Genomic DNA, 72,089 nt, shown 5'->3' with positions numbered 1-72,089 from the left:
GTCCATTCGTGTACTAGGATAAATACTGATCCACTACCAGAGGCCCCATAGATTAACCAGACCTCCAAACTGAAATTCATGTTCAGGGAGTCTGGAACAGTCCTATACTAGTTTCCCAGCTGTCAGTCTGGGATCCATGAACTCCCCCTTGTTCAGGTCAGCTGTTTCTGTGGGTTTCACCAGCCTGGTCTTGACCCCTTTGCTCATCACTCCTCCCTCTCTTCAACTGGATTCCAGAGTTCAGCTCAGTGCTTAGCTGTGGGTGTCTGCCTCTGCTTCTGTCAGCTACTGGATGAAGGCTCTAGGATGGCATATGAGGTAGTCATCAATCTCATTATCAGAAAAGGGCATTTAAGGTAGCCTCTCCAATATTGCTTAGATTGTTAGTTGGGGTCAACCTTGTAGATCTCTAGACATTTCCCTAGTGCCAGCTTTCTCTTTAAACCTGTAATAGCTCCCTCTATCATGGTATCTCTTTTCTTACTCTCCTCTATTCTTCCCCTGACTGGATCTTCCTGCTCTCTCATGTCTTCCTCCCCCCTTCTCTTCTCCCCTTCTCTGTCACCTAATTCCCAGTTAGCTCAGGAGATCTTGTTCCTTTCCCCTTCTCTTGGGGACCGTGTATATTTCTCTTAGGGTTCTTCTTGTTTCCTAGCTTCTCTGGCGGTGTGGATTGTAGGCTGGTAATCCTTTGCTCTATGTCTAAAATCCATATATGAGTGAGTATATACCATGTTTGTCTTTTTTTTTTATGAGACAGGGTTTCTCTGTATTATTTTGGAGGCTGTTGGTACAGCCTGGCCTCGAACTCACAGAGATCTGCCTGCTTCTTCCTCCCGAGTGCTAGGATTAAAGGCGTGCGCCACCACCGCCCAGCAACCATGTTTGTCTTTTGTGACTGGGTTACCTCACTCAGGATGGTTTCTTCTAGTTCCATCCATTGGCCTGCAAATTTCAAGATTTCATTGTTTTTTTCTGCTGAATAAGTACTCCATTGTGTAAATGTACCACATTTTCTCCATCCATTCTTCAGTTGAGGGGTATCTAGGTTGCTTCCAGGTTCTGGCTATTACAAATGATGCTGCTATGAACACAGTGGAACAGACATCCTTGTTGTGTCAATGGGCATCTTTTGGGTATATGTCTAAGGGTGGTATTGCTGGGTCTTGTGGTAGGTTTATTCCCATTCTCCTGAGGAATCTCCATACTGATTTCCAAAGTAGCTGTACAAGTTGGCATTCCCACCAGCAGTGGACGAGTGTTCCCCTTTCTCCACATCCTCTCCAGCATAACTGTCTTTGGTGTTTTTGATTTTAGCCATTCTGACAGGAGTAAGATGGTATCTTGGAGTTGTTTTGATTTGCATTTCCCTGATGGTTAAGGATGTTGAGCGGTTTCTTATGAGTCTTTCAGCCAGTTTAGATTTCTCTATTGAGAATTCTCTATTTTTGTACCCCACTTTTTAATTGGGTTATTTGGTGTTTTGGAGATTAGTTTCTTGAGTTCTTTGTGTGCTTTGGAAATCAACCCTTTGTCAGATGTGAGGTTGGTGAATATCTTTTCCCATTCTCTGGGCTGTTATTTTGTCTTGTTGACTGTGTCTTTTGCCTTCAGGAGCTTCTTAGTTTCGGGAGGTCCCATTTATTAATTGTCAATCTCAGTGTCTGTACTACTGGTGTTATGTTCCGGAAACTTCTCCAATTCATTCAAAGGTACCTCCTACTTTTTTCTAAGAGGTTCAGTGTGGCTGAATTTATGTTGAGGTCTTTGATCCATTTGAACTTAAGTTTTGTGCATGGCAATAGATATGAATCTATCTGCAGTCTTCTACATGCCAGCATCCAGTTATGCCAGCACCATTTCTTGAAGATGCTTTCTTTTTCCCATTGTATAATTTTAGCTTCTTTGTCAAAAATCAGGTGTTCATAGGTGTGTGGGTCCATATCAGGGTTTTCAATTAGATTCCATTTGTCTACCTGTCTATTTTTGTGCCGATACCAAGCTGTTTTCAGGACTGCTCTATAATAGAGATTGAAGTCAGGGATGCTGATGCCTCTGGAAGTTTCTTTATTATACAAGGTTGTTTTGGCTATCCTGGGTCTTTTGTTTTTCCATATAAAGTTGAGAATTGTTCTTTCAAGGTCTGTGAGGAATTCTGCTGGGATTTTGATGGGGATTGCATTGAATCTGTATTTGTATGCATATATATATACATACATATATATATGTATATGGAAACTGAGTGGAGACCTCTTGTAAAGGCCAATTGGGTTTTTACGATTTTTGAGAAATCATAGAGTGATCGGGGAAGTCCTTCTGTGTATATGTTGTCTTATTGGTTGTTTAAATAAAGTACTGTTTCTAGATATTGGAACCTTATCTCAGATGGAGAGAAACATAAAATAGATTGAAAGTATAGGACCTGAAGGATAAGAAAGAATATCTAAGTCTGTATGGGTAGAACAATGACTCATACACACACACACACACACACACACACACACACACACACACACACACACACGTATTGTAGGCTCTTGAGCACCTGGTAAAGGAACAGTTAGATGCTAAGCACATGGAAAAAACCTACTAATCCTTGGAATTCTCCCGTACTTGTAATAAAAAAGAAACCTGGAAAATGGAGTATGTTAATTGACCTAAGAGTGATAAATAACATAATTCAACCTATGGGATCTTTACAGCTTCGAATTACATTACCTTCTTTATTACCTAAAGATTGGCTTATTATAGTTATTGATTTACAAGATTGCTTCTTTACTATTCCTTTACAAGAACATGATAGAGGAAAATTAGCTTTTACAATCCCTACTTATAATAATGTTCAACTAGTAAGAAGATATCATTGGAATATCCTACCCAAGAAATGCTAAATAGCCCAATATTGTGTCATTATTTTGTGAATCAACCACTGGCAGTGGTACATAAATTTTCTCAGTCTACTATATACCACTAAATGTATGATATTTTATTGCCTTCTGATACAGATACCTTAGAAAAAGATTTAATATGGTACAGAAAATTTTACTCTGTTGGGGATTACTAATTTCTCCTGAAAAAACAAAAAGAAGAGATTCTCTTAATTATTTAGTTCTCAAATTGAATAAACAGGGAATTCAGCCACAAAAGATATAGGTTAGGATAGATCAATTGCATACTCTTAATGTTTTTCAAAAATTATTGGGTGTTTATTAGCTGGTTGCAGCCTACAATTGGCTTGTCTACTCAAGAATGGTGTAATTTGTTTCAAATTTTGCAAGGTGACTGAGATTTAAACAGTCCAAGACAGTTAACAACTGAAATTAAAAGAGAATTAGACCAGGTAGGACAAAAATGACAAAATGCCTGTGTGGCATTGGATCTCACAACTGATTGTATTTTGGTAATTTTTACCTTCCAATCCTTCCCCTACTGAACTCACATGCAGCTGGGGCTATAGAGTCTCAACTTCCAAGGTCCAACTGTCCACTCCTCAGGTCACCTACTTGGGTCTAACAATTACTCCAACCCACAAGACCATTACCTTAGACAGAAAAAACCTAATCCAGTCTCTTGCAGTCCCCTGCTAAAGAGTTTTTTTGTGGTTTCTAGGAATAGCTGACTTCCTTTACCCCTCAAACCCCTCTTTTTCTCTTCTTGTTGACCCCTTATAAGAGGCTTTCCACAGAACATCTACTTAATCCTGTCACTAAGTCCTTTCAGAAGCTCCAATAAGCTTTTCTCTAGGCCCCAGCCCTTCATCTCCCAGACCTAACTCATCCCTTTTCCCTCTATGTAACAAAAAAGAGGGATTTGCCCTTGGAGCCCTAGGCCATCAACTGGGACCTTCTTTTGCATATCTTTCAAAAAACAAAACAAAGCAAAAACAAAAAGCTGGATCTTACTCAGGGATGGGCACCCTGCATATGTGCTTTAGCAGCTGCTGAGCTCCTTATTCGTGAATCAAAGAAACCAACCTTTGGGTCACCCATCACTATCTTCTCCCATCACAACCTGTCCCATCAAAGGCTTACAAACAATGCCTCCTTCCCGAGTTCTTTCTCTCCAAGTGTCACTAGCGGAAGATGCCACACTTGCTTTTCAACCTTGTCCACCCCTCAATATCTCAAACCTTCTCCCTCAACCGAATACTGACTGTTTCCCATCTCATTCCTGCATTGAAACCCATCGTTCACACATACAAGAGGGCACACTACCTCAGACCACCTGTATCTGGTACACCGATGGTGGCTTCTTTCTACATGAGAGAGAGGACCTATGCCATAGTGTCAGATACTGGGGTGACTGAAGCACGGGCACTCCCTGCCCACATTACTAACCAGCAGGCTGAACTAGTAGCCTTCCAATTAGCACAGGGACAATCCCTAAAATGTTTACACAGACTGCAAATATGCTTTTCACACCCTCCTGTCCCATGCTGCTATCTGGAAAGAGTGCAGACTACTTACTTGAAAAGGAGGATCGGTAGCTAACTCAGGTCAAATTATGGCCATGCTAAAGGCTTCCCACCTACCAAAAGCTATAGGGATTATTCACTCCTGGTCTCTTCAGACTGACAGCTCTATTACTTCTAGGGGAAACAACTGGGCTGAGGAGGTAGCTAGAGCTGCAGCCAAATGAGGACCAGACTCACCTCACCCACCACAGGGACTCCACACACTACAACCTGCATCCTCATAGTTACCCCCTGACACTCAATCTGTCCTATCTACACCCGCTCCTTAATTCTGATAGGTCTGTCTCATTTTGTTAAGTCTCACTTCCAGCCCACTCCTGAGAACTTACAGTTATTAAAAAACTATCACTGCCTCTTTTAAAATCTGTCAAAAATCAGACCCCAATTCCAAATACCGGAGCTCCCCTTTTCCTACCCACCAGGCCTGAGGATCCCTCATGGGAACTGGCTGGCAACTTGCTTTTACTCACATGCCCCCAGTCAGATGGGTTAAGTATCTGCGGTTTTAATAGACACCTTTCCCAGGTAGGTTGAAGCTTTTCCAAGCACTAATAAAAGGGCTCAGACAGTTTCTGACCTCCTTCTCTGGGAGATTATTCCCCGATTTGGGATTCCTGCCTTTCTCCAGTCTGGCAATGTCCCTGGATTTACCTCCCAGATTTCCCAGACCTTATCTAAAGCTCTCGACATCCTTTGGAATTTTCATAACCCATACCAACCCCAGTACTCAGGAAAGATAGAAAAAGTACTCTTGTTAAAATGCCACAGGAACTTTACCTTGACTGGGCAAACTCTTGCCTCTGGCTGGAGCTCTGAGCTCTCCCCAAATGACCCCTTTCCATCTCATCCTTTGCACTCACGTATAGGCAGCCGGTTCTAACCCCCGTCTCTCATCTGATCACTTGTGTCTCCCTGACCACTTGCTTACACCTTTGTTTCATCATATCCATTCCCTCCTATGGAACTTTACTGAGAACTCCCTACCTCAACCATGTACCAACCCTTGTCCATCTACAATTGACGTCGGGGACCAGGCCCTTCTCTCTCCTTCAGACCAGTGCCCCTCACCCCTTCCCCCTAAATTACAGGGCCCCTTTAAGGTAATTCTTGTAACCCCCACAACTGCGGAGCTTGAGGGCCTCCCTTATTGGTCTCGCTTGTCTCATCTCAAACCCTTTACCCCTCCACCTCCAGCTAATTTCTCCTCATACACAGTGATTCAAACAGGGCCCTGTTCCCTTAAGTTTCAGAGGACACTGAGATCAACTTCTCTGTCTCCAAATCCCGTAACTAGTGCTATTGACCACTGATCAGTCTCTCTGGCCAATCATTTATTTTAAATAGATATTCATTGTATAATTCTTCAAACTTTACTATGATTGGAGTTTTCATAATAAAATGCAAGCAATTAGAGAAAAAATTGTCAGGCAAATACCAGGCCCTGAAGGGAAGTACATTTCCTTTCTGGGAGTGTGGTGATATATTGTTTATGATCTAATAAAGTCATTGAAGATCAGAATGCAAAGCCAGTCACAGCTGTAGAAGCTGGGCAGTGGTGGAACACACCTTTGAACCCAGGACTCAGAAGACAGAGGCAGATGGATCTTTGTGAGTTCAAGGCCACTCAGGACTACATGAGAGTGAATCAGCCTAAAAGGGAAACAGAGCTCATGCCTTTAATCCCAGCATTAGAGAGATGTATAAGATAGGAGCACAGCATTCAGTATTCAGTCTCAGGCAATTAGTCTCCAGGGTGTCAGACCTAGCATTCAGTCTCCAGTCATGCTGAGGATTTGTGGAGCCAGGGTCATAACTCCCCCAGTCTGAGGTAGAGGGAAGAGCTAGTGGCAGGCTGTTGTGTTTCTCTGATCTTCAGCTTTAACCCCAATATTTGTCTCTGGGCTTTTATTATTCGCGTTACATGGGAGAATACAATTCAACTATCTAAAGAGGAATGTTTATTCCAGCAGGGGGTGGACTTCAGGCCTACAGACCACTTAGCATAGAAAGAACCTTCTGCCAGGCTTCTTGGGTTACATTTTCTTTTCCTTGTTTTAGTTTTGAGGCAGGTGCTTGCCCCACAGCACAGCCTGGCCTTGAACTCAAGATCCTCCTTTTACACCTCCTGAATGTTACATGTGTGAGCCGTTCCACCTGGCTAGATCATGCCCTTTAGATTATAGGAGCTGTTTGCTCACCCAGTTGTCCTTCAGTGAGTTTTAGGTAGTTTTTTTCTGCCTATCCTGAAATTTGTCACTGTGCCTGTGACTTGGTGGGGGGATGCAGATTAAGATGCCTCAGACCTTGCTGATTCTTCATCCTAAGAGGTTGATCATATTTGTTCTGGGGCTGATGTTTACATGATAAGGAACAGTGGGGGGGGCTTGGATCTGATATAAAAGATCTGGAAATTTCTGGGGGGTCATTTTGCATCTGAAACTGTCAGGTAAGGAGTGAGTTTGGGGGGGTTAGTAAAACCTTCGCTGGAGAAGAGAATGGCTGGACTGTGGCAGGGAAGGGAAGACTTGAACATTGGCACCTGGGTCTCAGCTAGTTTGGGGCACAGGGGTGAGGATACCAGGGATCCTCGGGGGATGGAAACAGCCAGATCTGACTGGTGGATAAGGGATTATTGACACCTAGATGCTTGGGATCTAATGTCTTGAGCTTGACCCTACTTCTGCGACCTCTCAGCCTGTCCCAGCTGAACATGAAGGAGAAAGACTATCAGTGGACAGTCTCCTCTAAGCTCAAGTATGCATTGGCTAGATCCAAATTGGAGACCTGAAAAGCGTTGGACTACATGCAAAACCAGGGATGTCAGGGTAAACTAAATCCAGGTAGAAATCGATACGTTTCCTTCTTTCCCTTTCTTCCACTCTAGCCTCAGAATGTTGGCCGTTGCTCTCCTAGCCTTTCTTTTCTTTTATTTTTTTTTTTGAGACAGGGTTTCTCTGTATTGTTTTGGAGGCTGTCCTGTAACTAGCTCTTGTAGACCAGGCTGGCCTCGAACTCACAGAGATCTGCCTGCCTCTGCCTCCCGAGTGCTGGGATTAAAGGCGTGCGCCACCAACGCCCGGCTCTCCTAGCCTTTCTCTGCCTGTGATGGTAAGTGAGATGATTGGCAATGGGATCCTGGAAAGATGGCTCATGCAGTACTGTTAGTCAAGGCTTTTAGACAATGGCTTGGATTGGTGGGAAGAATAAAGATGGTGGGAAGCAACTGGATTCCTGGGGTATTTCTACCTCTAGTTCAGACCAAGCCCTACTCCTATAATGGAGAATATGGAGGTATTGGAGGAAATCAATTCTCTTATTCTGGCAACCAGATGGAAGGCCCCGTCACTGGCCTCCATGTTTGAGTCGACACACACACTACATCACAGGGTAAGACTCTTCAAGTTCCTGTGGTTTGGGGGTCTATTGAGGATCATACTAAATTGAGAAGTGCTCATTGACTTTGAATCATACCACTTTAAATCAACAAATCACAGGTAATGTGTGAGCTGGTAAAATGTTGGAGGACCTAGATTCTGTATCTGTATTTTTTTGTTTTGTTTTCTTTTGTTTTACTCCTAATAAACTTTCTCAGGGGCCTCAAACTGAACACGTTGCTTTAAGTCTCTTCTCAGTTCTCTACTCAGGTAGCCTCCATCTTTGCTTGCTGTCTCTCCTGAGGTAGTTCTTTCTGTTCCTGTCATTGGCATGATCTCAGCATGATCTTCTAGGGCTCACCCATCATTCCTATCCAGGGGTGGGGGAGTTGCAGGGGACTTGTCTTCTCTGTTGCCTCTTTGAAAGTCTCAGCGTACAGACCAGCAGGTCCTGAATTTCGATAACCATGTTCAGTGTTTCCCTTCCTTCCCTGCTCACCTCTGCCCCCAGTCTCCAGGTATGCCATGGCAATTGTGGCACAGGTGGGGACCTGGGAGAGATCTTTCTGTGATTCAGGTGTCTGGCAAATACAAGTTCTATGTGAGGAAGTTGGTCTTCATCACGAACATGGGCCGCCACCTATCTTTTGGAAGAGAAACTGGCCAAGTTTCAATGCTGTTCCCTTGCATCCTAACAGTGTACTTGGCTTCATCAGTGGCCGAGCTAAAGACTACATCAATGCCATTGGCCTGCGCTGGGGTAGCAACCCTGGTAACCACAACAGCTGCTGAGTCCTCAGTTTCTTGTTTTCCAGGGACACTGTGTGAGAACTCCCTTATCACCAACCCCTATGCAAGCAACTTAATAAATGCACGTGGCTAAATACAGTGTCTCATTTGTCTCCTAATTCCAGTAGAAACACATAACTCTTATTTCTGGCTTTCTTTGCTTGTCAATCTTGGAAAAATGAAAGGATGAGGAATAGTACCAGAATCCTGGCTTGCTTTAATAACTTATAATTGGAGATAAAATAATGGCTATAGCGATGTTCAAAGGAGAACTTCTGAGAATGCTTATTCAGAAGGGAGGGGAAAATAGTTGTGTAATCCTTCCTCAAATCCAGATGGACCACTCTTCATCTTCCCCTGTCCCCTGACTTTCCGTTGAGGAAGTGTCAGAAGAATGTCACATCACCCTTTTGACCTTAAGTCATTTATTGTACATGGTGGGCCTGGACCCCCCTGTTCTTTCCCAGAACCCTAATATTTAGCTTAATTAGGGCCTATGGATGCTGTTCACTTATATTAGCTCACTTCATTCCAACTTCACTCCATCGTGTTTCGAAAGCAGTCAGTCGTGTGTGTGTGTGTGTGTGTGTGTGTGTGTGTGTGTGTATCTGAGGGGGGGAGAAGAGAGCTAGTTTCTGCTGTAGTTCTGAACATGAAATAGTCTCTTATTCTCAACACCTTGACCAGCTGTGAGTTTCCGCACTGATCACTGTCTGCCCACTGGACGAAAACAAAAGATTCTCTAACTAAGGTTGAGAGCAGCACCAACCTATGGATATAAACACAAATCTTTAGAGTGCAGTTTAACAACATGTTCATTTAGCAGAAACAACAGTAAGGGGCCTTCCGAAGATCCTATGACTTCCTCAGTCGTGGGCTTCTGACTAGGTTTTACAGTGCCAGGAATGAATTCCCTCTGTAGAGGGGATCTCCAATCCAAACAGAAAGTGGATGACTACTCCCAAAACATTTATGCCATTACTCCCAAAACATTTATGCCATTATTGAACTAGTAGTACATCTTGCCTGACAGGTCAGTATTGTATAGCATGCAGGGTTCACTACTACTGTTATATAAAACCATCAATTTTTCTCTCCCATAGCATCTTCCAGCACTAACTACTGGGATGTAAATTTTCATGTCAGTTCTAACTTGATTTTCTGTGTCCTCCAACTCAAGTGTGCTGTCTTCAGCAACAGGGTCTTATTATCCAATTCTGATTGGAAACCATGAGCAATGGCAATAGTCTGTTTTGTTTGCAGGGGACATCTGGGGCCTCCCTGACCAACAGCTCATAAGGAAGTATCCCACACTTGGCACTGGAATTTTTAGATAATATACTACATATGTGGGAGAAACAGGGTATTCAACACCCTCTTCTAGCCTCCATAGGCACTGGCATACACATGGTACACAGACATACATGCAGGTAAAACATCTATACACAAAGAATAAAAATAAATAAACCTCATTTAAAAAAAGAAATAAAGGGGACCATAGAACAATTTATTAGATAGGAGGTATGTTAGAGTGAAGGTGTTTATAATTTTAGTTTTGGGTCTGGTTTTGCAGGTGGGAGTTCCTGTCTTATATTGTAAACCTGTTTAGAAGCCCATGACTAGAGAAGTAATAGGCCCTAATGAGAAAACTACATTTGTTGCTTGTAACATGAATAAATAAAAGACCTAGACACTGATGTTTGGGTTCAAACTTCAAGCTAAAGATCAGAAAAGCAAAGCAGCTGGCCATTAGTTCTCATCTTTACCTCCGGTTGAATGGACTGATCTGTGCACGGCATCTTCACCAAGAGAAGGGGAGAAGAGGAGGGGGGAGGAAGACATGAAGGACCAGGAAGATCGAGTCAGGGGAAGAATAGAGGAGATCAAGAAAAGAGATACCATAATAGAGGGAGCCATTATAGATTTAAAGAGAAATCTGGCACTAGGGAAATGTCCAGAGATCTACAAGGATGACCCCAACTAAGAATCTAAGAAGTAGTGAAGAGGCTACCTTAAATGCCTTCCCTGATAATGAGATTGATGACTGCCTTATATGCCAACCTAGAGCCTTCATCTGGTAGCTAATGGAAGCAGAAACAGACACCCACAGCTAAACACTGAGTTGAACTCTTGGAATCCAGTTGCGGAGAGGGAGGAGTGATAAGCAAAGGGGTCAAGACCAGGCTGGTGAAACCCACAGAAACAGCTGACCTGAACAAGGGGGAGCTCATGGACCCCATATTGATAGCTGTGAAACCAGCATAGGACTGATCCAGACCCCCTGAACGTGGGTGTCAGTTAGAAGGCCTGTGAAGTCTATGGGGCATCTGGTAGTAGACCAGTATTTATCCCTAGTGTACTAATAGACTTTGGAGCCAACTCCACATAGATGGATATTCTCTTAGCCTAGACACATGGGGGGGGTCTAGGCTCTGCTCCAAATGATATAACAGACTTTGAAGATCCCCCATGGAAGGCCTCACCATCCCTAGGGAGCAGAAGGGGGATGGGATGGGAGGGTCAGTGGGGGTCATGGGAGAATGGAAGGGAGAGGGAACTGGAATTGATATGTAAAATAAGATTGTTTCTAATTTGAATTAAAAATGAAAAAACATTAATTAAAATGAAAAAGAATCATTGGAATGAAAGAAGAGATCTCTTAGTGAATCTGAGGAAGGAAGGCTTGGAGGGTGCCAGCCAAGATTTTATTCTGAGGTTTCCCCTCCCCTTTGAAAAATTTTCTTACACATACACTCACTTACACACAGAGAGACACTCATCTCTCTCTCTCTCTCTCTCTCTCTCTCTCTCTGTCTCTCACACACACACACACACACACACACACACACACACACACACACACACAGGTTTTGATGATGTTGGGAATCAAACCAAATGGCCTCCTGCATACTAAGCAGGTTCTCTACCACTGGAGCAATGTCTCTAGCTCTTAATCCACATATTTAAAAGAACAGTTACATCTATTTAAGTACAATACTTCAAACTTTAAATTTCCAACATTACAATAATCCAAACTGTCCTTGAGATTATGTATAAATGTCATTTCAAGTAATCTCCATGGATAGTCCTGATTCCTAATATGGAAAGTAAAGGGGTTATTGATCTTGCTGGAAACATAATATTTATTTTGAGTGTCAACTGGTTTCAAAATGATAGATAGTGAAATATTTCCTGGAGTGAGAGATGGGGAAAATGCAGGGGAATTTCCACACCCTTTTCTCTGATTTTATACAGAAAATTAGGTGGGGCAAATAAGTTAGAATTTCAACATGAAATTTAAAATTTATCTTTTTTCTTTTTAGGAATTCATTCTTAGATATTCCTTCTGGAGTGAACTTATGGATATGGACACAAAGAAATGAGAGCCCTGACAGAAGACATACCCACATGGGAAGGTTTGTAAGACTCAAGGGACTTAGGAATATAGAATCAAGCCAAAGGGCAAAAAGATATATATTTACAAAATTTGTAAATTTCCCTAAATCAAATGAACATCTGAAAGAACCCTTAAAGGAATAACCAGTATTAATAATTCTGTAATCAGATTTGTCTTAAAAGAAAATCTTTCTACCTTAAATCAACTAACTCATATGCAAATGAAGAGATTCAATTTAAAACAGGTAAAAAATTTGAAGTTAACAAAGTAAGAATCAGGGATTTGTGTAGTACATAATTTCACATGAGCAGTTGAACAGAAAGCTGACCTTTGTCCTTAAGGAACTTATGAAGATATAGGGCTACAAATAACAAAAAACGAGGATAGAATGGTAGCATACACCTACAATCTTCAGCACTCTGGGAATGGAGATAGAACAGTCAGGAGTTCAAGGTCATTCTTGGCAATATAGGGAGCCTATGCTAAACTTTGGAAAATGAGGCCCTGTCTTGATCAATTAACCAAAACAAACAAAAAGGCTATACAAGATTGAGGTTTCTTGGGTTTTTGTTTTTAATTTTAAGAAGTTATTATTATTGCGTGTGTGTGTGTGTGTGTGTGAGAGAGAGAGAGAGAGAGAGAGAGAGAGAGAGAGAGAGAGAGAGAGAGAAAGAGAGAGAGACAGAGAGAGAGAAGGGGGAGGGAGGGAGGAAGAGAAGGGAGACAGAGGGAGAGCACACATTTGAAGTTGGGGGGAAGTGTAGGAAGGATAGAGGAGGAAGTGGAAGGCTAAGAAAGACCTGTGAGTTTGATCAAGACATGTTATAAGCTTGTATGAAATTCTCATATTATTTTTTTAAAAAAGTGGAAGGAATGGAGAAATGGCTTAATAGTTAAGGAGCATGTGTTCTTTCAGAGGACCTCAGTTTGTTTTCCAGTATCCTCATAGTGAGTCACAATCACCTGAAATTCCAGTACCAGGGCATCACCTTCTTCTAAAATTCCTGGGCTCCAGGCGTGGACATGGTAGGTACACTTATACACATAGAGGCAAAACATACAAGTAAAATAAAATAAGTGTAGTTAAAAACTCGGGAGCTTTTCTTATACTGTTTTGTCCCCGTTACAGCCATGAGTATACATCCTCAAGAAATTGTTGATGTGATAATTGTCTTCTAGAACACCTCAGTATTGACTCTAATACTGGAAATATTGGTGTCCTAGTAAGATACATTTCATTTAAAACTACACCAAATAAGAATTTGTCCAATGTGTTTTGGGTGCACTCATCTGGTTGGTTCAGTGATATCCCTTTTAGAGATGAGTTGGCTGCTAAGCAATGTCAACAGCTGCGGCAAACCCACATCCATGCAATTATGTAGCTCTGCCTGCCAGTCTTGTACAACATCTTTCTCAATGCTGTGTTGCATAATGTATTCTCAGGGAGACAAATGTAGCTGGCTGTGGGCAGGGCAGGGCTTTAGTCTGAATATTTTTCCTTTGATACACGGTAGAAGAACCTTTTGTTTTTCAACAATCACTCTATTTTAACTATGGCTCCATTATATATTCTTAAATTTGTATTGAGTTTTTCCCTCTTTGCTCAGACTGTGGGTGCACTGGACACTTTTATTGCTGCTGTATATGAGCATGCTGTTATATTGACAAACAGAACAGAAAGAGCTGTTTCTACGGAAGAGGCTTTGCTCCTGATGCACAAGCCTTTATTGCATTTTGGAGAAAGCAATAAAGCTGGCAGCCAAGCAGGTGTCTCTTGTGTTCATGTCTGGGATGGATATGGATTTACCACTAGACAAGGACATGGGCTTTTAGAAATTATGAGAAACCTTTTCTTTCCATACTTGCTTTGAGCAGGGTGCACATATCATTGTGACCCCAGAAGATGGAATCTATGGTTGGATTTTCACCAGGGAGACCATTTACCCCTACCTGGAGGATATACCAGACCCTGAAGTGAACTGGATTCCCTGTAGAGACCCTAAGAGGTAAGATCACACCAAAGGGTAGTGACTCTTTCACCAAACGGGTTCTGATGAGGAAGAACAGCAGAGTCACCAAGCTTGACTTGTTTTTCTGATGATTAGTCAGTGACATTGGACATTAATGTTTCATAGTGCTTACTACCCAATGTGTCTCCCATCTGGTGAATGACTTAGGTAAGAATGCTTGATTTGTTACTGATTGCAGTTCTCTTTAAAGCCTAGTGTGTGAACACACTGTTGCCAACAAATACATTTGACTGAGCTTCAGCCAAGTGAGAATGTTGTCTTTGGGTCCTGTGCTTTCAAGTACAAGCTAGTCAGTGGACCCAGGAATGCCTGCCTCCCTCAGGAGGATAGTGTTAAGAGAAGCTTTTTCTTTGAGAGGAGCCTTCTTGCCCGCCTGGTTCCAGATCCGCATCAGTCCCAAATAAACACACAGGAGGCTATGTTAATTATGAAGCTGTTGGCCTTGCTTGTTTCTTACTAGCTAGCTCTGACTTAAGTAATTACCCCATAATTGTTAATCTAAGTATGTTTCTTACTGGAGAATAGTTCCAGGCTTCCTACCCCCATGGCGTTACATGTTGACTCTCTTGTGTTTCTCCTTCCCAGAATCCTCCTGGACTCCTAGCCCCACCTATCTAGATTCCTATAGGCTCAACAGTACTTTATTGACAAATAACAGGCAAATAACAGGACTTCCCCAACAGGATAGTGAGAAGATTGAGTCTGTGTTTCTAAAGCTGTGCTGTCACCATGATTTCACAGTCGTCAATAGGGTTCATGGAAGTTCCATGGGCCTTCAAAAAGGAAGTGATCTTTCTGAGTCCTCATCTTAACTACCTCCCCGCTGAGTGGTACAGGGTATGTAGCACAAATGCTTGGCATTCTGTTCCTTTCTTTATCTATAAAACAAAGGCAATGAAATTGGGTCTCTATTTCCCTTATGGGGTAGAGAAGGGTACCAGATGAAATGGTTTGTGTGAACCCTGCAGCGTTCTCTTTAACATCCTGTGCCACAATGACTTCTTTATGACCGGAGAAGCTGACTGTAAACTACTCTGCACTCTTGTCCTTAGATTTTTAGTCCTCATTAATAATTGTGGTTTAGGCACAACCTTCTTGAAATATATATATGTGTGTATAATTATATATAATTTTAAAAGAAAGATGAAATAGATTATTTTTGGTGTAATTATTTACCCTTTAGCATAGTTCACAGGTAATTCTTTGAGTGGAGAAATTTGAAAAATGCTTCCAATTGCTAATTTTATACCTGCATGTACCTCTTCAGACTCATGTCTATTGCCTCCAAGGAGGAGCTTTTTAAATGTGATTATTATTATAATTATTTTATCATATTATATAATATGTATTTATAAATTATATAATCTGTATTTATAAATTATAATTATTAAATAACAATTCTATTATTGGGAAAGTGTTTTCTAAATGGTTACATGACCTGTGTGCAGAAAGCATGGAATAGTGGTGCAATGTCACTCCATTAAAAGCTTTTCCTAGGATGAGAAACAATCACTACTTACTGTAATTCTAGAGGTTTATATTAAAATATACATCATGTGATAATGCCAATAGAGTTGGCTCTCTGAGGAGACGATGCTCATAAGTCTGGTGGTTATGCTTACTTGAATTCTGTTAAATTGCAAAGGCAAATGACTCATGGAATTTTAACACTGAATTATTCCAATGACAAAGAGTCAGCTTTGTGGGGAATCAAGTTGGGTCTTAGGGGCTCATGATTTTAATTCCAGCACTTGAGAAACTGAGGTGGGAGGAATTGTTTCATGAGCTCAAAGGCATCCTGGGCTACATAGCAAAACTCTGCTTAAAAAAAAGATAGTAACAATAATAACAAAATAGAACTATTGGGGAGATGATTCAGTGGATAAAGCACTTGCCAATTAAGTGTGAAAACTGGAGTTCAGATCCCCAGACCTATGTAAAGTCCAGGCAGGCATGAGGGCCACCTCTAGTCCAATACTTGGGAGGCCGGGATTGGGGATTCCAGGAAAATGTAGCTAGTTACACTATCAGGAACTGGCAAGCCGTGTTGTCTTGATAGATTGAATGAGAATGATCAGGGAAGATATACAACATCAACTTTGGGCATCCATCTGGAGTTTTACAGAAATCCATAAGAGGTGTTAGTTATTTTCTGTACCTTTTCAGAATTCCAAGAGTTGCATCTGGTGTGCTATGCATACTAACTCTTTCACTAATGACAGTAGGTGTCATTATTTGCATATTAACTATCCAAAGAAAGGGAGAGTTAATACTTCATAATTAGTAATTAGGTTATGTGGAATTAAAGAAAGCCCTTTGCAGGCTAGGGGGAGGGTTCAGTCTATAAAGTGTTTGCCTTGAAAGTGTGAAGGCTCAAGTTTGATCCAGAGGACCCATTTAAATAACTGGGAACAGTAACACACATTTAAAATCTTGGCAATCGCAAGTTGGGAAGCAAAATCATTCAAATCCCGAGAGTTTGCTAGCTGTCCAGTCTAGCTTTCTTACTAGTGAGGTCCTGGGTCAATGAGAGACACTGTGTGAGAAGGGGCAGGGAGGGGGAAAGTGACTGAAGAATGATACCCAGGGTGGTCATCTGATTCCATCCACGTACATATGTGCGCCCACACCCACAAGTGCACCTACACTCACACACATGAACAAATGCACTCATGCACACCTCACAACCAGCTGCATCAAGCCATGGTAACTTAATAGACTTGCCACTTTACTGCATTGTACTGAAAACTATAAGAGCATATTTATTCAAGGAAGGTAGTCAGTGACATCCTCCTCCTTACGACTTTGGCTTCTGATCTGTCTTGCTGAGTACACTTTTCTTCACAGCACATATCTCCTACACAAGAGACATTCAAATATTTGAAGCCGTATGTCACCTCACCTTATTCCCTTTCTATTTCTGGGATAAATATACAGACTATTTCATGACATGTGCTTTTCTCCACCAGAACTTTCTAAGATAGAAAGGAAGCCAAATATCACTTGTCGGATGAGAAAGTTGAGCCAGGCCCATGTACTGTTTATTTGTTTACATTCCCACTGCTCGATGCCTCATTTGCTCCTCATGGAAGATGACATACCTGCCCAGGACCAACTGTTTTCTGCCACTTGGTACTTTGTTCTCGACCACAGTTTAAAGCCACACATTTGTAATATTCTAGATAGATGAGGCCCATCTCACAGAGGAGTTTGCTAAATGTCAAGCTCTTGCATAGCTTCTCTTCCCCCTCCAAGTTAGAGTATTAGTTTCCCCTCAGTCTTCTCTAGGCTTTCATGCTGGGCTATCTGGCACATTAGTAGACACTGGTAATCATACACACACACACTATGTTGCACATAAGCTTTTGTTTTTCCTTTGTGTGCCTGTATATACGAGTGTGGGAATCATCTCTGTGGACAGGTGAGCATGCAGTGTATATTTGGAGGTCAGAGGACAACATTGAATGTAGGGGGTGTGCAGTTACTGTCTACGACTGTTTGAGCCACATAGGGTTCCAGGCTTCCAAGGTCTGTCTGTCTGTCTGTCTCTGTCTCTGTCTCCCACCTCCCTGTTGCTAAGATTACAGGTGCATGGTTCTGTGCCTGGCATTTATATGGGTTCTGAGATCTGAACTCGGGTCCTCACACTCAGAAGGCAAGTGCTTCACTGACTGAACCATCTCCCCAGTCTGCATGTGAGTTTTAATTCTTGAACTAGAGCTGTTGCACTGTGGGAAAAGGAAAAATATAATATCACTTTGATATTTTGGAAGTTACAGCTTGTGGCAATTTTTTTGAATTAGGTTTGGCTACACACCAGTGCAGGAGAGACTCAGTTGCCTTGCCAAGGATAATTCTATCTATATTGTGGCAAATATTGGGGATAAAAAGCCATGCAATGCTACTGACCCTCAGTGTCCTCTGGATGGCCATTATCAATACAACACCAATGTGGTATTTGATTCTGAGGGTAAGCTAACAGCCCGATACCATAAGGTAAGAATTACCCATGTCATCATTAAACTTGTTTTTTTTTTCTGTTGTTTCTGATATGTGTGTATATTCCGTTTTTAGATACTGGATATGTAACTGTTACAGAAACATCTCATTATCACTCTAGTTGAAAAGACAACTTCATTTATTGGTGTACCAGTCAAGGATTCTCTGTGTGAATTAGTCATAGACTATAGCAAAATGTCAAAACAGATGTGATAATAGCCTCACAGATACTGAATATCCTTTGAGAAAGGAGAAATACTGTCTCATCTTTGATTTAGGATAAGAGAGGCTATTATTTAATACTAAGTTACTATTTATTTAAGCATAACCTCTTCACGGCTATGAAACAAAACCCCAACAGAAACTGGTTCTGAAAAAAGAGAGAGGAAATATTTTTGTTTGTGTAGCTGAAAAGAATCCTATCACAGAAAATGTAGCTGTCTTTCCAGGAGCAGCTGGTCCATTTCTCAGCAATCTTATCCACCTCCCTCTTACTAACAGCTTTTGCTCAGAATAACTGCCCTCTTAGACACCACATGGCCACAGCAGCACAACACAATGTGCCCATCCTTATGAACCAGGTCCACAGAAACATGCATTTCTGTTACTTAGACCCCCTGCCATGGCCTCCTCATGCCTTCATTCCAGTCAGGTCACACACCTGTCGGAACCATTCACTGTTTTCTGTAGGATGTACTTCCACAAAGGAGTTGGATGGAGGACCAAGAGAGCCTCCAGAACACTGAGATGTGGGGTAGCTGATGCCAGACTGCACTAAGGCGTGCATCAGACCAAGCGAAGACCCAGATAAGCAAGTGCCCTCCCTGCTCCTGAGCTGGAGTTAAGTAGGCCGGATGCAGGAGAGACCACGCTAATGGAAGACACACTCAGGTGCCTGATAAGAGTAATGATGATGTGACAAAGAACTGTGAAGCTTCAGTGATCTTCAGTGTCCCTGGTGACTGTCATCAATATAATACTTAATGCTTCAGAATTAACTGGCTGAAGAAAACAAGATTACCAGTAGACTAGTAATTAGCAAGGCTTAGTGACTCCAAAGCAGAAATTAATTTAAGTCAACTTCATTTAATTGATATAACATGATGAGGTTTATAGTATTAACACATACTAGGCCTCACACAGGGAGTGCTCCTCATATTTAAAGAATACAGTGGAAAGAGTTTTAAAATTAAGAGACTCAAGAGTTCATCCTGTCTGTGGGCTAGATAGATGGCTCAGCAGTTGAGAGCACATGGCTGCTCTTTCAGAGGACCTTAGTTCAATTCCCAGCACCCACCTAGGGTAACCCACAACAGCTTGTCACTCCAGCTCCAGAGGACCCCAAACTCTCTTCTGGTTCATTGATACTTACACTCACATACGTGTATTTACACATAGTCACTCACGTGTCATTAAAAATAACAAGAAAAAATTTCATCTTGTAGTTTGAAAGATAGAAATAATCACATTTTAGACATCACTTGCTTTCATTTGCTCACTGATGCTTAAAAAGAAAGTGTTTTGATGAATGTCACGGCGTGGAAACTCACAGACAGTTGGTATAATTGGCACAATGTTTGCAAATCCTTGTGCAACCATACGCGCATCAACAGACATGGAAGAAGAGATTTTGTGGGAATTGACCATATCTGTTGGCCAATCTGCTCTTGACTGATTTCTGCCATCTCTGCTTGTCTTTGACAGTATAATCTTTTTGCTCCAGAGATTCAGTTTGATTTCCCCAAGCATTCAGAGCTGGTGACTTTTGACACTCCCTTTGGGAGGTTTGGCATCTTCACTTGCTTTGACATATTTTCTTATGACCCAGCTGTGGTGGGACTCTGGTGTTGACAGTGTTCTCTACCCTATGGCATGGTACAACACCCTGCCCCTCCTATTGGCTGCCCCCATTCCATTCAGCGTGGGCCAGGGCCGTGGGAGTCAACCTGCTGGCTGCAAACACCCACAACACCAGAATGCACATGACAGGTAACTGGCCAGTCACTGGTCAAATGACAATGACAGTCTTGGGGAAGAACTCCTCATTGATTTTCAAGTCAAACTTTTCTTTAATGGCTAACTTCACTATTATAAAATTAATAATACCATGGGTAGACCAATGGAATCGAATTGAAAACCCGGGTATTAACCCACACACGTACGAACATCTGATCTTTGACAAAGAAGCTAAAAATATACAATGGAATAAAGAAAGCATCTTCAACAAATGGTGCTGGCATAATTGGAGACTGGCATGTAGAAGAATGCAGATCCATCCATGTCTATCGCCATGCACAAAACTTAAGTCCAAATGGATCAAAGACCTCAACATAAATCCAGCCACACTGAACCTCTTAGAAGAGAAAGTGGGTGGTACCCTTGAACGAATTGGTACAGGAGACAGCTTCCTGAACATAACACCAGTAGCACAGGCAGTAAGATCAACAATTAATAAATGGGATCTACTGAAACTGAGAAGCTTCTGTAAGGCAAAGGACACAGTCAGCAAGACAAAAAGGCAGCCCACAGAATGGGAAAAAATATTCACTAATCCCACATCTGACAGAGGGTTGATCTCCAAAATTTACAAAGAACTCAAGAAGCAAGTCTCCAAAACACCAAAGGACCCTATTAAAAAGTGGGCTGCAGAACTAAATAGAGAGTTTTCAATAGAGGAGTCTAAAATGGCTGAGAGGCACTTGAGAAAGTGCTCAACATCCTTAGCCATCCGGGAAATGCAAATCAAAACAACTCTCAGATACCATCTCACCCCTGTCAGAATGGCTAAAATCAAAAACACCAATGACAATTTATGCTGGAGAGGATGTGGTGAAAGGGGGACACTCCTCTATTGCTGGTGGGAGTGCCAACTGGTTCAGCCACTTTGGAAATCAGTGTGGAGATTCCTCAGAAAAATGGGAATAAACCTACCACAAGACCCAGCAACTCCACTCTTAGGCATATATCCAAAAGATGCCCATTCATACAACAAAGATGTCTGTTCCACTATGTTCATAGCAGCTTTATTTGTAATTGCCAGAACGTGGAAGCAACCTAGATGTCCCTCACCTGAAGAGTGGATAGAGAAAATGTGGTACATCTACACAATGGAGTACTATTCAGCAGAAAAAAATAATGGAATCATGAGATTCGCAGGCAAATGGATGACACTAGAAGAAACCATCTTGAGTGAGGTAACCCAGTCACAAAAAGAGAAACATGGCATGTACTCTCTCATATATGGATTTTAGACATAGATCTGGGGAGTGCCAGCCTACAATCCTATGGCCAGAGAGTCTGGGAAACAGAAACTTTATTTAGTGGCTGATCGAAGAAGAGGCAGACTCCCTTGGTTAAGTACTGAGCTGAACTCAAGAAAGCCAGTAACAGAGAGGGAGGACTGATGATCAAAGGGATTAAGACTGGGCTGGTTTAACCCCCAGAAACAGCTGACCAGACAAAGGTTAACTCTTGAATCCCAGGCATTAGCCTGGGAAGCCAGCATGGGACTGATCAAGACCCCCTGAATCTGGGTGTCAGTAAAGAGGCCTAGGGAATCTATTGAGCCTTGGGCAGCAGATCAGTACCCATCCCAAGTATACACACGGACTTTGGACTCCAATAGAACAATGTGAGGTGCACTCTCACCTTGAACTCTTGGGAAAGGGTCTAGGCCCTGCCCTATATGAAATGACACACTATGGACACCCCCATGGAGGGCCTCACCCTCCCTGGAGAAATGAGGGGATAACGGGGGGGGGGGGAGGGCACGGGAGGAAGGGAGGGAATGGGAGAGGGACCTGGAACTGACTTGTGAAGCAACCTTGATTCTTATCTAAATTTAAACTGGAAAAAAAATTAAAAAAAAATGTTGGCCATAGGGAGTGGGATCTACAGCCCGGAAGCAGTTGGTGTGTACCATTATGACATGGAGACAGACAGCGGCCAGCTGCTCTTATCAGAATTGAAGTCCTCGCCCCGATGGCCCACCGCTTCTGCAGAGGTTGACTGGAGTGCTTACGCCAGAAGTATCAAGTCATTCTCATCAGAGCAGCAAGACTTCCCAGGGATGAATTCAACTTCACCAAGCTTTCCGGAAACACTGGAAATTACACAGTTTGCCAAAAGGACCTGTGTTGTCTGTCACCTGACTTACAAGATGTCACAGAAGTGAATGGACGAGGCCTATGTCCTGGATGCCTTTGATGGACTGCACACAGTGGAAGGCCAATATTACTTACAGGTAGAATGCTTGAATAGTTAGGATGACCTTATTGCTGGGCTTTCTTCTAAGCCATTGCTTTTATTACTGTGATTAAGACCATGAGTAAAAGTAACTTAAAGGAGAAAGGGCCTGTGTGGCTTACTTTGAAATCACAGTCCATCACCAAGGGAAGTCAAGGCAGGAACTAAAACAGAGACCATGGAGGCGTGTTGCTTACTGGCTTGTTCCCCATGAGTTGTTCAGCTATTTTCTCATATCAAGACCACCGACCCAGGAATAGCACCACCCAAAGTGAGCCCTCCCATGTAAATAATCATTAATTTAAAGGAAATGCCCCTGGAGCCGGGCGGTGGTGGCACACACCTTTAATCCCAGCACTGGGGAGGCAGAGGCAGGTGGATCTCTGTGAGTTTGAGGACAGCCTGGTCTACAGAGTGAGTGCCAGTACTGGCTCCAAAGCTACACTGAGAAACCCTGTCTCAAAATAAACAAAAAACAACCAAACAAAAAGGTTTCTCTTTCCAGATGACCCTAGCTGCATCAAGTTCACAAATAAAATAAAACATAAAATAATCAGCACAGGTAACACAGCTTTTCCTTCAAAATTGAACTAATTTCAGTTAATCTGTATAATGTTGAATTTATCAGACTTATTTGCAACTGCAGAACATTTAATTTGTTCCGTTTTCACCAGAACAAATTCTTTTTTTTTTTTTTTTTGGTTACAAGGTGAAAAGCTTAAAGCAGATTGGGCATTCTCTGTAGGCAAGTTCTTGTTTAAAAGGCTGCACTGTTTATGCCTCCTCTTGTTGCTTTAGATAACTGTTTTGCCAGCTGTCTTCCACTGGGTTCTAAATTAACTTGTGACCCAGTGGAACACATGGGCGCATGACTGAGTTAGAAGAAAATTTAACCAAATCAAATGGCTTAGAAAATAATCCAAATTAGAATTATCCAGAACACTGGCCTTTAAAATGCAATACAATTTTCCTTTATTAAAAATGTAATAATTGCAGGGTGGTGGTGGCGCCTACCTTCAATTCCAGTACTTGGGAGGCAGAGGCAGGTACAACTCTGAGCTTGAAGCCAGCCTGGCTTATAGGGTGAGTTCTGTGACAGCCATGACTACACAGAGAAACAAAACAAAGACAAAACAAAACAAAAAACCAGCCAGCCAAACAAAAAAGTGTAATAATCTTGTCCCACTGAATTTGACATAATATTTAACAAGTTGTGACAGCTTAAATGGAAACTCTGTTCTTTGAAACTGAATTTTGACTACTTTTTTCCTTTCCCCTTTTACACAGATATGCACATTGCTGAAGTGTCAAACCACCAACTTGAGAACTTGTGGGGAACCCATGGGGTCAGCTTTTTACCAAGTTTGAAGAATTCTATCTCAGTGGCACCTTTGGGACGAACTACGTTTTCCCTCAGATCGTCCTAAGTGGGAGTCAGCTTGCCCTGGAGAGATATTATGAAGTAGGAGGCCTTCAAGGGGACAAATTTCTTTGAGTAGATGAAGTAGACCAATATAATCAAGATCTTTGAAATAAAGGGCCGGGCGGTGGTGGCTCACACCTTTAATCCCAGCCCTCGGGAAGAAGAGGCAGGTGGCTCTCTGTGACTTTGAGTTCAGCCTGGTTTACAGAGTGAGTTCTAGGACAGCCAAGGCTACACAGAAAAATCCTGTCTTGAAATACAAACAAAAAATGAAAAAGGAAAAGGAAGGAAGGAAGGAAAGAAGAAAGGAAAGAAGGAGCAAGGGGGAGTACTGAAATATTGCCCTTCTCAATCTGTGAGAGATGCTTTAAAAGTCACATTAGCTGTGGCACAGAACAACTTGTAGTTGCAGATTGTATTTATCCTGAAGAGAAAAGTTAGAGTGCAGTGTTCTATAAAAATGTGAAGTCATGAGGGAATTAAAATTAGAATACGGACTGCTAATAACTCTTTGTGTAATGTAAAAATTCAGGTTAAGCATAGTTCATTCAACAGTGCAGCCAGCTGGGTCTGGTGGAACAGCCTGTAATCTAAACTATTTAGGAGACTGAAGGAAGATGGTCAGAAGTTGAAGGTCTGCATAGGCTACAAAGTGAGTCCAAGGTCAGTCTGAACTGACAATTTTGTGAGACCTAGTCTCAAAATAAAAATATAAAAATTTAATCCTGGAGGCAGGGGCAGGTAGATCTTTGTTAGTTAAAGGCCAGTCTGGTCTGCATAGCTAGTTAGAGGACAGTCAAGACTACATAGAGAGACCCTGTCTCATAAAAACCAGCATATATGCACACATGCACACATATATACATACACACAAATATATATGTACACACACACACACACACACACATACACACAGTTGGCGGAAGGGATGGCTCAGCAGATTAGAGCACTTTCTAGTCTTGCAGAGGACCAGCATTGACTCCCAGCTAGCACATAACCAATTACAACTGTGTCAATAACTCTTGTTGTAGGGAGTCTGATGCCCTCTTCTGACTTTCTCAGACATTGCGTGTACACGGTGCAAATACATATATGCAGGCAAAACATTCATGTACATGAAATAAAAATTAAGCTGGGAACATGGCTTAGTGGTTTAGAGCACTTGCTGCTCTTACAGAGAACCTGGGTTTGAGACTTAACACCCACATGGTGGCTCATACTGACTGGTAACTTCAATTCTAAGGGATCTGTGCCCAACACCCTCTTCTGACCTCTACAGGCACTCAGCACTCACACAGTGAATGGATGCACATGCTGGTCAAACATTTATACACATAAGACCGATAAGTCAATCAAAAAAGTAATAATATGTTCTAAAGAGTTAGGAACGTAGATCATGGGTAGAGGCTCTGTCCAGCATGCATAATACCCCGAGTGGTGCTCAGTATGGGTGAGAACACTGCATATGCAGCTTACTCCAGGGGGGTGCTGAGAAGTTGTTTTAGTGCTAGCAATAGTTGTGTTCAGAGTTTTATAAGAGATTATTTGCTACATTTTCACCCCATTCCTCTATAATGAGACCAGAGTCAGAAAGTTGACTCTTTGGCCATCAAATCTTGCATGCTTTATTTATACCACTCGATGCTGCTTTTGGAAGGATATTGCTGGAAACTGTGCTTTGCATTGGAGTTAACAATTTGCTATCTCTCACCAGGTTACAAGAGATGGACGTCTCAGGAGCTGAGGAGGAGCCCTTTTGCCTGTCTTAGCGATGGCCCTATATGGAAGAGTGTTTGAGAAGGACCCTGCACGCTTAGGGCAGGGACCCAGGATTGCGGACTGTAAGGATTAGCCTGGCAAAGAGAGGGGACACAAATGAAAGAGGGAGCAAGCAGTGTAGTATTCGATTAGAAGATACAATGTAAGATGTTGAGCCGGGTGGTGGTGGCGGCGGTGCACGCCTTTAATCCCAGCACTCGGGAGGCAGAGGCAGGCGGATCTCTGTGAGTTCGAGGCTGGGCTGGACAAATAGCCTCCAAAACAATACGGAGAAACCCTGTCTCGTAAAAACAAACAAACAAACAACAAAAAACAACAACAAAAAAGAAGATACAATGTAAGCTGTTGAAAGGACAAACCAAATGAAGGAACAAAACAGTAAAATAAACTGGGCGGTGGTGGCACAAGTCTTTAATCCCAGCACTCTGTAGACAGAGGCAGGTGGATCTCTCTGAGGCCAGCCTGGTCTGCAAAGCTACACAGAGAGAAACCCTGTCTCGACAGACTCTGGATATCCCCCCAAGGAGGGCCTTACCCTCCCTGGGGAATGATGTGGGGACTGGGCTGGGGGTGGGGGGGTGGGGGTGGGGCTGGTGGAGGGAGAGCCGGGATTGACATTTGAAGCATGCATGTTTCTAATTTAAATTAAACACACACATAAAATAAAAAAGAAAGAAAGCCTGTCTCGAAAGACCAAACCAAACCGAACCAAAAAAAAAAAAAAAAAAGGAAAACAATAAAATAAAAAGCAATTGGTGTGTGATGGCCTGGATATGGTTTGTTCCTTCCAAAATTCACTATCAAATTTAATTTCTATCATGAAGTATTAACAGTAACAGAGGGGAAACTTAATTCAGTCACGGTTTTCAGAAACGAGCTTTTAGGAAATGATGAGAATTATCTAAATAACCAGGGTAAAGATCCATAGTTGAATACTGTGGCTTTATAGGTGTGAGTGTGTGTGTGTGTGTGTGTGTGTGTGTGTGTGTGTGTAGCAGTTAGCACATAGCAGCACTGTTTCCCACCATGTGATATGTTAAACCACTTTGGAACTCTGTTAATAAAAAGAATATTACCCAATGAGGGCCCTTGTCTTTGAACTAGAACCGTGCCAATCTGTTTCCTTTAGAAGGGACCCAGTATACAATATTGTGCTGTTAGCAAATGAAAACAGGCTACCATAGGTAAAGTATGCCCATACTTGGGATAACATAAACGTGTTAATTTGAGCTGCATCAAGGCTTTCTTGTATGTGTCCATATATATGTAAACACGTAATGTAGAATGTGTATTTTAGTAAGAGCAGGGCTTCTTTCCCAGAAACTGCTCTGCTGTCTCCAAACAATGATTCTATCAGGTGAAGGTTAATTTCCGGTATTAACGCAATTAGACATGGATGCTCAGTTGACTGATTAAACGTTTATGAGTATGTAATGGGGCCATTTCTGACAGATTAAAATTTGTCGGCTGGCCCTGGGGGAGGAAAAGCCCAGACAGACAGACAGAGACAGACAGACAGACAGACATGGAGAGCAGGAGGAATAGATACTTATGGACCAAAGACTAAAAGTTCTGTGAATCTGGCTGAGGCTTCAAAATGCCCACGAAGAGAGCCCCCACCTTTGATGTCTGGAAATAGATCCCATCAGCTGAGAATAAACCTGGAGTTCGATGGTCCGAGCCTGAGGCTGGCAGATGGATCAAATCCTGGAACTGTCAGTTGCCACTTTCGAGCCCAATGGTGACGAAATTCCAAATGTGTGCATTATACTCACGACTTTGCCCTTCCACCTGGTTGGTTAGCACTCAGAAAGTCTTGAAGTACAAAGACAGATTTCTGCCAGAACCGATGGTAGTGCTACAGTCCCACTCTTCCAGCACCCATGAGAGGCACCCCTAAATAAAACAGTCACTCTGGGGGCGGGGCTTCTGATCTGGAAAGTAAGGACAATCTTCTTACTCCTTAGAATGCAAAACCAAGTGTGGCCAGCAGAGGACCCCGATACGCAAAGAAGCGAAGCAGCTGCCTCGAAAAGGATCCCAGCAGAGGTTAAGACTTTAGTTCAGTACAGGCAAAGGAAAGGAAAACAAAGGGAAAGCAGAGTTCACATGCTGAGCGGATCCTGCCCTGCCTCTGGACCCGTGACTTGCATTTCCGTCTTTCAAGGAGCCAGAAAAACAGCTGTATCAGACCTCATCTTTTATTCTTCGCAATGTGTTTCTTTTCTACTCCCTACATGGTTACCAGGATTTCTACCCGATTGCTGGTTTTTTGTTTTGTTTTGTTTTTATGTTTTACTTATTTTCTTTCACACAGTCATCTAATTTTGTCTATGTACTTTTTCCACTATTGGACAATATATTTTCTTTACCTTAGTTTTAGCTATTTTTATTTCTTGTTTCCTTCTGTCTCCTGTCCTTAGATTTAACAGTATCTTAGTTTTATTTTATTGGTCTCTTAAAAGAGACTCATAGTTGAGTGTGGTGGTTGTCCTAGTTAGGATTTCTACTACTGTGAAGAGATAACACAACCACTGTGACTCTTGCAAAGGAAAACACTGAATTGGGGCTGGTTTATAGTTCAGAAGTTTAGTCCATTGGAAGCATGGCAACATGCAGGCAGACATGGTGTTGCAGAGTAGCTGAGAGTTCTACATCTGGATCCATAGGCAGCAGGAAGAATAGACAGTGAGCCATTAGGCCCGGCTTGAGCTTCTGAGACTTCAAAGCCCATCCTCATGACATACTTCCTCCAAGAATGCCACACCTACTCCAACAACATCACACCTCCTAATAGTGCCACTCCATTTTTATTCAAATTACAACAGTGGTGTATGTCTTTAGCTCCAGCACTAGCAGGGTAGAGGCAGATAGATCTCTGAGTCTGAGATTAGCCTGGTATATATAGAAAGTTCAGGCCAGACAAGGATACTTAGAGAGACAAAGCACATGAAATCAGGAGGGAAAATGGTGGGGAGGCTAGAGGAGGTACTGGAGGAAAAGGAGTGGGAGGTAGATTTGATCAAAACACATTGAATAATTCTCTAACAGTAAATTCTCTAACAATAAAAAAGAAGAGAATCATTTTAAGAAAAAAAAAGATTATAGTCAATCTTCCATTGTCTCCATGTAGAAGACACCTATGGACTAAGAATCAAAGGACAGAAAGCAATCTATCAAGTGAACAGAAACTGAAAACAAGATGCCATGGCTCTTATCGTATCTGATAAAGTTGACATAAAGCCAAAACTACTCAGAAGAGATTATGAAACCACAACATGTAAATAAAGGGTTGTAACAGTTGTAAATTGGAAGTTCCAACTTCCATAAACCAGTAATGAACATACAATGTCAGATGGGTCTGCATACAATAATAGTGGGCTACTTTAATCTCCCATTCTCAACTCTAGATACACGTGCAAACCAAAAATCAACAAAGACTGCTTGGAGCTAAAGTATACTGCATGTCATGGGACTTAACAGATAGTTACAGAATATTACACAGACTATACACAGGTCATACACATTTCATTCAATAGATAAAACCCATGGAGTCTCCTCTAAAAAAGGAGCATATTTGAAGAGACAATTCAAGTCTTACCAGAAACAAAGGAATAGAAACCATCTCTTGTGTCTTACCAGATCACAGTGAAATAGAACTAGAAATTATTAGTAAAACAACAGAAGCTACACTAATAAATATACAGAGATGAGCAATAAATCTTTAAAAAAGATTTTGTAAAGTTTTAATGTGCTTGAATGTCTTTCTTGAATGTATACATGTGTGCCCTGTCTATGCTTGGTGCCTTTGAAGGCCAGAAGAAGGCATCCGACACTTGGAACTAGAGTTAAAGATACCATGTGGATGCTGGGAACTGAACCTGGGTCCTCTGCAAGAACAGCCAGTGCTCTTAACTGCAGAACCATCTCTATAGCATGAACAACAATAAACTCTTGAATGAAAAGTGAGTCCTCGAACATACTAGGGAGGAAATTTAAAAGTTCTGAGACTCAAGTAAAAATTAAATAAAAGCACAACCTATCAGAACTGTTGGAGTACAGTTATGCAGTGCCAAGTGGAGGGGTTATAGCTATGAACACTACATTAAAACAGTCACATCAGGTGGTGGTGGCGCACACCATAAATTCTAGCACTCAAGATGCAGAGGCAGGTGGATCTCTGTGACTTTGAGGCCAGCCTAGTCTATATAGCAAGTTTAGTATAGCTAGAGATATACAGAGAAATCTTGTCTCAAAAAACAACAAAAGTCACAAAAATTTCATATAAATATCACAGAGACTGCCACAGTGGGCATGGCTTGAGCATCTGAGACCTCAAAGCCCAACCCTAATGACATACTTTCTCCAAAAAAGCCACACTTATTCCAACAAGGCCACACCTACTCCAACAAGGCCATACCTCCTAATAGTGCCACTCCCTATGGATCAAGTATTCCAATACATGAATCCATGGGGGCCCATTCCTATTCAAATCACCACAAGTAGATAAAATGGATCAAAGACTGTGTTCTTTCCAAGAACAAAATTAATCAGTCTCTCACCAAACTAACCAAAGGAAACAGAGAGAAGATAAAATTAATACAATTAGATATGAAAAGGAGACAGAGCTACAGAATCCAGTGAAATATAGAGAATCATTAGGAAGTACTTAAAAATATTTTGAAGAGCCAGGCACACACCTTTAATCCCAGCACTCGAGAGGCAGAGGCAGGCAGATCTTTGTGAGTTCAAGACCAACCTGGTCTACAAGAGCTAGTTCCAGGACAGCCTCCAAAGCCACAGAGAAACCCTGTCTAGAAACCCCCCCAAATCAAAGTTATGAAAAATATACATGAAGTGTGTAATTTCCTTCATACATATGAACAGTATTAACATAAATAAAGAGATATAAACAACTTAAGCAGATGCAGAATAATCAGTGAGGTTGGTGCAGTAATGAAAGGTCTCACAACAATGAAAATCCCAGGTCCAGATGGATTCACTGCGGATGCTTCCCAAGGCATAGAAATAGGAAGACTCATTCTATGGAGCCTGACACAGGATACTCGATACCCAAACCAAACAAGGACACAATAAGAAAGAAAACGATGGACCAATTTCCCTGATGAACACAGATATAAAGGTTCTAAATAGAATTCTTCGAAACTGAATTTAAGAATACATCTAGAAACTCGTATCACTGCTGAGTGGTGGTGGCACATGCCTTTAATCCCAGCACTCGGGAGGCAGAGGCAGGTGGATCTCTGTGAGTTCAAGACCAGCCTGCTCTACAAGAACTAGTTCCAAGACAGACTCTAAAACCATAGAGAAACACTGTCTCTAATGCACCCCCCCAAAGAAACTCATATTATCATAACCAAGTTGGTTTCATTCAGGGAAACAATATTGGTTCAATCCAAATGAATGGTCACACAAGTGTAATTCAACACATAGATACACTTAAGAACAGAAATCATATAATCATCTCTCAATCAGTGAGGAAAGACCTTTGACAAAGTTCAATACCAATTCATGTTAAAAATCTTAAACAAACTACAGATAGAAAGAACATACCTGAATATAATGAAGGCTCATAGTGAGCATTATACTATATAAGATTAAACAGAATTTCTTCTAAAATCTGGAACAAGATGAGTGCTCCTTCTCTAATTATTATTCAATATAGTGCTCAAGTCTTATCTATATCAATAATACCAGAGAAAGAAATAAAAGGGATACAAGTAGCTAACGAAGAAATTAAATTAAGGCTATTTGCAGACAGAATAGTCTGCTATATAAATGAACATAAGGACTCCATCAGGTAACCCATAGACGTAATGAATACTTCCAGCAAAATAGTAGGATACAAAACCAATATACAAAAATAAGTACCTTGGGGCTGGAGAGATAGCTCGGTGGACAAGGTGCTTGCCGTGTAATCACAAGGACCTGAGTTCACCACCCCCCACATGAATGTAAAAGCCAGGCATGGCTATGTATGCTTGTAATAAGTGCTTTGGGGGTGGGGGATGGGCAGAGGCTCACGGGCCAGATAGTGTGGCTATATTGGTACATGGATAAACAATAATGTTCCCAATGAGATGTCAATAATAGCACAAGAAACTATCCAATAATGGACAAATGGGACCATACGAAGTTATAAAAAACAATCACTGAGCCGGGCATTGGTGGCACACGCCTTTAATCCCAGCACTCGGGAGGCAGAGGCAGGCGGATCTCTGTGAGTTCGAGGCCAGGCTGGACTGACAGCCTCCAAAACAGAGAAACCCTGTCTCGTAAAACCAAAAAAAAAAAAAAAAAAAAAAAAAAAACAATCACTGGGGTGGATAAAACAACTTAAAAAAACAGAGATAAAGATCTTTGCATTTGACAGAGAATTAAAGTCAAAGATATATAAGGAACCACAAAAATTAAACAGCCCCCAAAATAAAAAAATTAAATACCCCTCCCAAATTATCTAATCAATAAATGGGTTAATGAACCCAACAGGCAGTTCTCAAAAGAAGAAAACACAGAAAGCCAATACACACTTGAAAATGTATTGAATATCTTTACCTATCAGGGAAGGATCAGTTAAAACTGTTTTTGAAGGATATGAATGGTGGTATCTGTTTTTTATTTTGTTGGGGAGGCCAAGGTAGCAGGATTGCTGGGGCTTGCTGGACAGCTAGTCTAGATAAGTCAAGATGCAGCTGCATTACCTTTGTGTATATGCCTAAGGACTCATGCCACAGAGATTCATCTTTATACATGTTCTATTCATGATGTCCAGACAAGGGAACCAGCCTAGGTCACATCAACAAATAAGTAGATAAAGAAAATGCACTACATAAATACAATGGAGTTTTATATGGTCATAAAGAAAAATGAAATTATGGCATTTTCAGGAAAAATAGATGGGTCTGGAAACCATATCTTAAGCAAAATTAGGCAGTCTCAGAAAGACGAGCACCACACTTTGTTTCATACGCATGTCCTAAATTAAAAAGTGGTGGTGCAGCCTTTAACCCCAGCTCTCAGCAGGCAGAGAAAGGTGGATCTCTGAGGTCAGCCTGTGTTATAGAGTAAGTTCCAGGACAGCCAGAGCTGTGACACAGAGAAATCCTGTCTCAAAAAACAAAACAAAACAACAACAAAGTGTCTCTGTGTTTGTGTATAGCCATAAAACTATAAAGGAGATCATGAAAAGGGGGAGAGATCTTAAGGAAGGTGGGAATTATGAAAATTGATGACATATAAAAGGATGGCAGAAGGGTGGGGACCAACTGGGCAAAGGAAGTGAATGATCTTGAAGTAGATAAGAGGGAGGGGAGGGGAATGGCTGAGGACAAAGTATAATGCCACATGCACATAAAGATGTCCTTATGAAACCCAATACTTTGTATGTTAATCTGAAAACTAAAACAAAAGAAGAAAAAGCAATACAATCAATCAATGGGCTGACATTTGGTACAATACCAAATTCTAGCACTAGGAGGTAGAGGCTAGAAGATAAAGAGTTCCAGGACATCCATGGCTATATAGAACACGTTTGAGGCTAGCCTGGGGTACATGAGACTTTGTGTCAAATACAACAACAACAAAAGAATTGGTAAGACTAGGCAAGCAAATGGTCCTTCCTGCTGTAGGTAGATGCTGTGGTTTGTGGATAAAATACACTGCACCCCAACTTACATGTTTTAACTGAGTTCTCGGCAGGTGGTAATGTTTTGGGTGGTTGTGGCACCATTAGGAGACAGGACATGGCTAAATGGTTCACAGGGATAGGGGATTGGGAATGGGTTAGCCTTGAGAGTTATAACCCCACCCCACTTCTAGCCTGAGCAACATATGCTTTCCTGACTGACGAGATGTGAGCAAGTGGCCTCATGGTCCTATGTGAAAAAGGCTGGTTCTGTCACCTTATCTTCCCAGCTATGATGGACTGTGGTCTCTAAACAGTGAGCACAAATAAACCTGGTCACAGTTAGCAGTAAAATCACCTTATCAGTGGTTGTCAGCCAGCCTCTGGAATGTCTGAATAGAACAAAAAGGCAGATGTATTGCAATCAGGGTTTTCTGCTTCTGTGAGCTGGGACACAAAATCTATTGTCTGGTGCTCAGGTCTTTAGACCTGGACTTAAAACAACACCATGAGAATTCCAGTTGTTAGAGCTTCCAACTAAACTATGCCTTCATAGTCTCCAGCTTTTAGATAGCAGATCATGATCCTTCTCAATAGCCATAACCGTGTGAGCCACTGTTTTATAATTAACCCCTCCCTTTCTCTTCCTTCCTTCCTTCCTTCCTTCCTTCCTTCCTTCCTTCCTTCCTTCCTTCCTTCCTTCCTCCCCCCTCTCTCCCTCCCTCCCTCTCTCTTTCTTTCTCACTTTCTTTCTGATTTATTACTCATCTATTCACCAATCCATCCTTCCTTCCTTCACTATCATGAGTCCTAGCATACATCATTTGTAAATGTGCAGGGTGAGTTTTGTATAGACAAAAAGTCATTGCCATTAAAGAATAGAGGCACGTGTCAAGTAACTATGGATGTTTTGTGGCTATGTAAATGGCTCCATTGTCTTCTTATTGTAGTCTGTAAGTTAGATAACTTGAAATGAAATAATACACAAACTATCCCCTTCAGACCCTTTCATTTCCTGGATCTAAATTTACTCAGTTCTCATGAAGCTACCTTGTGTTACTCAGGGATTTATTGTGGCCTGTGCTTACTCAGAACTTCTTGAGGGACACCTCACCTTTCCCCTAAAAACCTTTAGCCCGTTTTTCCTTGTACTTACCCAGGTTGGTCATTGATTAACTTTGGGAAGAGTTATGGCTTTTGCTCAACTGAGAGCAGGTAAATTATCTGGGTTGTGAGACAGTAAATGGGGTTTATTGAGTTCAGAGACATCTTTTATCCTCATCAAAAAAAATGACACTGCACTTCTAGACTTTCTTGGGTGTTTATTTCCACTCACTATAACTTACTTCAGTACCCGAAAGTCAGCAACAATTTGCACTAGAAAATGCTTTTGAACACCCTTGTCCTGTCTTTCTTAGTTTCTTTCTGCAAGAGCCATATGACCCTCAACTCTTAAGATGGCAAGAAACCAAGGCTTGGGTTCCTTTGTCCATGTGAATCATGGTCATTTTCCTTTCTTCTGGACTCATGTGAGGTCCTTCTAGACTACTTCTTTGGCCCCTAGACAGCTGTCTGGAGGCTGTCATGGTGACTGCAGTTTTCTCAATATCCCGCACTCTGTTACATACACAATCATGTAGGCAGACTTCTGCCGGCTCTTCATCAAAGAGGGCTTCACACTCAGATCTCACTATCACTTCTCAGCTCTTGTGTTTGGTTGTTCTTTTAGAAACAGGGTCTCACTATAGAGCCCTAGCTATATAGAATTCACTACATAGACCAGCCTGCCCTTGAACTCACAAAAATCAGCTTGCATCTGCCTCCCAAGCATTAGGATTAAAGGCATGCACTGCCACACCTTGCCTCATTTCTCAGCTCTTGTTCATCATGACAGAACAACTGACAACTCCTTGAAATCACCTTGCACTTTTTCTTCATTTCCCATGATTTTCATTTTCTTTTACCTCCACACCCCCACCCCCAAACACAAACTACAGTCATGCCTCTCCCCTGATTTACCATGACTTACAAGTGATGAGCTTTGCCGGAACTGGTGCAGTCGACTTGTTTCTTTGCTCTGGACTGTTCCGGTTGGCCGGCTGTCACCTCCCTCATCTCTACAATAAAAACCTCCCACTTAACCATACTGTGTCCTCAGTTTATACACAAATGATGAGGCTTGCAAGGTTCCTGCCATATCCTTGTGCCTCTCTCATCCAGACTCTGTGGAGAGCTAAACCATTCATGGCTTCATCTTCTATTTCTGAGATTGAAGAATATAACTTACTAGTTAGGAGATCTTTTTCTCCTTGTGAGAACTAATTTAAGCTGATAAATAAGAAAACATGGGGCATTATTATTTTGAACTCTGGTCCTGCTCTGGGCTCCAACAAAACTATACTAAAAATCTGAGTAAAATCTTCCGCACCAACCAAGCCAAAACTGTATTGCTTATTTTATCCTCTGAGACATCAGGCCAGTTGATGACTAGTCCTCTGTTTTAGCCCTTACTCCAAGAAATCATCTGGAACAATCTGATGCTAGCTGAGGCCTTTCTCCTCCATACTCTGCCTGCCTGCACACATCTCATGAGGACAGTGACTTGGAAAGATTAGCTACTGTTCTGTTCCAGCTGCCATCAGCCTCTCTAAGACTCCCACCCATGCTTCTGAATGTTACATTTCTTCTGAATGCCTTTCTCTCTTAACCCTCATGCTTAAATCTATGTTAAAACATCTCTATTAAAGCCAGGCCTAGTGGCTCACACTTTTAATTCCAGCGCTCTGAAGGCAGAGACAGGCAGATCTCTGAGTTCGAGGCCAGCCTTGTCTGTGGAGTAAGTTCTAGGACAGCCAGGGTGACACAAAAGAACCCTGTCTTGAAAAATGGAAAGAACAAAGCAGAACAAAAAAACAAATAACCCACCCATGTTTATTAGTTTCCTAGATCCAATCCCTAGATCCAATCCCTTTGCTTAGTCCATAAGAAGTGAATTTTCATGGGCTGAAGCATTGGCTGATTCCAGAATTGAAAACAAAATCAACAAAGATCTTTAAAATTAATTGTCATTTTGTCCTTTTTTTTAATTTTATTTTCCAGTTTAAATTTAGATAAGAAACAAGGTTGCTTCACAAGTCAGTTCCAGGTTCCTCTCCCTTTCCGTCCCCTCCTCCCGTGCCACCCCCCCAACCCCCCCCATTATCCCCTCATTCTCCCAGGGAGGGTGAGGCCCTCCATGGGGGTGTCCATAGTCTGTCATTTCATATAGGGCAGGGCCTAGACCGTCATTTTGTCCTTTGACAAGAACATATAACTCTTGGTGGCAACAATGAAAATTACAGAGGTAGCCAGATGTAGCTCAATGGTAGACCACTTACACTGCGTGCATGAGGCTCTGAGTTTGGCCCCCAGCACCATTACAAAAGTCAAACAACTTTATGGACCACATTGAAGTTAACCAGAGGATTGCTCTTAAGTTAGGACTAACATCTATATATTCTTAGCAGGGACACAGAGACAGTGTGTAATCTCATCACAAACGTGCACACCTGTACATGTTGCTCTGCAAGTTCAGAGTGCAGGTGGCAGTGTTAATCCCACTCAGTTCTTGATCTCAAGTTTATGGCTTCGTTTTCTTAAGGGTTAGGAATAGGTTCCAAGATCCTTTTGGGACCTGTTGTCTGGGTTAATATCATCACTGTTTTTCTCATCAAAGACCAGAGGAGGTATAAGCCTTTTCTTTCTTCCTTCCTTCCTTCCTTTCTTCCTTTCTTCCTTCCTTCCTTCCTTCCTTCCTTTCTTTCTTTCTTTCTTTCTTTCTTTCTTTCTTTCTTTCTTTCTTTCTTTCTTTCTTTCTCTCTCTCTCTCTCTCTCTCTCTCTCTCTCTCTCTCTCGTCTCTGTCTCTCTGTCTCTGTCTCTGTCTCTCTCTCTCCCTCTCTCTCCCCTCTCAGTGGTGTAGTTTAGGTTGTTCTCAAACTTGGGAACCTCCTGCTTATGACTACCAAGTACCTGTATGATTGGTGTGTGCTGCCACTTCCAGGTTAGTGTGATCTTGTCTCCATTCTAGGGAGCAATGTCCATTTTCTCCTCAAGAAGTTAATGTGCTGGGGCTGGAGAGATGGCTCAATGGTTAAGAGCTCTGGCTATTCTTCAGAGGACTCAGGGTCAATTCCCAGCACCCACATGGCAGCTCACAACTGTCTATAACCCCAGTGCCAGGATACTAATGCCCTCATATACATATACATGAAGGCAAAATACAAATGCACATGAAGAAGAAGAAGAAGAAGAAGAAGAAGAAGAAGAAGAAGAAGAAGAAGAAGAAGAAGAAGAAGAAGAAGAAGAGGAAATGTGTAGTAGTCCAGGCTGCTGAAGTCTGGAGGTTTCTCCCAAGGCTTTTTTCTGCATTTAACCATTTTGCTAGAGATGGTCTCTGTCAGCAGAGGAGCTACGTGTAGCAGTTTAGCAGGCAATGGAAGGACTGATCACAGGGGCTATCACAGACACTGTGGATCTGAAGAGCCAGCAGAGGAGCTGGATAGAGCCTGCTGGCATGTCTGGAATCCAGGTCCAGCTCATGACACCCAAGAGCTTCAGTGTTGCCGTCGAAGCCTTGCTCTTATCTAGTTTTGTTATAGGCTAGGAATGTCAGATTGCTCTGCTGGGGCATGAGGGCTGTGGGAAGCAAGCATTCTTTAGACCGGTGGTACAGCCTCAGCCTTTCACAAAGCCTCTCCTCAATCTGCTTTGCTTTGTAAGAGCCCCCATTCATTTCCCTCCCACTGAAACAAGAACCAGGTAGAGGAGGTTAGAGGTTAGAGGATTCTCCAGGTAGATTAACCTCTAGTGAGATACTTTTCCTTGAAGACTTTAGTTTTCCTTTTGGAGACAGGGTCTCTCTACGTGGCCCTGGATGTTGTGGAACTTGATGTGTAGAGCAGGCTGGCCTGAAACTCAGATCCACCTGTCTCTGCCTCCCAAGGGCTGGGATTAAAGGTGTGTACCACCACACTAGGGCCTTGAAGTTTTTGCTAAGGAGAATAAAAGTGGAAGGTTCTGGGCCTTTTGAAAGATGAACTCACTGTACTCTCTCCTTTGCAACTCCTCGTGGCAGGAGTTCCTCTGTATGGGATTGTTGATCCATTAGTCATGAAAACCTGGTAGGACTCCTGGAGGCAGAAGTCACCTTGACAAAAAGATTGCAGAATTTTCACTCTCAGGAGGGTCTGCAGCACACTCTTGTCTACTCACTCACCACAGGCAGTGTTGTTCCTGAAGGGCTGGCTCTGGCATCAGGCTCTGCTCTGGAAGGCTTTTGTCTCCTCTGCCTTTCTGTCCAATTCAGAGGGTTACAGACTAGTCTGTGACCTAATTCTCAAGCAGTTCCGACAGCCAGTTTTTTTTTTCTTCTTTTGCTTGACATGAGATCCTTGCTGACCATCACGCATTTTGAACAGACATCTCAGTGGGAGATTCTTTCCAAATTTTTTGAGTCAGATGTGGTGGTGCACACCTTGGATCACAGTATTTGGGAGGCAGAGGCAGGTGGATCTCTATGAATTCCAGGCCAGGTAAGGCTTGCTACATAGTGACACCCTGCTCAAAATAATTTTTCCTCTTTTGAACTTAATGGGTCTAGGGATGACTCTTCGGTAATTCATCCTGGCTGCAACTTTTACCACAGAAACTGTTATGTAACACCTTGTGCTGTTTTCCACCTGCTACTGGATCTCCGGACCTCTCAGAAGGAGCAAACATAGCTACAGCAGTTGCTTGCCGATTTTCTTCTCTCTTTGCAAAGTATGTAGTTTCCTACCTACCTGGCCAGGGAAACCCCACCAGAAGTCAACACTAGACTGACTGAGCTGGGACTTATCTGTGTGACTGAAATTCAAGTACTCACATGGAGATGGTTTAATGACTTGGAAGTTTTCAAATTGGTGACTCTTTTTGCTATTTAGACCTGTTGAGATTGTGCAGTGTGGGAGTTCTGAAAAGTCCTGGGTGGAAATGCAGTTCCTAGGGATGTAACCATGTTGCTCAATTTAGAAATGGGATTTAAGATATATGGAGTTAAAATGAGGTCAAGCTGGAGTGGAATAGGCAACACATCTACTATCTGGTGCTCTTATGAGAAGAACAAATTTGGACACACATGCTTAACCACCTGGAGACTAGGGAAGAAGGCAGTCACGTCCACACCAAGGACAGACGGGAGCACGTCCCTTCTCACAGCCTTGAGTAGAGGTCAGCCTTGCTACCAGGGAGAGGTACACCTGCGTGATTCACAATGCTCAGTTTGTGGTATGTTGCTAGGTAACAGTCCTATGTACCTTACACATGATCCCTTACTTGTTCCTCACCTGTCGTCTGAGGGAGAAGGTCTTTTGTTCTTTTAGAATAATGTGAGAGTGCAATGTTTTCTTTTCTTTCTTTCCTTATTTCCTTCCTCCTCCCCCCCTTCTTAGTTTTTGGATACAGGGACTCACTCCATAGCTCTGGCTGTACTGGAACTCACTCTGAAGATCAGGCGATATGCCTGCCTTCTGCCTACTGACTTCTGGAATTAAAGGTGAAGGCCTAAGGGCAGGCCAACTATAAATCTCAGAAGCTGCCCAGAGGAGGAAAAGCCAAAGCCAGACTGTTTGTGTTAGCTTTGGAGGTTGGCCACAAGTTGAACAGGCAGCCTTGGCTTTGGCCAACATCTGAAAGAGCAAGATGAAGAGAAGAGAAGAGGAGAGAGAGAGAGAGAGAGAGAGAGAGAGAGAGAGAGAGAGAGAGAGAGAGAGAGAGAGAGAGAGAGAGAGAGAGAGAGACTGGCCACACCTTTCTGAGTCAGAAAAACAGATTGCGTGAACAGAACTTCGAGGTGACTTTGGAGCAGCTGCCTTTGGGGACAGTCACACAGCACATTAATTCTTGAAAGGACGGCCATTCTTTCTGTCTCTTTAGCTTGGTTTAAAGCGAATCTGCCTCCCTGAGGGGTGGTCTTTTGGCCAGGTTATTGACACAACCAGCTGGAGTAACTCTCAGATCTTGGGTGGCTTGGAAATAGCTTTCCACAGAGCCTTACCTCTGAAGAAGGGATAATCCTAAAGTCATTCTGGAGATAGGCTGCAAATCTAGAGAAAGAGTTCCAAAGCTTTTCATCATAGGGACTGGACCTGCAGTTCCACCCACCATCACGTGTGACCTCCAGGCAATGGGTGGGGCTCACTCAGGAAAAGATAAGTAACCACAGTTCCCTTCTGGTATTCCCGACCAGAGAAGCAAGCACATTTCTGCAACTGTTGCCTTCAGGGACAAAGTTTTCTTAAGATTAACCTTTTAAATCTAGTTTGAAGATCCCAAGGTCTGGGACACGTGACCAGTGGTTTGTTTATACAAATAGCAAGCCCCGCTTTGGTTCTCAGCAGTCTTTGGACTTCAGCAGCATGAATGCGTCTCCGTGGCTGGCTTGTGCGGCGCTGTCTGTCTTCTGTGTTTTACAAGTCAGCTCTCTGGACACTTTTGTTGCAGCCATTTACGAGCATGCTGTGATCCTGCCAAATGACACCCTGACACCCGTGTCTCACAGTGAGGCGCTGGCACTAATGAATCAGAATCTGAATCTTCTGGAAGGAGCGATCGTGTCTGCAGCAAAGCTGGTATCCTCTCCCATCTCTCCAGAGCATCCAGTCCTGAGAGGGGTGGGGGTGTGGGAGAGCCTGGGAGTGCGTGGGAGGGGTGAGGGTGATTCGCAGGGCACCGGGTTACTGTCTGGGTCAGATCCACTTACAATACCAGCATAGTCAAGGTGCTTTGTTTTATTAGGATCCTTCTACCTCTAAATTATTAAAGGCACTATTACATATCCCTAACAAATGGAGGCAATGAAGTTTGATAATAACATTTTGTTCATTATTTAAGCAAGACTTTGAGGAACTGGTTATATATTGAACATTTTTGTTCTCATTTTCTGCTAGACATGGAGGGTAAAGTATAACCAGGACAGGAAACAGTTGCTCTTCTCCTTCTTCTTCTTGGAAAAAAAGATTTCTTTATTTTATGTGTCTGAGTGTTTTGCCTGTGTGTACCAGGTATGTGCCTGGTTCCCACAGAGGGCAGAAGAAGGCATTGGATCTTCTGGAAGTAGAGCTCCAGGGGGTTGTGAGCAACCATGTGAGTGCTGGGATTTGAACCTGGATCCTCTGGGAGAGCAGCTCCCGTTCTTAGCCTGGAGCTATCTCTCCTCTCTAGCCATGCCCCCCCACAGTTGCTTTTAGACTATGTAGCTTCAGTGAATGTTTGTGCTCTGGTTCGTAGGGTTCAGATAAGTTGACAATCTGACAGGGTCTTTAGTGTTCAGAGTGTGTGGCCACAAGCTTTTAGCTTATGGTCTGGAACAAGCTGGTTACAAACTGCTTACACTAAGTATCATATTCATCAATTCATTTTAATTCCACTGTCAAAGTATGCCTGTCAAGGTCCTTGAGTTGGATGAAGTGTGAAGTTTAAAGCAAACTTTGCAGTGTAAGTGTGTTTTAACGTAAGATACTCATAGGTCAGTTATAGACTAGGGACATGGAAAGTATGATATCAGTATTAAATACAAACATGCTAGTGTGGTGGGTGTAGTGGCACATGCTTTTAATCGCAGTGTTCCTAAAGCCAAGGTAAATCCCTGCGAGTCCAGGCAACCAGGACTACATGCACAGTGAGACCCATATATTTAAATGATGATTGCAGGTTGATATTGCTAAGGGAGGCCACGGCAACCTTCAAGGTGGCTCTCCAATCCCAAAGTGCCCAGGTTAGCTGAGAGATTACTCTAGGCAAGGAATAGTTTAGCTGACGTGTTTGCAAGGTCCTTCCTCACAAGGATCAGGGATGTGTTTATGGGTGTTGGGTAGGATAATCCAGAGGCAGAAACTAGGATTGAGCTATAAATCGATCCTAACTCAGCTAGGCACAATGGACCAAATTTCAAAGAGAGGTTGATTTGGGGGGAAGAAATAGGCTTGTAGTTAATGGGAGCAGGGGCTTACAGAGCTGTGAGTGGCTTAGACAGCTGTTAGTGCCCATTAGAGAAAGTCATCAGTGTGATAATGGGAGATTAGGAAATCAAAGTGCTTGGGAAAGCCAGATATATATACTTGTAATCTGAATGCTTGGGAGGTGGAGGCAGGAGGATCACGAATTTAAGGTTATTCTAAACTATACAATGAGTTTGAGACCAGGCTGGGGTACATGAGATCCTGTCTCAAAACAAAACAAAACAAACAAACAAGCAAACAAAAAGGCGTGGAAAAAGAAAAAAATGGAGGAAGCAGATGAGTAAGATTAAAAAGTGCTCAAATAGTTATGTGTTCCCCCCCTGTTTTTGAGATGAGATCTCTCTACGAAGTTCTGACTGTGCTAGAGCTCGCTATGTAATAGAGGTTGACCTCCACTCATTGAACGCCTCTACCTCGCCCAGCTTGCCACTTAATTTCCAATTCTTCTTGTAGCCTACCCTTAACGGTTAGCCTGTTTGAGAGACGTTTTAACCGTCTGTTTCTAACAGGGTGCACACATTATTGTGACTCCAGAAGATGGCATATATGGTATGCATTTCACCAGGGATACTATCTACCCGTACTTGGAGGATATCCCAGACCCTCAAGTGAATTGGATCCCCTGTGATAATGCAAACAGGTGAAGAAACAGTACACGGAAGGGATCTGGTAGGGGGAGACGTAGGGGAGAGTAGTTGGGAGGGGAAGGGTTGATATGATCAGATTTTTCTGTATACATATAAGAAATTCTCAAAAATACAAAAAAGTATGAAAAAATTCAATTATGAACCTCTACTTGTCTTACCTGGGAAAAAGGTGTTGGAAACATCAAGCTGGTCAGGTGTTGGCCAGATTGCTGCAGCTGTCTATCAGAAAATAGTTGAGACAACCGGTTCTAAAGGAGACTCAGTTTCAGAGGTTTTAATCTATGTTCATCTGGCCCAGTTTCTTTAGGCCTATGGCAACATCATCCATCATAGTGGCAAAGTATGGCAGAACAGTCTTAATTCACTTCAGAGCAGTCAGAAGGAAGAAACAGAAATGGAAGGGACCAGGGTTCTAATGGCTATTCAGTAACACATCCTCCAACAACACACCTTCCTTATCTTACTTAGTTTTAACCTATTACAGTTTCACCATTTTTAAGTAGTACTTAGGGCTGGGGTACACAGAACCACCATCAGCTTAATTTGGTATAATTTTCATCTCCTATGAATGTATTTATCAGGGAAATGAACATAAATTCCGAGATCACCAATCAATGCTTTAACACCCTTTTCTATTTCTCAGTACCAAAGGGAATCCCACCCAGTGTGAACACTTTTAGCCCGGGAGGATGATAGCTTATAACTTGCTTATGGGCTTAGAGGCGTTAGCAGGGGGAATATGATCCAAAATATTAAGCATAGGTGTATCTGCCTTTCCCCCTGGTTTCTTTGTTTGCCATACCTTTTTCTCATTGCTCCAGCAAAATATCTAGTTAGGAGCAATTTCAGGAAGGAAGGAAGGAAGGAAGGAAGGAAGGAAGGAAGGAAGGAAGAAAAGAAGGGAGGGAAGGAGGGAGAGAAGGAGGGAGGGAGGAAGGAAGGAAGGGTTTATTCAGTCAGAGTGGGTACAGTCTATCATGGCAGGAAAGACTCCACCTGGCAAGGAGGGTGAGACTATGGCCCCATGGCTCCTGCAGCCAGGAAGCAGAGAGTGATGGTTGTCCCTGTTCAGAGAGTGGTGGTTGTCCCTGTTCAGAGAGTGATGGTTGTCCTTGTTCAGAGAGTGATGGTTGTCCCTGTTCAGAGAGTGATGGTCGTCCCTGTTCAGAGAGTGATGGTCATCCCTGTTCAGGTAGCTTTCTTCTTTCTGTTTTTTGTTTGTTTGTTTTTCTTGAGGCAGAGTCTCACTATGTAACTTTGACTGGTCTAGAGTTTGACATACAGGCCAGGCTAGCTTGAACTCAGAGACCCACCTGCCACTGCCTCCCAAGCCTTGGGATTCAAGGTGAGGACCATTACAGCCATCTTAGGTGTTTCTTGGAGGTATTGTGTAGATGGATCCCCTAGTATTTAGTTTAAATTGCTGGTCTATATCTTCCAGAGAGTTTAGATCATTGCAATTCAGAGTTACTATTCAAAGATATGAATTCACTACTGTCATCTTTCTTATGAAAATGTTTGGTACTTTTTACTTTTGTTTACATTCTGTTCTAGTGTGGTTTATTCTTCACTGTAAATTCACAGGCAAGCTTATCTCTCTTCTGTGTGTAAAATCCCTTCAAGACTCTTCTGTAGGGCTGCCTTCATGGTCATGGCTTCCTTTCAGTTTGGCTATCATGTAAGTTTTTCTTTCTCAGTTATGAAGTGTGGCTTTACTGGATATAGTATTCAGTGTTGACAGTTAATTTTCTTTCAAAACTTGAAGTTCATTGCTCCATGCCCTTTTGGTGTGTGCATGTTTTAATTTTTAGAAAACTGCCATTGTTCTGATAGATTTGTCTTACATGTGCCTTGCTATTTCTCTGTGGCTTTCCAAATGTTTTCTTTGTTCCCTATATTTAGTATGTTAACAATACTATCACATAGGGAAACACTCTTCTTATCTTCTGTATTTGACATTCAGGTGGCCATCTCTTTCCCTGGTTTTAGGAGCTTTCCTGCTATGATTTTAAGAAAGAAGATGTGTTTATTTTATGTGCATGAGTGTTGCCTTCATGTGTGCCCGGAGAGGTCAGAAGAAGGTTTTGGATGCCCTAGAACTGGAGTTATGAATGGTTGTGAGCAGCCATGTAGTGCTAGGAACTGAACCCAGGTCTTTTACATGCAACAAGTAGTTAGCTACCAAGCCATCTATCTTCTCTGCTGTGATTTTATAAATATACTCTTTATGCCCTTACTGTGCCCATGCATAGATTTGGCCTTTTAATGGTCTCAATGGTCTCTCTCTCTCTCTCTCTCTCTCTCTCTCTCTCTCTCTCTCTCTCTCTCTCTCTCTCTCAGACACACACACACACACACACACACACACACACACACACACACACACACTGCCTGTTCTGCCTGTCTTTTCTTCTTATTTTTTATTTATTGTCTGGTCTTAACAACTTGATATTCTGTCTTCCATTTGATTCAGCCTGCTGCTAGGACTTTCATACCCTCTTTTATCTCTTGTAGTGCCTTCCTTATTTGATTTAGCTATTCACACCCTGGGTCCGAAGTCTATGTCCTCTTGAATTCTGTTCTCTGTCGTCATTTAGGAGTCTGTTACTTTAATTCTGGTCAACACCCTTGTAACTATGTCCTTATATCCATTGTCTGGGCTTTCTCTTTGGAGTCCATTTCTGTGGGACTGGTGATTTTCATTTTTTTTTCTTCATGGATACTGTATTTTCCATTTGGCATCTGTGCAACTGGAATTAAGTTGTTGGATAAAAAAAACACAAAATAGAATAAACAAAAAACCCTTCCTTATTGTTTCAGTTAAACTGTTTGCAGAATCCTAGAGGGACTGGTTGTGATAGGGTTGAAGTGCCATCCCTTCCCTCTGGCCTGGGGCTAGGGTATATTATTCATTTATTTGTTAATTTATTATTGTTGGTGTTGTTGGGTTTTTTGTTTGTTTGTTTGTTTTTCAAGACAGGGTTTCTCTGGCTTTGGAGGCTGTCCTGGAACTAGCTTTGTAGACCAGGCTGGTCTCTAACTCATAGAGATCCTCCTGACTCTGCCTCCCGAGTGCTAGGATTAAAGGCAAGTGCCACCAATGCCCAGCTTGTTTTGTTTTTTTGAGACAGGGTTTTTCTGGGTAACCCTGGCTGTCCTGGCACTTACTCTGTAGACCAGGCTGATCTCAAACTCTGAGATCCTCTTGCCTCTGCCTCCTGCGTATTGGGATTAAGTGCGTGTGCCATCACCGCCCAGCGGGTGTATGGTTTCATACCTAAACCTTCGATCTATATGCTCAGGACACCAGTCACATTTCCCAACACTACTTCAAGAGCAGATTATCAACTCCAGAAGCAACCTCAACAGAAGGCAAGGCCTGTTTTGCAATTGGAATTTCTTCTCTTATCAGAGTTCAGGGTACCTGCATTCCCCGTCGTAACCTAGCTGTGCTTGCTCCACTGAATTTCAGTTTACAGGATTCTCTTGTCCAGATACCATCTCTCAGTGGGTGGGGAATCGGGCTTTGGAGTTGGGATACAGGTGCTTTCTACTTTTCCGATTAAGTGACTGATGTAGAATTCTCTCAGGTCTGCTGTCTCCTTGCTCCAGTATAATTTGTGGTGTTTCAGACGGTGGCATTAATTCCTCAGTGTCTGCTTTTATAGTTTGTTGCTGTATAATTCAAAATTTTGGTTTTTCTGTTTTTGTTTCTGGTCATCTTATTTTCCATCCTAATATCAGAGGAGGGGATAGAGAGGATTTCCCTTCACTACTTTCAGTCAGTGTTTTAGAGTACAGTCTTACTTCCTTGATACATCTAACTTTTTTTTTTTTGGTTTTTCAAGTCAGGGTTTCTCTGTAGGTTTGGAGACTGTCTTGGAACTCTCTTTGAAGACCAGGCTGGGCGTGAACTCACAGAGATCTGTCTGCCTCTGCCTCCCGAGTGCTGGCATTAGAGGCACCACCACCCGGCACATCTAACATTCTTTAGTGTCTCACTGTGTATCTCTGACTAACCTAGAACTTGCTGGAACTTGTAGCAGGCTGTCCTCACAGAGCTCTGCCTACCTGTGCCTCTGAGTGCTGACACATCTACAATTTTTTGACTTTATCTTGTCTCAGTCTTCTGCTGCTCATCATGATCACTGTCCCTTGACTTCCCTTATTTCTCAACTTTTGGTTTGTTTGCTTGTTTTTTAGGTTGAGTAGCCCTGGCTCTTCTGGGTCTTATTATATAGACCAGACTGGCTTTGAACTTAGAAAGATCTGACTGCCTTTGCCTCCTCAGTGCTGGAATTAAAGTCATATGCTACCACACCTTGACAAACTTATTTATCTTTTTGAGACAGGGTTTCTTTGTATAGCCCTGGCTGTCCTGGAACTCACTCTGTAGAACAAGCTGGCCTCAATTCACAGAGATCCTCCTGCCCCTGCCTCTGCCTCCAAGTGCTGGGATTATAGATATATAGATTATAGCATCACCACCACTGGACTTTCATGAATTCCACAGTGGCACAAAGTTTATTACGTGGCTGAGAATGACCTTGAATTTCTGTCCCCTGCCTTTACTGTCCTGGTGCAGGGATTACAGCATATGTCACCACACCCAGTGTATTTGGTGCTGTGGAGAGAACCCTGTACATCAAGCGTGCCAGGCTGTTAGGCAAGCACTCTACCAACTGAGATACATTCATCTCTATCTCTTTTGTCTCAAGACACACATTGAAACTTTTCAGGTTTGTGGGGACAAGAGAGCGCAGTTCGCCCCTGCTCTCCCATTTTCAGCAGTAGAATTCTGCTTTCATCCTTGCTCTCAAATTTGTGTTAACTGCTATGACTGCTGATTCTGGGATTAAAGACATGCCACCACGATTAGCTCCATTTTCTTATCCTTGCTGTTTCTTTGTATGTTTTATGATTCTTTGTTGATGGTTGAATGTAATGAGTGGTTCTTTGTCCTGGCAGTCTGGTCCCATGGCCCTTGAGCCCCAATAAACACACAGATGCTATATTAATTATGAACTGTTGGCCGGTGGCTTGAGTTTCTTATTGGCTAGCTTTGTCTTAATTATTAACTCATTTCTATTAATCTAAGTGTTTCCACATGGTCTTATCTTACAGGAGAAGGTTCTGAACCTGTTACTCCTTTGGCAGGCTACATGGAGTCTCCTGTCTGCCTATACTTCCCAGAATTCTCCTCTTTTCCTAGTCCCACCTATCTTCCTGCCTTATTGGCCAAGAGTGTTTTATTCATTAACCAATAAGAGAAACATATATACAGAAGGACATCCCCCATCAGTTGAATCTTTCAATCTAAAGATCCTTATTTTCCCCAAGGTTTGCTGTATCTCCTCTTCAAAATGAGGGAGGGAGATGTCTCTTACACCCTGATAGTCAATTCTACCAGCAAGAGCAGGTTTAAAATGGAGCTTGTGTACAAATATTACTTTTTCTTTGTCTGTATCTCTATGTTCAGAAGCAAGCATTTAGATAAGGACCTTGACATTTAAATCTCGGAGTCCTTGTTGCCCAAGCTGTCTGTAAGCTGCGCTGAGAAAGGACAGCTTCCTGCTGCAAGGCTAGGTAGGCCTGGGAGATGGGTAGCCAAGGCTAATTAGAACAGAATTGATGAAATCAACTACCATTTGCCATCTGGGCTTTTGAACGGACTACAGAATTCCAAAATAGTTAGGACAGATTCTCCAGTGCATGTGTTGTCCAGGTAGGGTGTCAGATTCCCCAATGTTCTCTGTTCTGCTATCTTTCCAGTCTTCTTCTGGTTCTAAGTTTTGATTCACACATAGTACTTCTTTTATTCTATCTGGTTTCATGAACGGAATGTGGAAAATTTGCTTTATAATATCCAGAGTATGCTTCAGACATTTAAAATTGAATATACAACTGCATGTATAATTTTAGACTTGATATATTTTGTGATTCAAAAGTGTGCATGGATGGTCTCTTAATCTCAGAATAATTTTCTACTACCAAATTACCACTATTGGTGTCCTCCGAAGTCTCTTGTCTTAATTTTTTCCCCACCTGTCAATTGGTATGGTTGTATATACCAAACTATAGATTTTTGTTAAAAATTAATGCAGATTAAAAAAAGTTCTCTCCCAATGAACGTATTCCAGATTTGGCTACAACCCAGTACAGGAGAGACTCAGCTGCTTGGCCAAGAATAATTCAATCTATGTTGTGGCGAACATGGGAGACAAGAAACCATGCAACACTAGTGACCCTCAGTGTCCTCCTGATGGGCGTTTCCAGTACAACACTAATGTGGTGTTTGATTCCCTGGGCAAACTGGTTGCACGATACCATAAGGTAATACTGATTAACTAATTAGTTAATTAAATGACTATAGAATAAAAGTGAGGAGAGCAATTATTATTTACAACAATAAATGACCTTTAGAGGGAGAGTAGTGACCACACAGAATAGCATTTAGATGTAACCAGTTCCTCTAAGGAGACCCAGTGCATTCCCAGGGTATTCAGAAACCCCGGAGTGTGTCATGGGGGTAGGTTGGGAGTCACCTGGATCCACCTTCATTGACTACTTACTCTGTCATCTTTTGAGTTTTGACTTTCAAAATTCTCCTGAGGTAAAGGGCCAAAGGTGAAATAAGAAGGCCTCATGGGGCAGATTTAGTCCTGAGGAAGGCTTGGAGGTCTTTGAACATAGTGAGGTGTTTTGTCAGTGGTTGTCTGTTTCACCTACTTTGTAAGATTCAAGATCATCTGTATAGACAGGTGCACCCATACACACCATCCGTGAGGGGAGTTGCTGGCCTCATTCTACTGGAGTGGCTCTCATTTTTTAAGGTGCTTCTCTTCCGTAAAGACAGTGGTCACAGATGAAACACGCACTGTTGAATGAAAACAAACACATGGAGAGTAACAATGTCCTGGGAAGCTGCCCAGAATTTTATTCCTCTTCATTGCTTGCTTACCACAGCAAAACCTTTTCATGGGTGAAGAACAATTCAACGCACCCATGGAGCCCGAGTTGGTGACTTTCAACACCCCGTTTGGAAGGTTTGGCATCTTCACATGCTTCGATATCCTCTTCCACGATCCTGCTGTCACCCTGGTGACCAAGTTTCAGGTGGACACCATACTGTTCCCAACCGCTTGGATGGACGTTCTGCCTCATTTGGCAGCCATTGAATTCCACTCAGCTTGGGCTATGGGCATGGGGGTCAATTTACTTGCAGCCAATATACATAGTCCCTCGAGGAGAATGACAGGTAGGTAATATGTGATCTTTGAACTCTATTTAGAATGAACATTTAAAAAATAGTTTGTAGCCGGGCGATGGTGGCGCACGCCTTTAATCCCAGCACTCGGGAGGCAGAGGCAGGCGGATCTCTGTGAGTTCGAGGCCAGGCTGGACCGACAGCCTCGAAAACAATACAGAGAAACCCTGTCTCGAAAAACCAAAAAAAAATAGTTTGTACATCTTTTATTTTTCAACTCCTATTTTTAATTTTATTCTTTGCTTACTTTTTATTTTATGTGTCTTTTACACATATCCTGATCCCGTTCATTTCCCTATCCTTTCACATCTACCCTCCATCCCTGCACCCCCCAATAAAACAAAATTTAAGGGGAAAAGGGGGGATTAAAAATCTCATCATGGAAATGGCAGTGTGACACAGTGAGTCATACAGTAAACCCCTTTGTCTATATATCTTTACTTGCAAGGGTTCTTTTCAAAGAGTCATTCTTAATGACTGGTTTGTGGCCTCTGGTTTCTGCTACACTATCAATGCTGGGCCCTCATTAGGACTCTTCTTGGGCATCCTGTTGTTGTTGCCCTGTGTTGTGGAGATCCTGCAGCTTTGGGTCTGCAGGACGGGTCCCTTCACGTGATCCTGCAGATCATAGATGGGGTGGATGTTGGGCCAAGTTCTAACCCTGGTTCTAGGCCTGCTCAGCTACAGGGTTGATTCACCCATCAGTTCTCCCTGTCCTCACTACCAGGGTGACTTCTCCAACATTGTCCTCCTTAATTCACCTCGTGAGTGAGGGGTGGGGACAGTTCCCCTGCTTTCATGCCCCCCAGGGTCAGCTTTCCCACCCTTACACCATCAGGGCCAGCTTTATTATGTTGCCCAGGCAAGATACAGGGTCACTCTCTAGAGTGCTGCAGTTGGTGAGGGGTGGGGTGGGGGGACAGCCTGCCCCCTCGTATGACTCCAGTGCTAGCTCCTCCACCTGTCTCAGGCATTGATAGTCAGGGGGTGGGAGGAGAGTCTCTCTCTTCTGCCCATGCTACCACATGTCAGATGTCAACTCCTATATTTTTTTTTGAGACAGTGTTTCCCTGTGTAACTTTGGAGGCTTTCCTAGAACTAGCTCTTGTAGACCAGGGTAGTCTTGAACTCAGAGAGATCTGCCTGCCTCTGCCTCCCAAGTGTTGGGATTAAAGGCATGCACCACCACTGCCCAGCTTTCAACTCCTATTTTTTTTAAAGCTAATGTAGTCTTCCTTTTTTATAGAAAGTACTTATTAAAGACTTGTGCTGGGGAAGTCCTGAGTATATGTCAATAAAGCACTGTTGGCCAATAGGGAAGTAAGATAGGTGGGACTAGGAGTTGAGGAGGACTCTGGGTAGGAGAAACACAGGGAATGTAACCGCCATAGGGATAAGAAACCCGGAAACTTCTCTGGTAAGAGAAATACTTAGATTAGGATAAATACTTAAGTCAGAGTTAGCCAGTAAGGAACAAGCAAGGCCAACAGCTTCATAATTAATATAGCCTCCTGTGTGTTTATTTGGGACTGATGCAGCTCTGGAACCAGGCTGGCGGGAAAGGCTTCTCTTTACAGACTTGTACATTTGATATATAGGTATTTTGCATGTATGTGTGCAATACCTTTGAAGGACATCAGATCCCCTGAAATTGGAGTTACAAATAGTTGTGAGCCACCATATGGGTGCGGGAGATTGAATCCTGGTCCTGTGGAAGGGCAGCCAGTGCCCTCACCACTGAGCCATCTCTCCAGCCCAACTCCTAATTTTGGATATTTATTTGGTGATATGCTGTCCATTCAATCTTTATGGAAACTGTTTTGTAGCTGGGTGTGGTGGTGCCTAGCTGTAATCTCAGCACTGGGGAGACTAAAGCTGGAAAATCCTGAGTTCATAGCCAGCCTGGGCTACATAGTGTGTTTGAGGTCAACCTGAATTATATAGAGAGATGCTGTTTTAAAACAAACAAACAAACAAAACCAACAACAATTAAACCCAAAGAAAGTAAAATAATGAACACCAAAATAAAACATGCCTTCATTTGGCAGATTTATTTAGTATTATTCAATGTGCCCCCTTTCTTTTAAACGTCTTTATTGTTATGTTCTATGTATGGATTTCCTCTTGTCTTTGTCCCTGGTCAGCACACATTACAGAAATTAGTGAAATATGTTGCTCAGAGAGAGAGGGGAAAACGATGAGTCTTAGATAGTGGTGACAAACACAAAGTCTCTTATTATTCTGTTTCCAACTGTATTTCCAGGAAGTGGTATCTATGCCCCAGACTCTCCAAAGGCCTTTCACTATGACAGGAAAACCAATGAGGGAAAACTTGTTCTAGCGCAGCTGGATTCCCACCCAAGTCGCTCCACTGTGAACTGGACTTCTTATGCCAGCAGTGTAGAAGCACCCGCAACAGGAAACCAGGAATTTCAGAGCATCATTTTCTTTGATGAGTTTACCTTTGTGGAGCTCAAAGGAATCACAGGAAATTACACTGTTTGCCAGAATGATCTCTGCTGTCATCTAAGCTACCAGATGTCTGAGAAGCGAGCTGATGAAGTTTATGCCCTTGGGGCATTTGATGGCTTGCACACTGTGGAAGGGCAGTATCATCTGCAGGTAATGTCACTGTCAGAAGAATTTCAAAATCAAATGCACACAGCTGGGAAAAATATCAATCAATGGAAGATGGTTTTCCATGTGTTATACATAAAGGAAATATTTCAGTTAGGGTTCCTATTACTGGGATGAAACTCCATCAAAAACAAGTTGAAGAGTGTCTTGGTCACTGTTCTATCACTGAGGGGACTACATGACCAAGGAAGAAAGCAACTAATTGGGTCTTGCATACAGTTTCAGAGGTTTAGTCTATTATCCTCATGCAGGGAGAATGTTGGCATGGAGGCAGACATAGTGCTGGAGAAGTAGCTAAGAGTTCTACAACCAGATCTGCAGGCAGCTGAAAGAGAGAGAGAGAGAGAGAGAGAGAGAGAGAGAGAGAGAGAGAGAGAGAGAGAGAGAGAGAGAGAGAGAGAGAGAGAGAGAGAGAGAGAGACTGGACCTGGTTTGGGCTTTTGAAACATCGAAGTCCACCCCTAGTGACACATTTCATCCAAAAGGCCCCACCTCCTAATCCTTTCAAATAGTGTCACTCCCTGGTGACCAAGCCTTTAAATCTATGAGCCCATAGGGGCCATTCTTATTCAAACCACTAAGAGGAGGAAAATGTTTATTTTGCTTACACTTCCATAGCAGTGTTCATCATCTAAAGAAGCTCAGGTCAGAACTTGGAGAGAGGAGCTCATGCAGAGGCAGTGGAGAAGTGGCAACACCAATATTAAAATTATCCAAATTACAGATAAAAGGTAATGCAGTACCTAGGATATATGTCCTGCATGGGCAAACTCAGGCACTTTCTGTGTGCTCATCAATGTCTGTCTTGCTTTATAAAGAACTTAACACTAAGTGTGCACTCAATGCTTAGTATAAATAGAGTTTCCCCTGAGACAGTTTCTAGAGTGATTTATGGCTAAGATGCAGGCATCTTCCAGTCCTTAGCAGGAAGAGGGAACTATTACACAAATGCTCACATACTGTCTGCATTTTAATTCCTTGAACTGGCTGTCAGCCTATCCCACTCAAATAGCGTGCTCTCCTAATAGGACTATTTGTTGACAGTTTCTTCCCTATCTAATCTATTCCTTATACGACTACAAAATAAATTGCAGTGTCTTTTCTGATTATATGACCTTCTTGCTGAAATTCCTCAGTAAGCTATTAATTGACAAATCAAATGCTTGAATATAGAAGACCCAGAAAGTCTTGATTTGTGGTTCCTGTATCCCCTACTTACACGTGCTCTGGAATTCTGTATATTGAGATGCTTCTAGCCATTTATCCCAAATTTCCAGCATCTATAGAATCTCTACATGTTTACACAATTTTATTCTTTTATCGATGGTGGCTCCCACCTGCTCACCTTTCAACAGCACTGTTCAGTTGTTATCTTTGCCATTGAGGATGCTTGCCACATCTGCAGGACCTCTGCCACTCCTCAGCCCAGATCATCCTCTGTTTGGCTTCATCAAAGTCACAAGATGTCACATTATTCACATACTTGAGACTGACAGCCCTGGAATTCTAGAACTGGGCCTACTGGGTGTCGTTTAGCTTACTGTGTAAACACGCCAGCAATGTTCATTTCCACAAACGACATTTGAGCAGTCGGTATGTACTAGATGCATAACAGTGTTAACGATGTGGAGGTGAGTGTAAGCCATCCGCTTGAGAAATACAGTACCTGGGGGAGTAGAAAACCACGTGAGTGAGTAGTTTCTCAGGCCTGGCATGTGACAGCATGGGGTGTGGAAGAGTATCACATTGCTGAATTTAATATGATCTGGAGATTCACAGAAATTTCTAGAGCTGCTGCTTGAGAGAAGAATGGGAGTTTGAAGGTATCCTTCATAGACCTAAATATCTTTGGTCGATTCCTTTGGCAGTACATTATAGGAAGCACCGAGGACTAACATGCTTTATAATAAAGCACATTAGTTGTTCAGCAATAAACCAGATGACTCTAATGAGGAAGAAACATTTTGCCAGCTAAAGATGCAGAGGCAGTTTTCTAAAGCGGGCTATTTCAACTTCCTTCCTTCCTTCCTTCCTTCCTTCCTTCCTTCCTTCCTTCCTTCCTTCCCCCTTTTTATTATAGTTATAAAAATAGTTCCTGTTATGCAGCCCTGACTATGTAGTTCAGATTAGTCTTGAACATTTACTTGGTCCTTCTGACTCAGCCTCCAGAGAGCTAAGATTACAGGCATATGTCACCATATCTGATGACTTCACTTTCTTAAAGAGTAGATAACGTCACATTAATGAGTGAATGCAAACATCTTCACACAGGTTTTTTTTTTTTTCTTTTTTGGTTTTTCGAGACAGGGTTTCTCTGTATTGTTTTGGAGGCTGTCGGTCCAGCCTAGACTCGAACTCACAGAGATCCGCCTGCCTCTGCCTCCCGAGTGCTGGGATTAAAGGCGTGCGCCACTACCGCCCGGCCTCTTCACACAGTTTTAAGTAACTAGCAAGTGAACATATCATGGCATAAAGCATGGCACTTCAATACATGGCTACATTGTAGAGTGATTGGGTGAAACTAACTCCACGATTATCTCTGTTTGCACTTCTCACCTAGATCTGTACTCTGCTGAAATGTAAAACCACCAGTTTACACACCTGTGGTGATTCAGTGGACACAGCTTCTACCAGGTTTGAAATGTTCTCCCTCAGTGGCACATTTGGAACTCAGTATGTCTTCCCCGAGGTGTTGCTGAGTGAAGTCAAGCTTGCACCTGGGGAATTTCAGGTAACAATCTTTGCTTCATGTAGCCAATTGATTAAGAAGAGGAGGCATATTGACATCCAAGCTTAATCTAGGTTCTTCCAAATATAAATATTCCCATTTGAAAAGGGTGGCATTGTCTTGAGGATCGTGAAAGACTCTGAGCAGACTGGATTTCTTACCTGAAAATTGATATAATGTGTGTATCCTTTTTGTCCCTAAAAATAAATAAGTAAAGCTTATTGAGGTCACTATTTGGAGGAGGCTGGGCTGCTCAAGGTCTGTTGAGTAGGAAGATTCAATGATACTTGAATAGTTTAGGGCCCGTTTCAACAGTGAAGCCCCTTTAGGATTGCCAGTTAGTGATGGCCTAGGGCTTACTGCCCAGTAAGACTACTGGAAAAAAGCTGAAGGAGAGACAATTCAACGGTGGTTGTTTGCAAAAAGGAGAACTTCCAAATCCCAGAAACAATGGCTTGCTTCATAACCCAGGATGCCCTCCAAACCACATTCTTCTCTGACTGTGCAGGTTACACTTGCAGTCCACATTCCTTGCAGGAGTGATTGCAGGGGGAAAGGTGCCCTGTGGGAGGAGATGGGCTGCAGGGAGCCAGTGACACTAATAGATGCGATACAAACCCCACCTCTGCCCCCTGCTTCTGACTATTTTCCATGTCTTCATGGTCTGGAAGGGCTGGATTAGAAACCACTACCTCCAATTTGTCATGCTAACTAATTCATGGCATGCTTCCTCAGACATTGTCAGGCAACGATAATACATGAACCAGTATTGGTTCTGTCGCTTCAAATTTGCTTACCCCCTGCAACATTTGAAGTACTTATTGGAAGTACTGTGGGATTTTCATAGGTCCAATAGACCTTATCTACTCTTCTGTGTTTTAACCAGGTGTCAAGTGACGGACGTTTGTTTAGCCTGAAGCCAACATCTGGACCTGTGTTAACAGTCACTCTGTTTGGGAGGTTGTATGAGAAGGACTCGGCATCTAGTGCTTCCTCAGACCTCATAACACACTCACTAATGATAATAACGGTGATTGTCCTACCTATTGTACATTACTTATGTTAATAGAATTTTTATATTCTTTATTTTACTTGGAATAATTTAAAGTTAGTGGATGAAGAAAAAGCTCTGTTTGTCAATAGTGGCCTCTGGTGTGAGTAAATAAAATGCCTTTTTCTTTTCTTTCTTTCACAGTATTTTTTTGGCTCTTTAAGATAGGGTTTCTCTGTGTAACGGCCTTTTTCTTTTTCTTTTGGTTTTTGCGAGGCAGGGTTTTTTGTTTTTTGTTTTTGTTTTTGTTTTTTGTTTTTTTGTATTGTTCTGGAGGTTGTCCTGGAACTCGCTGTAGACCAGGCTGGCATCGAACTCACAGAGATCTGCCTGCCTCTGCCTCCTGAGTGAACAGCCTTTTTCTTTATAGGACACATGCACCCCAGATCCATCTCAGGAAAATTAATAGAACTTTGAACACTGGTCTGTCTTAGAACTGAGCTGTTGAACCAAATGAGGGTTATATATGTTTTATTAAGAAGAAACAAAAAATTACAGTTAAAAGGCATGCCAAACTATCATAACATATTTACAAGAGGTTTGAATCTATTACCACCTCATTATGATATATATCTTACTCAGTTAAGCTTTAGCTTTCCCTGGCCATCCTTGAACCCACACTGTAGACCAGGCTGGCCTCAAACTCAGAGAGATCCACCTGCCTCTGCCTCCCAAGTGCTGGGATTAAAGGTATGTGCCACCAACCCCCTGCTGTCCCTTTAATTATTTTATTTAGTTATTTGTTTATTACATTTTTAAAATTAGAAACAAGATTGCTTCACATATCAATCCCATTTTTGTCCCTTTAATTCTTAAATTGAAGTCGCAACTCCCATGAGCTCAGAATGTGATTGTTTGGGGGGAAAATGGGGTATTTAAAAGAAGTGGCATGAAGTCAGTAGCATGAACTTTAATCCAATATGCCTGATGTCCTCAGAAGAGATTTGGGACAAAAGCAAGCATTGGGTGAAGACTGTGTAAACTCAGAAAAAGATGGCCATCTACAACAAGGAGAGGGCCTCAGAAGCAAGTGAACCTGCTCACATGTTGAACTTCCAGGCTCCCAGAATCATGAGAGAATAAAGTTTTCTTTAAGTGCTCCAGTCTTTGGCTCTCTGTCACAGCAGTTCAGACAAACAACAACAAAACAACAAAGACATCTTCTAGGCCCCATTTTCAAATCTAAAGATTTGGACAAAATGATTTACTTAGAAGTATCCAGATAGGCCCTATCCCCAAGACTCCAACAGACTCCCGGAGAAGATGGTTCATGCATTGACAGTCACTATATCATTGAATAGCTAACCAGAAAGCCTTATTCTTGAAAATATGTTTAGTCTAATACTAAATGTTCTCTTTCACTAACATCAAAATATTTAGATGTTATGTCATTTAGTGAAGCAAAGGGCAACTCTTAAATAAAAAAGGAAATCTCTCAATGGAGGATAATCCACAGCACTAATATAATTGTGTCTTCTAAAACAAATTGTGCCCTTCTGAAAAGGAGAGCAGGTACTCGGCAGTGATCAATCCAGCATAGTGTTGCTGTAGCAGTGAGTATATACAAGAGAATATATCTGTGTGCCCATTCCTGTGGGTATATGTGTGGAGAGGTCATATGACAACCTTAGGTTGTCATTCTTACCTTCCACCTTGTTTGAGATAAGGGTCACTCTGTAATTCATTGTTGGAATGCAAGGCTGGCTAGCCACCAAGCTTCTAGAGAATCTCCTGTCTCCACCCTTGTCTAGCCAAAGGAAAACTGGGATTACAGCATACATGATATAGTTTCTGGCTTTTATGTCACGTCTGGAATTCTAAATAAAGGTCATGAGGCTTGCCCAGAAGATGCTTTGTTCTCTGAGCCATCTCCTATGCCAAAGGATACTCATTTCCTTCTCAATGGGGATTAATGTAATAACACAGTTGCATCTTTACCTTTGTAAGAGAGATAAATTACATTCCTCATCATCAGTTTTGTAGCTACAGAGTATAGGAGAAGGAAGACTAAGCACCAAGGAGAAAGCGTACGATTAATATTAGCATATGTCCTGGAATAAAGTCCAACATGACTTGATCATGTCTGTTGATGTGTCACAGAGAATGGAACCTTGAGATGCTGAGAAAGATCTTAACATGAAGAATGGAAATGCCTGAGGTCTGAAAGGTAAGTTTACAATGATAAATGAGCAATCAGTGGAATAAAACAGAGAACAGAGTGATTGTGTGTGTTCAGTGCACATGCGCATACTTAAGTGCAGGTCAGAGATCGATGTTACTGTCATCCCCAATCATTCTCCATCTTGTAATCCAAGACAGGGTACCCTTTAAGAAGGAGCTTGCTGAATCTGTGAACCCAGCAAGCCTTGGGGTTTTGCCTGTCTGCCTCCTCAGCGGTGGGGTTAGAGGCATGCACCACCATGCCTGGCTTTTCATGTGAGTACAGTATATCTAAACTCAGGTCCCCATGCTTAGGCAACAAGCTCTTTACTGACAGAGCCGTCTCCCTGACTATAAAAGTGCATTCTTTTCATTTTGTTTTGAAATTGCCCTCTCTGGTGAAAAGGCCACAGAGATAGCAAACACTCTTATCATCTAGAGCTGCTATTTTAGACATCAATATGTTCTACAAACTTGGACACCGTGCCAAAGCAAAGAGGGTCCACCTGCCACCATGGTGGTAAATTATCTGATAAATACTTAATGTTTCAGCAAGTGCATTGTAGATGTGTTAATTGGATAAGCTTCAAATTGAATTATGAGAATATTAGTATCACCCATTATGATGTTAATTTAATGAAATTTGTGGTAAAGCAGCTGACTTCTTTCCATCTATGGTAAAATTCTGTCTTGTTTTACCAAAATAACTAATTGAGGATTTATTTGTTGTTACAATGTGAGTGAAAATGAATTAAGAAGCCTGCTGTTATATGTACTTAGTACTAGGAAGGCAGGTATTGTGAAGATTAATTATAAAAACACTATAGTGGGAAAATAAAATCTGATATCCTGGAATTAGCTTTCCAAGCATATGTGTAACTTAACATAAAAATATGAAAATTGCCTTCAGAGATTGTCACTAATATATATTACAATACTTTTAGTGACTAGGATAATTTTAAATACTGTTTTGGAAATGCTTGAAAACTATAATTACCATTTTATCTTATCTACCATTAACAACTAGTTAATAAGACTTTCCTACTCAAACAAATACAAAGACGGTAGCTGGACAATGGGAGGGGAGTGAGAGACCTTGAAATACTCAGTCCTAAAGAGAAAGTCTCCATCAAATATCAAATCCCTCCTCTCAGGGCACAAGGAACTCCCCCTCCCTGCCAGAAGAAGTGGAAACAATAAGACTGTAAGAGTCACAGGGGATTGCAGACACCAAAACAAAACAACAAAACAAAACAAAACAACAAGGCCTTCAAAACACAGTAGGACCAACATACGTGAGCTCACAGTGCAGAGAGGGGAAGTGAACACAAGCCCCCATCCCTACCCGGAAGCTAACTCCGATTGACAATCACATGCAAAGGAAAAATTAGTTTTCTCCAAGGGAGTTCAAACCACACTTAAGGGCATGCCCCATGCCCAGCAGCAGATGGTCAACACAATACAAACTAAATGGTATTTGGAGGGGTTTTGTCTGGGCATTTTTTTAACCTTACAGGTTTTTTTTTTTTGCTTATATATTACGGTTTCTGATTTTGTATTTTTTGTGGGATTTATGTTTGTGCTTGTGTGGGAACTTGGAGGGTTTCCCCTACTCACCTAGACCTAATGCCATGTCACAGTTGCATCTTTACCTTTGGAAGAGAGATAAATTACATTCCTCATCATCAGTTTTGTAGCTACAGAGTATAGGAGAAGGCAGACTAAGCGCCAAGGAGAAAGTGCACGATTAGTATTAGCATATGTCCCAGAATAAAGTCCAACATGACTTGATCATGTCTGTTGATGTGTCACAGAGAATAGAACCTTGAGATGCTGAGAAAAGTCTTAACATGAAGAATGGAAATGCCTGAGGTCTGAAAGGTAAGTTTACAACGATAAACGAGCAATCAGTGAACAAAACAGAGAACAGAGTGATTGTGTGTGTGTGTGTGTGTGTGTGTGTGTGTGTGTGTGAGAAGTTCTTGAAAAGGGTGTGGGGTCAAGTTCTTGAGAATGCAGTAATATTTATTTTCCTATTCATGTGCTTGGACAATCTGTGAGGGAAAACTAAAGAAAAGGTTGAATCTTTGATATTTTTCTTCCAAATTCTAGGTGGTGGCTAGGAGCTGGAGATTGGAAATCAGACCAACACAGAACAAAATTCCTTTACTGATCCATTGTAAAAATTTACCAGAGGACTGGAGAGATGGCTCAGAGGTAAAGAGCACCAACTGTTCTTCCAGAGGTCCTGAGTTCAATTCTCAGTGACCATGTGGTGGCTCATAACCATCTATAATGAGACCTGGTGCCCTCTTCTGTCCTGCAGAGAGAACAATGTGTAGATAATAAATAAATCTCTAAAAAAAAAGAAAAAAGATTTTTTAAAAATCAGATTTTGGTTCCTTGCTTAATACATAAATGGTGAAATTGTTTAAAGTCTTGGAAATACGCCCGGGACTTCATGCAATGGTCTTGGCTCAGGAACGGGTATAGGGCCAATGAAAGTTCTTCATGGTTCTCTTCTCTGTGTCTTTTGTTTCCCGCAATTCTCCTCTCCTCTGTCCTCTCCTTGGCTGTCCCCTCCCGCTTCCCACTTCTCTGCATCTTTACTGCCAGCAGCTGCCCAGGCTCTGCTGCCACAGGCGGACTGTTCAGTCCTCAGGAGTATGTAAGAAGCAACAAAGACATGAAGACGACACACTGTGAAACCCACCATCTTTGAGTGCCACCGAAGTTTCTTCTAACCTTTTCCATCCCACAGAGAAAAAAAATGCAAAATGGCTAGCTTGACTCTTACTGACTCACTTCATTTGGGCTTTTGGAATCAAGAAACCCAATATAAAACCCCACACTCTGAAATCTGTGGAAGGCTGCCCTCTGCAGGCCTGCCTGGGACGAATACTGTATTAAAGAGTCTGGTAGGATAAGAAATCCTCATTTTAGCTGAATGTGGATGTTCATGCCTGCAGTTCCAGAACTCGGGAAATGGAGGCAGGGAGAAGACTTTTGGATCATCCTTGCCTACATAATAAATTCAAGGCCAGCCATGGCTATATAAGACCCTGTCTCAAAGCAAACAAACAATGACAAAAATAAATTAATGGCCAAAGTGCAGTTTCTTTTTTCTTCTTTTGAGACAGGGTCTTACTATGCATCCTAGGCCAGCTTTGAACTCAACATCCTCCTGCCTCAGCCTCTCAAGTGCAGAGGTAACAAGGTATACACCACCACACACAGCCTCAAGGTGTCATTTCTTTGGAGTGGTTCAGAAAGAGGTAACATACTGCCGAAAATAAACATGCAAACAGAATGCCCTGTTAAGACACCCTCCCCCTCTCTCTTTAGACAGGGTTTCTCTGCGTAGCTCTGGCTGTCCTGGAACTTGCTTTAGTAGACCAGACTGGCCTCAATCTCACAGAGATCTACCTGCCTCTGCCTCTTGAGTGTTCAGATTAAAGGAGTGCACCACCACTGCCCAGTTGTTCTTTTAAAAGTTGTTTGTTTTTATTTTATCTATGTGAGTGTTTAGCCTGCATGTAAATGTATATATATATATGTGTGTGTGTGTGTGTGTGTGTGTGTGTGTGTGTGTGTGTATGTGAGCACTATGCATGCATTTCTGGTGTCTTCAGAGGCTAGTAGCCCCTGGAATTGAAGTTACAGATGATTTTCAGTTGCCCTATAGATGCTAGGAACTGAATGCTGGTCTTCCGCAAGAGCAGTAAGTGCTCTTAATTGCTGGACCATCTCTTTGACATGCTATTCTATTTATGATGGCTGAAGATCTGACAGAAAATCCTCTAAAGCTCCACCCTGGAATGTTCATGGAAGGTCTGATTCAGTAGCGTCATGATGACTTTAGTCAACCAATCTGTTTCCTGAAAGCGGTTTTAGGAGATTTATAAGATCTGCCAGCATTTGGTATATCTTTGGGACTCTGAGACAAGTAAACTCACATGCACACACGTGCACGCGCGCCCACACGCATGCACGCACGCACACACACACACTCTGTTACACAACATTATCTTCACTTTGCATTTTAGCGTCCATATTGTTCTTAATATCCCATAGCTATTACTAAGACTTTAACAAATTCCAGGAGCTGTGTTAGGCCCTGTACAAGATACCACACATACTAAGATATTTAGGTATAAATACCCTAGACATGCAATTAGACGTAATTGCCCATAATGTAATATTTTTGTTCTAGTTGAGGAAGGCAAATAAAATACCTAAAAAGTGAATGGACTCAAGGGTTGATAGATTCCAACCTATGGATGGCTCCACATAGTTTTCAAGGTTAAGCCAAAATGCAAAGGCCTGACTGTCAGGTTCTATACCTAAATACTCTGGTAATAAAAATGGTTATTGGTTTTGAACTGCATTATAGCTCAGTTGTTAAGCAACTATACAATTTATTACGGTTGGCCAAGAAGCAGATAGACGGCAACATTGCCTTAAGCAGGAGGTCTGTTTCTTTCAGTGTATAATCCAAGTTGAAAAGCCCATTTCTTTGTGTTCCATCTACAGCTGGGGACTGAGCTACTTTTGCTAACTCACCAAGGATGACCTCTAGTCATTTCCACAAGTGGAAGAAATGAAATGACAACATAAAGAGGTGCGATTTAGAGCCAGGTTTGCCTTTAATTCCCGAACTTCTACTTTATTGTGAAATCAATTTTTAAGTTGCTTTGAGTGCCAGTCTCATAAAATGCAAATAATATTTCCAGAACCTCAGGATTGGCATAAAGATTAAATGTGACTATACAATTTGTAGGTTGTGGCACACACTAGGCAAACCCATAAACAATTTTATTGCTATGCTAACAGAATACTGTTTCCAAACAGCAACAGCTTCATGATATAGAGCTACTTGAAAACCTAATAAAACATATCTACCACTTGCTAACCTAATTTAAAAATCAAAAATCAAAGACAGTTTTGTCTTTTATGGGATATTTTTTGGAAGGCCACAATGGTCTTCTTGAAAGTAGGTTTAGAAATAACCACACGTGGAATTTCTGTTTGAGGAAGTGCTCAGCTGTGGACAGTATAGGCTCCACTCTGCAATATCACAGAGTTGAAATCACACCCTTTAACCAAAACCTTTCTCCCACAAGCCCCAAACTGTACTCGATGGGGCATTACTTCATACATTGAACACCTTATGGATTCCTTGTGTTCTTTTAAAGGCAAATACCTCTGAGTGCAGTTGTCTTCATATATCTGTTGAAAATGTAGAGCTTTTGACAACCGTTCTCCTTGTGGGAAATAAGAGTTCTTAAATGGAGAGTAGTGTCTTTCTCTAATCCATAGAGAAAGACAGGTGGAGAGATCTAGATCACGTCTTTACCAGCAGCACTGGGCAAAGCTGGGAGATGAGAGGAGAGTCCCTGACACGGGGGATTCTGTAGAATCCTGAGACATGTCGACACAGTTTCCAAGAAATAATTAACCACGTCCATGACAAGTTTGCAAAGAGGTTTGGATACAGTTTCTGTTGAGATGAAACTGTTTACTTTTTATGCCATCAGAACAGCTAAGCCCATTTGTAAATGTCAAATGCAGTAGTGGAGATTGGTATCTATTTCCTTATTTTTGCTTCTATCAATTGACAGTTTGTTTCATTGCAAGTGATATTTCTTCCCTACTTATTTATGGTATTTTTAGTAGACTGGAGGGAAGGATATGAAAGCAAAAATAGCTTTGAGTTCTGGTCTTATTCTTTTGATTGGTGATAGACCATCTCACAGTATTTATTCTATTCTTCACTTCAGCAGGGAAACACTATCTTCTATAAAGTTTTATTGGTGCTCTGCTATACCTCTTCATTTCCTATGGACTATGGCTTTTTTCTTGTTACAAAAACAAAATTAAGTAGTTGCCACAGTCCTATGGGCCAAAAATCTTAAGATTTCGGCTTAATTGAAACAATGAGACAACTCATAATGTTTTATGGTAAGAAGAACTCTGTGAATGCAAACACACACACACACACACACGCACACTGAAGTGTTTATGTGTTATCTAAGTTTCCCTTATCATAAGGATTTGATTTGCTTCACTGGTGATGGTACTTCCTTCCCTAACACTGGAAAACAGTCATTGTCTGTGCCAGGTTCACCCTGTACACTTGCTTTCAACACTTTTTAAAAACAGTTTATAGCATTTCCATATTCTTGTGTGGAGTTAGCATTTTCACATGAGTCCTTCAGGCTCTAATGCCTAGACTCAGGTCCTTGGTTACTTTTGCAGTGTTAGGTATGGGTTCCATGCTATGCAGAGAGCCTTAAATCTGATTGAAAAGTGATTGGTTACTCTCATAACCTTTGCATCACTACTGCACCAGTATCTCCTGCAGACAAGTTGCTGTTGTAGGTCTTAGGGTCTGTAGCTGGGTTGCATTGATTATTACCTTTCTCCTCTGACACCTAGTACCTTCTAGCACTATGAACACTGGTTAGGGTTGAAGCTTCTAGTTGAGCATCATTTCAGTGCATCCATATTCCTATGACAAGCCCGGGACCTTAGACTTACCTTATGCAGTAGAAAGCCTTATTCTTACTCTTCTTAGAGATCTTTTGTAGAACACAATGTGAGTGAAATAAAATAAAGCTACTGAGAACAGTCGGCTTCACTTAGCAGACTCTCTCATTTAGTCAATTTTACTTAATGTTTCTTATCATTTAAGAGAGTAGATGAGACTATGGTAACCTTGTCTTTCCTTTCCTTTTTCAAAGTTACTTTCCCTCCCCTTGTTTGGGAGTCAGGGTACTCATGGAGCCTTAGACTGGCCTCAAATTCTCTATGAAACCAAGAATGAACTTGAATTTCTGATCTTCCTGCCTCTGCCTCCCAAGTGATAAACTGCTGACATGCACAACCACAGACAGTTTTATGAGGGTCTAGAGCTCAGAGCTCCTGCATGCCAGGCAGGTGTTCTACCACTGAATATCTGCAAATATCACAGTGTCTATCTAATTATTCACTGATAAACATACTTAAAATCTGTCCTTGGAAGGTAGAGAATCATCCTTAACAAGACAAGTTTAGACACTGGACAACAGTGACTTAACTCTTGATTAATCTCATAATTGGATGGCTATGTGATATTCAAAAAGCCATTTAAGTAGCCGGGTGGTGGTGGCACACACCTTTAATTCCCTTGGGAGACAGAGGCCAGCCTGGTCTACAAAGCGAGTTCCAGGATAGCCTCCAAAACAATACAGAGAAACTCTGTCTTGAAAAAAAAGCCATTTGTAGAGAAGGAATAACGACAAAAAATACATTCAAAACTTAACAAAATTTATGCTGAACAATTAAAATCCATTATAAGTGGCAAATTGTGCCTTCAAATTTTGTTCTTATTCCAACATCCTTTGCTTCACAGATATATTCTGAATACACTTAAATTTTATTATTTTAGAAATATAATTAATCCAGTTAGTTATTGCCATGATACTTAGTAATGAATTACCACAAAAACCAGTAACTCAAAATAATAGTGTCTTAGTTATTTTTCTATTGCTGTGAAGAAAACACCATAGCCAAGGCAACTTGTATAAGAAAGCATTTAATTTGGGGATCACAGATACAGAAGACTGGACTCCATGACTGTCATGGCAGCAGGCAGGTGGGTCTGATTCTGGAGGAGTAGCTAGTGCTTATATCCTTATTGGAAAGGAGAGGGAGAGAGAGAGAGAGAGAGAGAGAGAGAGAGAGAGAGAGAGAGAGAGAGAGAGAGAACACTAAAATACTAATAAGGCCACACCTCCTAATCCTTTCCAAACAGTTCCATCAACTGGTGACCAAGTATTCAAACATATGGGTCTCTGGGGACCATCCTCATTCAAGCCACCACAAGCAACAACTTACATGCATATATCTTGCATGTATCTATGAAGGCTTCTAGGGAAGCTCTGCTGTGTGCTGTATCTTTTCATGTCTCCATCTCCTCCACATGTCTCTGTTCTTCTTTGGACAGTGGGCTAGCTGGGGTGATGGCACAAAAGACATTCAGAAACACACAAGCATTCCTATAGGCTAGGTCTCAAGTGGAAAAAAAAATTTATTTCTGTCTGCATTCATTTGGCCAGAATGCAGCAAAGTTCAAGATCAAAGGATGAGATAGGGAATGGAGAGATGACTCAGTGGTTGAGAGCACTGGGATCATAAGTTAAGAGATCTGTGCTCTTCCAGAGAACCTAGATTTGATTCCCAGCACCCATATAGCTCACAACTATTTGCAACTCCAGTCTCAGGGAATCTAATGCCCTCTTCTGGCTTCCTCAGGCACTGCAAGCATGTGGTGCATAACCATACATGTATGTGGGTGGGGATGTATGTACCTTTTACCCACAATGAAGTCAGAGACAGTAAAGAGCCTAAAGAGCTGGGAGTAAAAGTCAGTTTGTCCTAGCCTCCATTATAGAGTAACAGTCTCAAATGGATGAGAAGCCCTACTACAGTCAAGGAGGTCTGTGTATGAGAAAAGGACCAGTTTGGAAGTTTTATACGTAGGCATGGAAATAAGGTGATAGGCAAATATTTGTGACTATATAGCCTCAAGGACAAGATTGTATTCTGAATATGGCTTATAAAACTGCTTTAAAAAAAGAGAACACAAATATCAAATGCCAGAGATGATTAAACAAAGTAGGAACGTTTCTCTAGTGGAAGTCCTTGCCCCTTGCTTTTGCTTTATCTCCATCTGTACTGGATCAGAATATAAAATATTTCCTGTTTTAGCTTTAAAGTCAATGCTTTCAAAGTATTATTATTTTATCATCATCACCATCATCATCATTATTAATTCGTAGTGGATATATGAGAATTGCACTTTTGTGGTAAAGTATTATCTAACTATAAAAATGTTAGGTTTCAGTACATTGAAACTTAAAAAAACATCCACTTGGTGCATGTCCAGCATCTGCTTCTGTAACGAATAAGTTTCTAATGACTAGCTGTTTCCTTTGTACATGTGTCTAACAGAGGACTCCTTTGCTTTCAGATCAATCAACAATTATGGCAGGTAAAATGCATCTGTGTTTTCATTTATGTTCTGTTAATGCTGATGGCTGTGATTATGGGTGGCTTATTTTTAAAGTCATGGTAATATTTACCCTGGCTATTTGGCTTGCTCACAGCGAGCTTCCGGGTGGCAGCTTAGAATTCAAGCACCTTCCTGCTATATTGATAGCTCACAGGTAGCTTGTTTCAGAAAGATTTATTATCAGCTTATCTGTTTCATATTTTAATATTAGTGCCATTCTGTGTGTGCTAGCTATCCATTATCATAAACCAGTAGTGGGTTCTCTCCAGTAACAGATGGACAAGAGGCAGGTGAAGGCAGCCTGGCCCCACAGGCAGGATTTCCGCCATTGGCTCCAGCATGGGCTCTGTTCATTTTTTACAGAGAAAATAGATCTGTGGGCACTCAACATCTGGAGCAGACCCTAGAGACCCACCCTCCTGAGGTGTGGAGCAAGTCTTTTATTTGGAGAGAAAGCCAAAGGTAATGAGACCCATCAATTGCTTGGTGCTTACTCGGAAACTAAAATTTAGAATTATCTAGTGGAATGATAAACAAGGTTTCTATAATTTAGTTGTATAACAGCTGCTCTAGTAAAGTAAATGTGCTTTAAAAATTATTTTTCAACTACGTGCTTCACACGCGACCTTTTATCGGCAGAAAGCTGGGAAACCTGAGGGTTGAAATACTTGGTTGTGTATCTCCTGTAAATCAATGCGTTCCATGTTACAAGCTTTGATGATTTGAACTCATTAAGCTAACATCACGCACTATTTTAGAAGTTTTGAAATTAAAGTATATCTTACCGTCACCCTATACAAAACTATGGAGCTAAATTATTAATAGTTAATTGAGGTGTTTATGATAGTAATGTTATTTTGTGAAAAAATGTTGGCATAGTTCCATATTACTTCAAGTGTGTGTGTGTGTGTGTGTGTGTGTGTGTGTGTGTGCGCGCGCGTGCGTATATGCTCTTTATTAGACCAGCTAACTTGGCAATCTTTTCCCCACCAAAGTATCAGCTAAACCCTATTATGTACTTCATGGATGCTAGAGTAGATGCTAGAGTAGCAGAAACCCATTCACCACAACCTGTGGGGGATCGCCTTTACCTTTCTTGGTGGTCTGTGTCGATGTGTCAAAAAGCCGGTGGGTTTTGCCATCCACCCTGCTCTACCTTAGGGGAATGGCTTTGCTTCAGGCCATGTTCCTTTTCAATCACGATGATTTCGGGACTTGGAAAGGCTGCTCCTCCCCCCCGCCCCTTGCACCTTTCCTCTTTTAAAAACAAGAATTTGTCAAAAATACTTACAGCATTTGCATAAAGGATACAGGATGAGACGCAGAGCTGTAAAATATTTTAAAATAGAAGTTTTAGTAAACTTGTACCGAATTTTATTTCAAAATTTGCATGACAGAAAACCAGGCATGAGTTTAGTTCAGGAACTTGGCAAAAGTGTGATTTATATATACAGGTAAAAGGCAAAAGACAAGCATTTCACAAGAGGTATACACGCAAAGGAAACAAGTGATTTAAGTTTGCTAATAATTACTCATTAAGCCATAGGTAATGCATTTAAGATTATTAAATATGTTTCACTGTGTATGATAGTAAAGCAGCCATAGAAGGAAGCAGGGAACAGATACAGAAGAAAGAGAGACTGACTGCCTAGGGAAATCGATTGCTAAATTTGCTGTTACTGTTTCTGTTGCTGTTATGCATTTATTTGTTCAGTTTCAATTCCACTATCCCTGGGAAAACAGCAAGGAGAACTCAATTATCTTCATGCTCATGTAAATGCATATTAAATATGTTCATATAAAATACTATAAATGAACTTGGCATATGGGCTTTTAAAATACCCTAATAACTAACACTGAAAGAAAAAAAAACACTGGGCAATGCTTTTTGTTTACTTTAAAAGATACCATTCTATCTTTCTATGCTTTTAAACAGAAGAACTGGCCTACTGTATTTAACATTTTGTTGAATGTACGTCATATATCTAAGGATGCATATTTAAAATAAAGTCAGACTATTTCAGTTATTTTTGATGTTATAAAAGCTATTACACTGAATGTTTGCTGAGTCTACAATATGAACATTTTAAACTTTAAATGCAATGCTAATAAAACCAGGTGTTTGGGTGCATTCCTGAAACCCGAGTTGTTAGAAAACCAAAGTTGGAGAATGGCAAATTCAAGACCAGACTGGACATAGGAAAACCTGTCACTAACAACATCTCAACGTGGTAAATTTAGCTGCAGTCTCTTTAATTCAGTGACATGTGAATTACCACTTCTTCATGGCACCCCACTTTTATTTTCTTCACCCCCATTTGCCCTTTTTCCTTCCTGGGAGGTATCAAGATAGTTCCAGGTTAATATTAAGTTTCCTTGAATTAATTAAGTGACTTGCTTATTCTTTCACTTACTGAAAAAGAGATTCATGTAGCCCGGGCTGGCTTCATACTCTCTATGTAGGCTAACTTCCAACTTTTGACCTTTACTTCCTAAGTATTTTTTGGCATTGATAGAGTAAAAGAAATGACTAAATTTTGAATTTTTTGGTGCTCAGAATTGAAACCAGAAGTTTGCACATGGGAGGCAAGTGCTTTAACACCGAACTACACTAATAGCTTCAAAGTTAATTTTTTTTAGTTAAAAATCCTCATGCCATGCAAACACAATTTTTTATATTAAAAAAAAGTGTAGTCTTTGTGTGCACACTATAGAGCTAGTGTGAGGTCAGAGGACAGTTTTGCGAAGTCTGATTTCTCCTTCGACCCTCTAATGGGTTTAGGGGTTCAGCTCGGGTCAGCATGGGGAGAGCTTTACTCACTGAACCTTTTCTTCAGTCTTGTGATTCTTTTAATTATTGCTACTATTATTGTTGTTGTCATTGAGACAGGGTCTTGTTATATAGCTTTGGCTGGCTTGGAGCTTGCTATGTAGACCAGGCTTGCCATGAATTCACAGAGATTTACCTGCCTCTACCTCTTGGTTAAGGGCATGCCCGACCACACACAGCAATTCTTATTGATTTAAAATCAGATGTAATTGAGAAACTATTACTCTGATCTGTTGCTTTTGCTCTTCATGAGCTGACATTGTAAAATTTAGTTTTTAAAGAAATGTTTTGTTTTTTATGTTGAGTTTTTCTTTTCTTTTCTTTTCTTTTTTTTTGCTGGTTTCTTCTTTTTCTCTTCCTTCTGTTATTTAAGTTAGAAACAAGCTTATTTCACATGTCAATCCCAGCTCCCTCTCCCTCCCCTCCTCCCATACCCTCCCCATGTCCCCCACCCAATCTCCACTCCGATCCCCAGGGAGGGTGAGGCCCTCCATGGTGGATCTCCAGAGTTGGCTTTCCAACAAAAGAAGAGTAGATCTGTCAGCTTGAGAGTATTTGTCTCATTTCCTCCACCCTCCACTTTTCCTGCCTGCCTGCCTTCTCCTGCCCCTCCCTCCCAGGGTCTTACAGATGCTAGGCATGGCTCTGTCATTCAGGCGAGGCTTAAGCTCTAGTGTTAGGAGAGGAGAAGGACATAGGAGGCTGGGTGGTTGGAAAGAGTGCATGTAGCTGGAGGGAGATAAGGCATTTCATTTACAGCTACATAGGCTGCCAGGCAGGCTGGGGAAAGTGCAAACAAAAAGTAATGACCCCTGACCTCAAGACTGTTGTGGAGTACCCACCAGAGAAGACTTCCCAAACACAGGTTTAAGCCAATAGAAAGTCTTTATTAAGTGAATGTTCAGGATCTCAGTGTAGCCCTGAGCCTATCTTTGAGTCTTTATAAAGCACAAAACCCATGTTCAAGGTTGACATACTTCTGTTAACAAGCACTGTTAGCCAGAAGAAGAACTATAAAAGCTAAGAAGCAAGGACAGTACATTTAGAGACTTTCCCAGGCTTTGATGGATGAGGTCTTTGTTTTCATTTTGGCAGGTGGTGCTGTCTACATGTGGAGTTTTACAGCCTGAATGGTACTTCCATCACGGAGTCAGTTGCACTAAGGTCTGGAGGCCTATTAAGGTCTGGGGACCTGTTATAGGGCCATATTTAGATAAAACCTACACGAATGTGGCATTTTATAAGAGATAATTCCATAATAGATATGTCACTACTGTTGGGTTCCCTAGATATCTGATGTCAGTCATTTTGTGCTGACTCATAGCTGCTCCCACCGCACATCCAGCAGTAGCCATTTTGACTCATGCCAGATGTTGGTATCAGCACTGTGTTCTCTGAGGCGCCCCTCCCTAACAAGTATTTAGCAGTCTTAATTGTTGTTGGTTTGTAAACAAGTGTGTAAAACGTCTATCGTTATGTTCCCATTTCTATTATTTTTAGTAAATTTGTGAGCTTTTTCCATT

The 72,089-nt window shown here is 41.8% G+C and overlaps 2 protein-coding genes across 5 annotated transcripts; both read left to right on the top strand.

The window, feature by feature from the left end:
* Positions 1-12,958: 12,958 nt before the first annotated feature.
* Positions 12,959-25,955, top strand: LOC101825185 (vascular non-inflammatory molecule 3). The gene is given in 13 exon segments (XM_021224208.2): positions 12,959-13,761; positions 13,763-13,801; positions 13,910-14,040; positions 17,868-18,060; positions 19,768-19,898; positions 19,900-19,969; positions 19,971-20,052; positions 21,945-22,127; positions 22,130-22,203; positions 22,205-22,306; positions 23,596-23,661; positions 23,663-23,770; positions 25,446-25,955. Coding segments are annotated over 13 exon segments (1,491 nt in total). The 5' UTR covers positions 12,959-13,587; the 3' UTR covers positions 25,584-25,955.
* Positions 25,956-40,403: 14,448 nt separating this feature from the next.
* On the top strand, positions 40,404-61,795 carry Vnn1 (vanin 1). 4 transcript variants are annotated; one of them, XM_040728205.1, is made up of 11 exons: positions 40,404-40,802; positions 42,701-42,831; positions 48,979-49,171; positions 49,805-50,096; positions 52,369-52,727; positions 55,303-55,473; positions 56,357-56,500; positions 58,622-58,688; positions 58,837-58,957; positions 60,496-60,562; positions 60,794-61,795. In XM_040728205.1, exons 1-8 carry the CDS (start codon positions 40,590-40,592, stop codon positions 58,634-58,636), a joined length of 1,518 nt encoding a protein of 505 aa, XP_040584139.1. In that variant the 5' UTR covers positions 40,404-40,589; the 3' UTR covers positions 58,637-58,688; positions 58,837-58,957; positions 60,496-60,562; positions 60,794-61,795. The 4 variants fall into 4 exon arrangements, with proteins under 4 accessions (XP_040584139.1, XP_040584138.1, XP_040584137.1 ...); XM_040728204.1 differs by lacking the exon at positions 58,837-58,957; XM_040728203.1 differs by lacking the exons at positions 58,622-58,688; positions 58,837-58,957; positions 60,496-60,562; positions 60,794-61,795 and having other exon boundaries at positions 40,405-40,802; positions 56,357-56,653.
* The last annotated feature ends 10,294 nt before the right edge of the window (positions 61,796-72,089 follow it).

The sequence above is a fragment of the Mesocricetus auratus genome, unplaced genomic scaffold, assembly GCF_017639785.1.
Source record: "Mesocricetus auratus isolate SY011 unplaced genomic scaffold, BCM_Maur_2.0 Super-Scaffold_100018, whole genome shotgun sequence".
Taxonomy (NCBI): Eukaryota; Metazoa; Chordata; class Mammalia; order Rodentia; family Cricetidae; genus Mesocricetus; species Mesocricetus auratus.
Note: the sequence above shows the minus strand (reverse complement) of the source record. Positions and strands in the feature narration are given on the sequence as shown.

Coding starts and splice junctions, on each gene's coding strand:
- Vnn1 (XM_040728203.1), top strand. CDS start 40,590: ATGAATGCGTCTCCGTGGCTGGCTTGTGCGGCGCTGTCTGTCTTCTGT. Junction 49,172..49,804: donor TGGTTGCACGATACCATAAG/GTAATACTGATT, acceptor TGCTTACCACAG/CAAAACCTTTTCATGGGTGA. Junction 50,097..52,368: donor TCCCTCGAGGAGAATGACAG/GTAGGTAATATG, acceptor CTGTATTTCCAG/GAAGTGGTATCTATGCCCCA.